This window comes from Solanum lycopersicum, chromosome 4 (assembly GCF_036512215.1).
Source record: "Solanum lycopersicum chromosome 4, SLM_r2.1".
NCBI classification, from domain to species: Eukaryota; Viridiplantae; Streptophyta; class Magnoliopsida; order Solanales; family Solanaceae; genus Solanum; species Solanum lycopersicum.
In genome coordinates, this window is record NC_090803.1 from 47,486,401 (window position 1) to 47,558,489 (window position 72,089).

The following is a 72,089-nucleotide window of genomic DNA, read 5'->3' on the forward strand; positions in this document are numbered from 1 at the left end:
GCTCTGTGTGCTGAACCATTCTCCGCTCTAAGCACTCTTCTGCCTCAGCAATAGACCACTGCATCCAAGGCTGGATGTGATGTAGAAGTGTATTCATCTGTGCCTCAAATTTCTTGACCCTAGCAAGCGAGACTAGACCGGGGAAAGGGGATGAGTGAGAGGAGCTCGGGGCAGTGCTACTACACGGGATAGACTCGACCGGGGTAGTGTTAGTGGAAGCCGCCAGCATAGCCGTGCGGGCCTGTGCTACTGTATCAGCCAGATTGTCACCAAGTGCAGGCAACTCTGGACGGGGCCCTTTGCGTGGAGCCAACTCATTGGCCTTATCCTTGATGAGGCTGATATCAACAGTGCCCAACGAGGTCTTAAGCTGATCAACGTGCCATATAGCACACCCGCAGACCTGCAAATAGAAAATATGATGCACTGGAAAGGGTAAGTAGTTGTGACCTTAAAAGCCCTCTCGTGCATGACCGCCTATAGAAGCCCAGCAAAATCCACCTCAAACCCGGCTATCATCGCCGCCATCAGTACTGCACAACCCCATGTGACTATATTATCAGCGGTTGCGGGGAAAAGGCAGTGGCGGACAATCTACCACAAAAACTTCGCCGTGAAGGTCAGGTTAGCCTTCTTGATAGCTCCCTTCGGCCCGGTCACCTAGTCAGCACCCTCTCCATCAATGGACAAATGCAGGGCCATCCACCTCTTGGTGGTCTCTCTCAGCGGCGGCTCACAGAGGAATTGGCCATCTTTGACAATTTGCCACCAGTAGTCGAACTCGGAGGTGAGAGGGGACTAGTTGGCATCAACATTCTCACTGTATAGATACTGGCGAATAGCGGGCAGGGAGATATCTACTTGAATGCCATGTAGTCGGCATGCTCCAGTGGGGCCTCTTTGGCGGGAGGAGCCCGCTTATCAATCTGTAATTTGAGAGTATCCACGTAAGAGGCATAGAACTCTTTGACCAACTCTTCACTATAACGTCCCACGAACGCGCTCTCCACTCCAGTCGATGTCTAGTGAAGAGATTGTGGATCTGTGGCATAGTCGAGAGACTTTTCGTAAGGACCCGTCACTCCAATATAAGTGTTCGTGTCATGATTCCTTTATCATTCAGGAACTTTGCATCCGAATAGACTTGATACTGCCCGTCGACACACCACCGGTTGTGCTGAACGGTAACCGGGGTGAGAGCACGAGTTCCGGTTCAGATTTAGAACTGTCAGCCTCCTCAGACGAGGCAGACTATGCAGCGGTGGCCGATGCAGGGACCTCAAATGATCCGGAGTCTTCCTCCGATCATGAAACTCCTAAGCAGCCAGACGCTCCTTTTTCATTAGTAGCTGATCCAGAAGGTGTGCCGGTCAGTGTGCGCGCCTCATCAGATTGGGAGGCAGTGACTACACCGGATGCCACCTTTTTGGGTGTGGCTTTGGGAGCACGTGCAGCTCGGGATAGGGTGGAAGTGCTTGGGGACACGTACTCAGGTTCACGCTCATCATCAGAGCCAATGACCAGGCGGGCAGACGGGGCGAAAGACTTCAAACGCCCACGTGTGTAGACTCGATCTTTTTTTTGTTCCATAATAGATAGTACATATAAAGAATTAATATTAGTACTAGAAGGAGCAAACAAAACAAGCAAAACCACACAAAATAAATAATAGAGTTAAGATGTAATGACATTTCTATAGTAACAGTGAAACACGACAGACCAGGTGACCGCTCGTCGTGAGTATGACGGACCGTGATGGGGTCTGTCATGTCTTACTTAAACTATGTTTATGTGGAGAACCCTAAAGGAAAGTCTCTGACAAGTATGACAGTATATGCAAGATGGTCTGTCACATGTATGATGGTCTGTCATAGGTGTCCGTCAGAGGACACTTGAAAAAAAAATATGGAGACCCTTAGGAGAAGGGTCTTTGACCGTCATAATGGTTATGAAGGATGGACCGTCGAGGGTATGACGGTCCATCGTAGCTGTCCGTAATAGGACATTTGGAAAAAGTATGGATACCCTTGAGAGAGGGGTCTCTGACCGTCATACAGATATACAGGACGGACCGTCGAGGGTATGACGGTCCGTCATAGATGTCTATAGGAGGACACTTAGAAAAGGTGAGAGACCCTTAGGAATAGGGTCTCTGACAACCATAACAGTTGCTCAGGACGGTCCGTCGCATGTGTCCGTTGAAGGACACTTAGAAAGAGTGTAAGACCCTTAGGAATAGGGTCTTTGACAACTAGAACGGTTGTGCAGGACGTACCGTCGATGGAATGACGGTCCGTCGCATGTGTCCGTTGGAGGACACTTCAAAAAAAGTGAGAGACCCTTAGGAATAGGGTCACTGACAACCAAAACGGTTGTGCAGGATAGACTGTCGTTCCCATGACGGTCCGTCATATGTGAATGTTGGTGGACACTTGGGGAGAATTGGACAGTGGGGTGTTAGGGATGTTGGGACGGACCCAATGGCATTCCGTCATGGGTACGACGGTCCGTCAACGGGGTCTTGTTCTGTCGTTCAGTGACAGAACTGGGGATGCCCCATTCATCCCCTATGACCCAAATGGAATTGTTAGTGTTTTAACCTACATTTGTCTAACCCAAATACCTAGTAAACTAGCAATATTAAAGCACCTATTTCTAGAGTTTTAACACGGCAATTTTGAGGATTCTCAACCTAGGTCAGACGGAATTTGTATTAAAGAATGAACCCATCAATAAGAACTAGGCTAGTACTAATTGATAAAAAAAATGCAAAGTAAATTGGTAGAAATTAGAGACACATACCTGATAATATGAGAAAAACAAGCGAGGAAGGTACTTGGTGATCAAGTAGAGACCCACAGCGGCAACTCCGACTAGTAGATAGTGAATTTTAGGAATTTGGGGAAATGATTGGTTGTAAGAGAGGAAGTTATGAACTTGGAAGTTGAAAAGGGAGGAAAATGGGAGAAAGAGGGAAGGAACGGGGTGAAATGAAGGGGTGGGGGTTTTAAATGTTGAATTTTAAAAAAACTTAGGCAGGTCGGGTCGGGTAAGCTTCATTAATGACGCGATGAGTCCCCGACGACGGTCCGTAGCACTTGTGACAGTCCGTCATTGGTTCCGTCGTGTGTGCCTTAGTTTTGGAAATAATAGAAAGACGTACTTGGTACGACGGATTCATGCGACGGTCCGTCACAGGCACAACGGTCCGTTGATGTATCCGTCAGTAACTGCTGTAGAGTGATTTTCTGTAGAATTTCCTGGTGATGTGCCTCAAAATTTAAAACCCATTAGTAGAAAATGCTATCATTACTAAAAAGAAAAAAAATAATAAGTTTTGGGTTGCCTCCCAACAAACGGCTGATTTAATGTCGCGGCACAACTGAGGACACTTGATTACTCAACCTTCATCAAGATGGTATGCCTCTATCACTTCATTCACCGATGCAGTATGCCCAAAATAGAGTTTTATTCGTTCTCCATTCACCTTAAACTGCACTGCCTCCTTGGTTTATAACTCAACTGCTCGATAAGGAAATACTTGGGTAATCAGGTAAGGGACAGTCCATTAGACTTGAGCTTGCACGGAAGCAAACGCAACCTAGAACTGTCTAAAAACCCCAAATCCCCAACCATAAACTCTCATTTTTCACTTTTTAGTTCATTATCCTTCTTTATCTTTTCTTTGTGGGATATGCCAAATACCGATTGGAGCTCACCACTCTGCCCCATGAACCTACAAATGTTGAAGGTCGCTTCTTCATTGTTCAATCGAAATTTCATGTGCCCCTTTTCCATACAACTAAGGCTCTACCCGTAGCAAGAAACGGCCTCCCAAGAATAATAGGCACTTCGAAATCGACTTCACAATCAAGAATAACAAAATCTTCCAGAAATATGAACGACTCCACTTTTACTAGCACATCGTGGAGTATCCCTATAGGAATTTTCATTGTTCGATCAGCCATCAGTAGCCGCATCGCAGTGGGCATTGGGTCACCCAAACCCAACTTCTTGTATATCGAGAGGGGCATGAGATTTATGCTTGCCCCAAGATCACATAATGCTTTCGCAAAATGTAATGACCCAACTATACAAGGAATAGTGAACGCACCCGGATCTTCTTTCTTTTGTACGAGAGATCTTGTAGCAATAGCACTACAATTATGCATTCTATCATCATCCTCGAAAGTGACCGATCTTTTCTTTGTAACCAGATCTTTCATAAACTTGGCATAATCGGGCATTTGTTCTAGAGCTTCTACCAAAGGGAAATTGATAGAAAGCTGCTTCAGCATTGTTATAAAACGCCGATATTTACCATCCTCGGTCTTTTTCACTAATCTCTAAGAAAAGGGGGGGTCTAGGCATGGGAATTACCTTTATAAGGACTTCTGCATCTTTTCCAGTGCTATCTTCTGCTTCACCACTACCCTCTACCACCTTATCATTATCCTTTCTCACCTTTTCCTCATTAGACGGCATAGGTGGGTCAATGGTTTGCTTACCACCCCGAGTAGTGATTGCCATATAGTGTGCATCATTTTTTGAATTTTGGACAGTGTTGTTAGGAAGAGTGCCAGATTGACGTGTGTTCACAATCGCAGATAATTGGGCCATTTGCAACTCGATCTGCTCAATCGATATTGAATGTGTATCGACTTTTTGCCCAATACCCGCTAAATCACTCCTTAACTCTTTAATGTGCTCATCACTAGCATCGAACCTCCTCATCATTTTGTGCAACATATCCTACATAGTCATCTCTATTGCATCCACGTCAATAAAAAACTATCTTTCAAATTCGCCTAATTGTAATTTTAAAATATTTGATGTCAAAGACTTTCCTAGTTGTCATAGAAATATTGAATTCTTTTTAAGACAATTAACGTTGACATATGTTCTTGAAAAACCTTGTCCTGAGGCTACTAGTTCTGAGGTAGAAACGGACGAGGCTACTTTAATTAAAGAATAAAATTTGCAAATGGGAAGATGATGATTACTTATGCAAGAATTATATTCTTGGAGGAATGTCCAATAAATATTATGATCAATATTATATTAAGTGAAAATTTGTCAATGAGATTTGGGGTACTCTTAAAGCTATCCATTTAGTAGAAGAGGCAAGTTCAAAGAAATTTTTTATTTCAAATTATATGGAGTTGAAAATGATTGATGACAAGTTAATCACTGAAAAATTAAAAGAATTTCAACTTATAGCTAATAAAATTGCTTTATATGGAATTGCTCTTGATGAAAACTTTCATGTTGGTGCTATTGTCTCAAAACATTCTCTATCGTTGAAGGAGTACAAAAGCAAACTCTTGAACAGGAAGGAAGATTTGACTCTTGAACAATTATTATAGCACTTGCAAATTAAACAAGAGACAGATACCGTGACAATAACCTTTAGAAGGAGTCCATCATGAAAGCTCATGCTGTTGAAGAAAAGATCAAGAAGGAACCTACTAATAATAAATTTTTGAAGGCAAAGAAGTGTAAAAATTGCAAGCGTACTAAATCTAATTCTAAGTTGATTGAATGTTATCATTTTCATAAAATTGGTCACTATGCACGTGATTGTAAAATTCTTAAAGCTGAAAAGAAGAAAGGAAAGGCAAATAATAATACAAAAAATGACCTGGTGGCTGATACGCTCAAACTTACTTCTCAAATAAGAAGTAAAGCGATCGTATCATGTAAATAACTCAACTAATGAGGTTGGGATCGTTCCCACGAGGAAAATAGTTTATAATTAACTTTAATCTATTATTACTATTGTTCAGTCAATTACTTCCTTGGAAAGCAAAAATGATAAAAAAAAGGGGGGGGGGGGGTTCTATTTCTAAATGAATTAAAATAACTAGCGAATTTAAAGGAGACAACTAACAGCTTCAAATGTTGGAGTTTAATCAATTAATAAAAGTAACTAGGGTTGACGTGTTCCCCACAGGTTCATAACTTGATAATTCTAACTATAACAACTCTTTCCTAGTAACTTGCATGCAAAGTGATAAGTTATGTATTTCTAAATCCTTGGTCCGGCTTCTAGAAAATATCACTCCGCACCTTGGTCCGGCTACGTTTGTTGTTATACTAACCCTTACCTATACCTCATATTAAGCATTGTATTCGATATTTGACAAAGTTATTACCTCATACCAATCAATACTACCCTATTAGATAGTATACACTAAATCTATGTTGATAATTCTTTTCCTATTATCTACCTCCTTGGTCCGGCAAATAGCATTAAGGCGAGTTCTAACGTTGGCCATCTGGTAAAAAGACTTCTAAGAGAAAGAATTATCAATACATGTAAGACACTATTCTAGAATTGTTATTTTAGTTAGGTTTTACCTCATTATTCGCCTATGGTTCCCACAACCCTAGTTATGGAGTTTAGTTACCCATAGTCATAATCACAATATTCAAATATGTAACATAAGAATTCATGCACTTACTTAAATAAGAAAGAATAAAATTTAAAAGTTCACTTGATTAATCAACAAAAGTCACCAACAATCAATTACTAGAGTCTAAAAATATTCAAGAGTCTAACAAAGAATCTAAAAATAATCCAGAGTCTAACAAAGAGTATAAAAGTAATCCAGGGTCTAACCCCAAAAATGAGGCTTTTCAAACTATTTATAAAAAATAAAAACTTCATTAAATAAGGACTCTATTTGTTGGAAATCTGTCAAAACACGGCTGGATCGACGGACATCGGGACGAATCGTCGTGGTCACGACGGACCATCATGGACTCCGTCGTCCCATACTTGTGCAATTTCTTCTGCTGCTCTCTTCATTACCTTCGACGGTAGGTATGACGGATCGTTACAGGCACAACGGCCCGTCGAGGGTCTCCATTCCAAAACACTTGAACTCTTGGAATTTGGGTACTGGGACTACTTCTCCGATCTTCATGACGAACCAGCAGGACGCACAGTAATGGCTACGACGGTCCGTCACGCACTCCGTAACTCAACCCTTGGTCAGACTTCCCCATCTTCCTTCAGCAGCTGCACTACGATGCCACCTACGGACCGTCACGGGCACGACGAACCGTCACAAGTTCCGTAGGTGGTACTTTTCTGTATTTCTTGCTCAAAAACCTCTGCGTTCATTTTTTAGATAGATTTCCTGCAAATAATGAGAAACTTACATAAAAATTAACACAAAAAGGCTTTTGGACATACTAAACTTAAGGAAAAAGTATTAAAAATACCGTGGAACCACGGTATATTAGTGGCAATGGTTACAGAAGCATTTGTAGCGGGAGATCAAGTAGAATGGTGGATAGACACTGGCAACTCATCATATATCAGGTAATCAATATTCTTTCAGAACCTATGAATTAGTGGGGGCGATTAAGTTTTGCATATGGGAAACTCATCCTATGCTAAAAGTGTGGGAAAAAAACTGTTGAACTAAAAGTCACTTCCGAAAAGATTGTCACATTGATAGATGTATTGCATGTTCCTGATATTCGAAAGAACTTGGTGTTAGGTACACTTATTTTGAAGCATGGTTTTAAAATGATTTTTGAGGATGATATATTTATTTTGTCTAAAAAAGGCATGCTTGTTGGAAAAGGTTATGCTATAAATGGCATGTTCAAACTCAATATTGAAAACGAAAATATTTCTGTTTACATTGTGGAGTCTTTAGATTTATGGCATGAGCGTCTTCGCCATGTAAAATTTAGATTCATTCAACTCATGGGGAAAAATGGATTAAGTAAAGACTTTGGAAAGAATCATGTTGCTAAGTGTATTACGTGTAGTAAATGTAAAATAATAAAGAAACCTTTTAAGTATGTTGAAAAGATATCCACACTTTTGTAGTTAATTCACACTGATATTTGTGAGATGGATTGTTTATCACATCATGAAAAGAGATATTTTATCACTTTCATTGACGACTACTCAAGGTATACATATGTCTTTCCATTAAAAACAAAAGATGAGGCATTTGAGACTTTTAAAACATATAAAGCAAAAGTTGAAAATAAATTGAGTTTGAAGATTAAAACAAATTAGATCTGATAGAGGTGGAGAACATCTAAAATCAAATTTTATTGATTTTTGTGAAAACGAAGGCATTGAAAAATAATTGACTATGTCTTATACACCACAACAAAATGGTGTAGCGGAAAGAAAAAATAGAACTCTCATTAAAATGGTTAACTCTATGCTTTATGGATCTGGTATCACTGGAAATTTGTGAAAATTTGTGGACTGAAGCCTTATTTTTTGCATGTCATATTTTGAATCGAATTCCTTCCGTGAAACATGATTCATCTCCATATAAACTTTGGAAGAATCGAAAGCCAAATATAAATTATTTTAAAGTATGGGTTATTTGGCTCATGTTAGATTACTAGATCAACAATTAACTAATATTGGATATAGAGGAGTAGATTGTGTATTTATTGATTATTCACAAACACCTAAGACTTATAGGATTTTGAATCTTGAGACTCCTAGCCCTCATACAAATTATTGAATCGTTGCATGCTAACTTTTTTGAGCATATATTTCCTAAGGAAAAAAGAATCTTTGGAACAAAATACAAGTTCTTCTATATCTATTCTTAAAAGAAAAATAGTTGTACCTTTTGAAGAAAGTCAACCATGACGTAGTGCAAGATCAGCTAAATCAAGAGACTTTGGACCAAATTTTCAAGTTTATTTAGTTGAAAGGGATGCTGAAAGTTATGCAAAAGCAATGGTTTCACATGATGTTCCTTTTTGGACTGAAGCTATTGATGTGGAAGATTGAGATTTTTTTCTCTTAATAAATTTATAAGACCGATCTCGGTTGGAGTTAGTAAGAAAACTCTTGATCAATTTTTTCTATATTCCTACTGAAGAGAAGGATGACATTTTATTCTCTTAATAAATCTTTTTCGATTGGAGTGTGTAGGAATAATCTTGATAGATTTACCGATACTTTGTTGTAAAGGAGGATGAGATTAATTTTCTCTTCATGAGGTTCATAGACTATTTGGTCGGAGTATGCGAAGTTACTCTTGATGAATTCACCGCACTAAGTGCGAATTGGAGGCCGCTTCAATAACATTTTTAACAGGGAAATCTTAAAGCACTTGGCTAAAAGGATTCAGGATACATGGTCGTTAGGTGTCAAAGGATTTTGATTTTCACCAGAACATAGTGATATGCGTGGAGTATTTTTCTAACTTCATCAATGAACCACTTAATTCAAGATTTGCTCACTATGTAGTCAATGATTTAGAAAACCTTCACTAGCTAATGATTCAAGTCCAAAAGACACCATTATTGATGATGTTGCTAGATTAATGTCTCAATATAATTTCTTAAACTTTTTTTTAGATTTTTAAAAGATATAATTTCTTGAAACAAGTGGGGAATTACAAGAGTTAGTGTTTCAATTAATTTTGAAATAAGTATTAAAATAACAAAATAATGGATGTCAGTTGTAACATTCTTTTTTGTTTAATTCTACGTTATAGGATTTTGAAAGAGGCTTTTTAATTCTACGTTATGGATTTCTTGAAAGATGACTTTTATTTTTCATTCATGAACATATAATAAATTATATTATTTAAAAGTCTTTGCTTGCAAAACTTTTATCCTATAAATTGAGTTTTATTTTAGTTGAAAAAGAGAAGCATGTCCAAAAAAAAAAAAACTTTCCCTTGAAAATGCTTGTGAGACATTAATCAGAAGGTGAAATCACCAATTCAAGAATAGAAGAGCAACATTCTTGAATGCTACTTGTTTTGTGGCTTAGTTGAATCTCGAAGATAGAGTTGTTATTTATGCTTCCGATTGCTCGTGGGAGAGACTCCAACTATCTTCAAGAAATGTATTAACGTGCCTTTAAACCAAGCAAGTTTTGTTTTTTGAATTCCTTGTATTTTTATCATTCTTGTTCATTTGTTCTGACACTTACAAAATTAGAATATTGCTAGGATGAAACAAAAAGAAAAGATACTTATTGCAGTATCACCAATGAACATATGAAATCAGAAAGATGATAGGCTAGATTGTAGAATGATTAACATCTGATAAAGAGAATATACACAATATATTAGAGTAAATGAGACTCTTTGTTTCCCTCGTCTGTTATGCCTTTTCATTTGCATCATTTTTAGTATGTCTTCATTATTATAGGATAGATTTACTGAAGGTTGAAACTATATAATTGTACAATATAATTAAGATATTATTAATTAAAAGTTTTATATGTAATATTAAAAAATAACTCCAAGAAATTGAACAGATTACAAAAAAATTAATTTCTCATTAAAATAATTTATTTACATATTAGAGTATCAAAATAAGAATTAAGGAGGCATAAATCAACACATGTAAATAAATTAACAATTCATTAATTTATAAATAGGGCTAAGCGATAAACTTCAAAATTTCTAAACTATTTTTTTAAAAAAAAAAGGAAAATGTGCCTGAAGATAATTAAACTTTATTATATACTTTATATACTAATATTTTACTAATAAGCAATCAAATGATTTTTACAATTTCAATTTAAGGATAGGGATAAGATAGTAATCCAAATTTTCCCTTTTAATTTTAGACTATGTATTAAATTATTAAATGTGATTAACTTTTAAGACTTCAATTTTAAAATTAAGAGTAGTTACGTTTAGACTATAAAATAATTAGCAATTTATTTATTAATATTTAATTACTTTGATTGTGATTTAATATAGGGACAAAATGATAATTCAACTTTAGCTCTATGACAGGTATGAATTCTTATAAATTATTTTTACTAATGACAATGTAACTAGAAAAAAAAGTAACTCACAATTAGCTATGACTCTTCATAGAAAGATAGTGAAAAGATAAATCTAATAATTATAGAACTTTCTGTACAAGCTTTTTACTTTTTTAACTTGCTCATGTTGCAAGTCAAAATAAAATTGATGTTATTCTATATATATCTTAATTCATCCGACTAAGTGATGTGGCTTTGTATTTTAAAAACTTTATAAACGGCATAACATATTCCATAACTTGTAAGCTATTAAAGTAGTTTTCACCTTGCGATGTGCAGGTTGTTTACCTAATAATTGATGATATTGAAAGACAAATATGATATTTTTCTGTAATTCAAAAATGTGACAAATGATAATAATATGAGAGTTATTAGTTTGACAAAGTCTATGAATGACTAAATTGTAACTCTCTTTAATTATCATGTCTCTAACCAGAACATATTTCCAAACAAAATCAATGACTGATTATCATAATTAAGCATTAAATTACCTGTCACCAGTTAACTTCAATCCAAAATAAAAATTCAGTTCATGTATTGCTTAACACTATTTAGATATCTTCATACATACATATCATTTCCCAGGTGCTAGAAGAAATGACAGACGAATCCTTCTGAAACAAAATTAAACAAAGCAATCAAGGTCTATCGTTATACCTTTTTGTCTGGCATTATTTTAGGACAAAAGTGAGCTCGAAATGAATAAGAATGAACACAAGCTCGTCTAAACTGTTTAATCTGTACAATTATATGATTTGGGTTCCAACTTCAAATCTAGCTTTGAGAAAAACAAGGACCAAATAAAAGATTGCTTGCTGCCAAACAGCAGGGTGTTTGGCTCCCGAAATCCATTACAAATTTACAGTAGCTTGGTCCAGGATCCTAAGAATGGGAAAACAGCAATTAGCAGTCTCAATACAAATGGAGTTCCTCCCCTTCCGATTCTCTTGCTCAATTTACCATCAGTCCATTGTTTTGGTTCAGCCAGACTCTGATTGAGGGACTTTTCCTGATGTCCTTCCATCCCATGATTGTCTAGTTCATCCCAACCACCAAAGTTTAGAGTGCTTCCTGACTTTTTTCTATCTGGTGCACCATTTGAGGACTGACAATCTCGAACCTTGCCATTTCGAGTATTTACTCCTTTTCCCATTGTTGTTCCAGGGTTGCTCGCTGCTCTAGCACAGCGTCTTTTCTTTTTCTTGTAACTGGATCGTGGACCTTCATCGGACCATCCCCAGATGGCATCCATCACTAATGAAAGAGCAGACTGTGCCAAAGGAAGTGCTAATGCCATGATAATAGTATTTGTGCCTGTTCCAAGTACTACTGACATAATAATAGCTGGAAGCATCCAACCAAAGGCTCTCAGCACCTGCATCAGACCATAAGACAATTATACTTATAATAGTCGGCAAAAATGGAGGTTTTATAAGCAAGCATTAATAAATTGAATTTCCACTGGTCACAAAAATACAAGCCAACAGATTAAAACACTCAATATATTTCACATATTTAGATGATCTTTGAAACCTAATGAACATAAAAGGGTGAAATTTTGTCGTTACCAGGTGATCCCCAGCAATATTTCTACTTTAATTCAGTCTAATAGCTCGTATGTAGATAGAAAATGCTAAATTATGTGATCCCAGTGTCATCATCATCTCTTCCAATAGATATGACATAAAAGAGCTTTCAGTTTCGTAAACTGATGCTTTTCTAGAAAGAGCAGAAAATATGTAAGGTACAGGTGGCAGAGCTGCAAATGAGCTCAATAAAAACAAGCTTTATCAAAAGAAAAAGTGAAAATACATAAGTAGCACCTCAAACTTACTTTGATAACTCGGCTACATGCCTTAAATTTACGGGTGTTTCTTTACCATATTCTAGTTTAAAGTGAAACAAACCCAGATTAATGTACAACAGAGATACACGTGTGAAACGTGCCCGACATGTTTATAATATCATTTTAAAAAACTTTACGGGTGTTTCTTTACCATATTCTAGTTTAAAGTGAAACAAACCCAGATTGATGTACAAGAGTAATACACGTGTGAAACGTGCCTGACATGTGTATAAGATCATTTTTAAAATTATTTTTATTATTGTTCATTTTACTATTATTATTATTGTTTTTCCGTTCTTCCTTCCTTATTCTTTCCCTACTCTTTTTTTCTACATCCATGGCTATGAGTTGCATTTTCATGGCGTAGTTTTTCAGTAATGAAATCCATAACACTGACACACTGCTCACAATTCAAAGGGCTTCTCAACAAGATAGACCATTGTATAGAGGAAATCAAGGTCATTCGAATTCAATTTTCCGGTGAAGGTTGTTCGGTTTCAATCTCTACTTTTGGATCTTGGATTCCGATTTATAAGGGGTAAGATTTGAGGAAGGTGATTTAATCAGTGTTTTACAAAGGAAACATAGACATTGTCCACTTTATGGGGAAACAATGGTGATAGCGAACTTTTCTGCCAACCAAACTCACATCGGTATTGTCTAAGAAACAAATTTGAACTCCCATTTATAATATATAATATTAAACCCATTAATCAATTTTATGTACAAAGAAAACGAGAATGACGTAGATGAGGGAAAAGATGTCGAGGGAGAGGTCCGCATCAGAAAATCCTGGGAAGCAAGAAAGAGGAAAGGGAGAAAATAATAATAAAGAAAAATAAAAGGAAAATGTTAACCTAAAAGAAAAATACTAAGAATATATGATTAAGTATAACTAATTGCTAAGTTGCTCGGACTCGGGTGTGGGTGTCCGATAAGGGTGTGGATCTACAAGTTGGATCCTTCATGATCATATTTTTAAGATTCAGGGATAAGGATCCATGTATGGATTAAAATATCTAAAAATAGAGTTATAAAACCTAAATTATGAGATATTTTGTGGAGAACTTGAGGAGAATCTTGGAAGGAGATTAAAGGAAAAGAAGCGACATAGAAATTTCTATAAACAAGGTATTTCATTTTCTTCAATTTCACCTTAGCTTTTGTATTGATAATTGGAATCAATAAAACTATCCCCATCGATTTTGGTCCAAGTACCCAAAATTTGACCAAATCAGACACGGATTCCACACCCACATCCATGTCGTGTCGACACGAGCGCGGCACCAAAAGTGAAGAGCTCGAGCAACTTAGACTAATTGTATATCATCCAATAAGAAGATGACAAATGTACCTTTTGAGCATTTTGTGTTATTTTTCCTTTCATGCTCTTCCCGAAAGTTGATGACATTTTGTGTGTCATTCCATCTGTTAAGGGAGTATTAATTTCACTTTAGAGAGGGGGGGGGGGGGGGTTAAGTTCAAGTCCGTAGCCTAGTCTCCTATCAAGTTCGAAATGCAATTTATGCATTTTCCAAAAGAAAAAAAAAACAGTTCAAGGACAATTAGGAAGCACGAGGAACAACAACACCTCTTACCTGGAATAGAAACTGGCTTAGTCTAGCAGACTCAAGACCCAATAGCATGACTCAACTTAGGAGTGTGTTTGGTATGAAGGAAAATATTTTCCAATTTTCTCATGTTTGGTTGGGGCAAAAGTTTTGGAAAATATTTTCCAAATTAACTCATTTTCCTCAAAATTAAGAAAAATGACTTCCCTTCAAAAATTAAGGAAAACATTTTCCAAAGCACTCATCCAATTTCAAATTACATTTTTTTTGGGAAAAACATCAATTTTTTAAAAAATATTTTCAATTTCAAAATTTTATTTTTTCACCCGATCTCTAACCCACCCTCCCTCCCCCCCGCCCCCCTCCCACAACACCACCCTCTCCCCTAAAAATTAATTTTTCTTTTTAAAAATATTTTCAACTCCAAATTTTTATTTTTAAACTCCTACCTCCCCCCCCCCGGCAAGCCCCCCTCTACCCACCCCTACCAGCCCCCTCACCCCTACCCCCAAAAAATTAATTTTAATTTTTAAAAATACTATCAACTTCAATTTTTTATTTTTTCACTCCTAACCCCTCCCTCTGCTCCCCCCCCCCCCCCCATCACCACTATCCAAAAAAATTGTTTTAAAAAAATATTTTCAATTTCATAATTTATTTTGTATTCTAGTAAAAATAAAAGATGTTCCTCAAAAATATTTTTCATTTATAAATCAAACACAAAATCATTTTCGGAAAATATTTTCTACTCACCAACCAAACATGAGAAAATAAGTCTAAAATCTACTTGTTTTGCAGAAAAACATTTTCTAGGAAAACATTTTCCTTCATACCAAACACACCCTAGATATAAAATTGCAGAAAGGAGAAAAAAACCTGATGTAAAAACCATGAAACAAATTGGACCCATATAAAGTCCTATTTTGAGTTATATAGTTGTTCCACAGCAGTTCAACGGTCTTGAATTACTCCACCAGTTGTCTTAAGGTCTTGGGCTGAATTCTTTCACCACATAAAAGTGCATGTGTGAACCACAAAATCTGGATACACGTATAGTAGGGTCTCAACTCATATGGTTGTTACACAGGAGTTGTTTAGAGCTTCTAAATCAATGTATAAAGGTCTCAAACTATCGCCTTAGATTTTGAGTCTGAATGCTCAGATTCTCACACACATATAACTGGAGAAACTTTTATACCAAGCAGGAACTGATCCTTAATTTTTTGTATTTAAGTTCATCATCTGCATGCCAGTGGCAAGGAAGTGAAAGAACCACAAATTAAGTGTTTAGGCTTTTTACTGAAGAGACTAATGTTTTTAACAAATTCGCCTAACACTTCTCAAGAAACAAAGAAGTAATCTTGTTCATAACTACCAAACAGAAACTCTGATGCATTCTCTTAATTTAGGAAGTCTTGACCTTATATGACGTCAACATGAATTTAACTTATATCTAACTGCTTATAAGTTGCACTATGAAGAATCTTATTTACCTGATGACATTATCTTTTACCTGATTAAATCCCCCCATGTACTTTTCTTGTATCACCATTTACCACCTTACCAAATTGAAGGATCTCTTTTCTTTGTTATCATTCCACAAATTCCTTCTGATCTTGTTCAAGTTATTCTTCACACTGGAAGGCATAGGAAAGAGCAACATAAGGTAAGTTGGTAAGGAATCAAGAACACTGTAAATAAGTATAACCCTGCTAACCCAGATATAGGTATTGTCTATTCCAAGTTTCAAGTTTCTTTCAAGTCTTTCTTCAATCTTTGCCTTATATTGTTGCTCCTAACGGAATGCCCAAAAAAATGGTTGGAAGCTCACCAATTAGACACCCCAAATTCTCATTAGCATGTGCAAGTCATCCACATCAAGTTGATCTTTAAACTGAGACTGATTCAAACAATAGCAAGATGGCTCTTAAATATCTAAGTTTCTCCTTAGCTCCACAAGAAACAAGAATATCATTGGCATATAGTACGTACAAACCTTCACTCTATCAAGTCTTGTTGTCCCAGTTTTGAACCCTTTAATCCAATGCAAAGTCATCGCTCTGTGTAGCATTAGACTGATGTCTCCCATAGAAGGACTATATAAGAAGGGGATAGAGGGTCCACCTGTCTTAATTCCTAGAGTCTTCTGGAGTTCCATTAATAATCACAGCTTACGTAACAGTGGAAATGCACCATTTAATACACCAAATCCACTTTTCGCCAAATGTCATATATTTTAACAGATTAAGTAGGTAAAACCAATTCACATATCAAATTCCTTTTCTACGTCCAACTTACATAAATTACAGAATACCACTTCACCATGTCTCCTACTAAGCACTCAATTGCAATGAGCACTGGGTGCATTATTTATATGAAGGCCTTTTGTGTATCTACTACCAAGTACCAAGCATTTCATAACCTTCTTGTCTTTCTATCAACAAATAGGAAATGATGTTATAGTGGCTTTCCAATAAGCTAATTGGCCTGAAATCCCTCAATGCACTTGCCTTCTTAGGGATTAAAGACATGCAAGAGGCATAAAAGCTTCTTTCAAATTTCCCAGAATGATAGAAGAAACCTACAGCAGCCATAACATCATCCTTCACCATGGACCCAATAATGTTTAGGTTCAGGAACCTTCTCACTTAACAACTTCTAATGACATACTCCACTTCCTCTTCTGGAAATGGTCTATGAAGCCATTCACTATCTTTTGCTGATAATCTGGAACAATTGGCTTGGAAGGAGGGCCTCCAATTTTCATCGTCCCTGTACAAGTCCTTGTAACTAAGTATCTCCTCATTGATTACTCCACGTTTATCCACCTCTACTCCGTTAACTTTCGGCTTTTCAATCATGATACTCCGTTGATATTCAACTTTTCAATCATATTAAACCTTCTGTTGTGTAAAAACTCTATTTCTTTGAATTGTCCCCCACTCTTATCCACAAAAATCTGGATCTTTGTCTACATAAAATTTGTGCTAACCTTATCACGTCATGTAATTCCATCATGGTACCAGCCCTCTCTGTTAACTGCTCTTTATTAAGCACCCCGACTTCTTCAAAGCCGAGCTTACAGAAGATCTGCATTTCATTCTAATAGATAAAGTCAAAGCTTTCTCTTCACAGCCCTCAAAGCCCAACCCATTTGTTTACACACCTTGGTTATACATCTTTGAACCCATTTTTAGAAACACAATCAAATTTAATAGAAGGAAAAGAAAATTGTATGCACTGTTGCGTTGCATGTTGGACGTCATCTCCGTTCATGGTAATGCCAGAAGTTTGTCAGAAGAAGACAGAGAACCTTCCTCTGCAAAAGTAGCTTCTAATCTTCTGTCACTTATCAAAGCCCCCAAATCGAACCTTTGCATATGTTTCCTACCTAAAAGAAGAAACTTGGTCAACTTCAAATGATAACTGCTCGGCAATCACCAAAGGTTCTGGAGAAATTATATCACGATTTCGAGCTTTATGTTGGGCTGCTGACAATTCCATGAGAAAAGAGTCTGATTTGAGCCCATTAATATCTACTGAATGGGTCATTGGAGAGGCATTACCAACCCCACAGAAAATTCTCGTTTTTCAGTAATTTTATCCTTCGCTACTCTGCAATCACCAACGACTCTGGAGAAATTATATCACGATTTCGAGCTTTATGTGTATAATTTCACGAGAAGGTTTCAATGGACAAAAAAAACATGGTTAAATCACCTTTTACTCCGAGACAATGGACTCAAACCATTACTCGGCTTTTGCTTTTTCATTTCCATTTGTATTTGCATGTGGACCACATGAATGATTTTGCACTGATTGAAATTTAGAATCAAAGCTGCGGTAGACGATGTGCTGCTATGGGAAACCCTCAATGACTTCAGTAGTGCGTGGAATTACTGATGCACCTCCCTTTTCATTATCAATTCTTCCACAGCACCTCCGGCCATTACCATCGTTTCGAGAAAAAGATTTCCATCATAGTTGTACAGCCTTCTCTATACCCACCTGAATTTTAATTCCGCACTCTCCGTCTTGAATAAAATGTATAACTGCGTTTGGGCCGATGAGGATCGAACTTGAATTGTCGCCCATTTCAAATGTTCTCTCGTACGTGTCACATCATCTAGACTCAAAAAACCCCTACAGTGCTTTCCAATAGCTCAGATAGTGTCTCCCCGCAACATATGTGCCAGGAAGTTCTATCGAATCCATGTAGTTGGCAATATTATTCTTCAAGCATTAGACATGCCCAAACAAAAAGATTGTTTTAAAACCCCTCCATATCAAATCACTCACAAGAGCCCAAGTTGCTTCATAATTTGATGGAGATTCAATAAGAAAGCTTTTACCGACCATGTCCATCATTCCAGGTTCTGCCACCAAGTTCATTCCAGTTCTTCGTAGCACATATATTAATCATATGCTCTACCCCAATTTTTATGTGACACTCTTTCCTTTTTAATCGGTTCAAACTTCAAAAACGAATAACACATTTCCATATTTCATAACTACTTAAATTTAAAATGTCCATTTTACCTTTAATGAGATCATTTATAGCCACACGAATGTCTATGGCTTATTTTAGACCACAAGTTTCAAAAGTCTTACTTTATTTTATGTTCCTATCTAATTAAGATATTAGGCACTTGCTCATACAACTCTGTTGTTATACTTATGACCTAATATCCACAACACCTCCTTATCACAGCCGGCATTTAGTTTTCGAGTTAGATTATTTCTGGATTATGGTAGCCCCTGCATATGACTTGTTATCAACTCTTTTTTGTTGACAAAGAAACCCACAGCTACTACCCTTCGGGTGCACACATGATATACCCTGGTCCATTAGTGTAATAACCTGCAAATCATACAAGAGAGGTAAATCACACTAGGCAAGCAATGATTGACGAACTCGACCAAGAAACATACAGGGTGTTTCAAAATTGAGACCCCCCATTTGGGAGATCATCTATTCAACCAACACAGTGACCCTTGCCGGTTCGTTGTCGACTTTCCAAATGTTTTATTATTTCGTTTCTCTGCAAATCTTTGGATGTTCCTTGCAATATTAGCCCAACCTTTATTCTCCTTGAACTTAGGAAAAATAACATGTCTCTTCCTTCTTCCTTGTACCGCAACTATTCTGATGTATCTTCCCTGACCGATCTCATATATGGAGTATTCATATGACCACTGCTGCTTCACCCATTTGTCGTTGATTTCCCCTATACCTTCTAAAGCTAAGCACATGATATGACCAATCCACAGAAGTACATTATGACTAATATGTATACTTCACCCATTTGTCGTTGATTTCCCCTATACCTTCTGAAGCTAAGCACATGATATGACCAATCCACAGAAGTACATTATGACTAATGTGTATACTTGTCATGAATCCTCTGCTACTTCCAATCCACCCGTATCAATTAGGACCATCTTCCTCGATATCAAATGAGTTCCAACTGCTAACAAATAGCAAGCTTCTGCTGCGATTAAAAGCACCCTAAGCAAATTCGGTGAAATTTCATGTTGAATGTGGTGCCTCAAAACCTGGAGATTAGTTCCACTTTCTGTTGTATCAACTATCAATATACAACTTAAAAGTAGGATTACAGTATTTGGCTGAATCTGATTAGTCAGTTGCCATATTTTAGGCTTTAGTTTGAACTAGTATCTTAAATAGCTTATAGAAAATGAATTCTGAAACAGGCTTCTCAACTCCACCAGTCATCAATGGTGAAAATTATCAAGCTTGGGCAATTAGAATGGCGGTTCATCTTGAAGCGGTGGATCTCTGGGAAACAGTACAAGAGGATAATGAAGTAACTCCTCTCAATAGTGCATTAGATTATTCATCACAAGGAGAATAAGACAAGGAAAGCCGAAGCTAAAGCTTGTCTTTTCTCTTCAATATCCCATTCAATTCTTCCCAGAATTATGCAAATGAAGTCTGCTGCAGAAATTTAAGAGTATCTCAAACAAGAATACCAAGGAAATGAAAGAGTGCAGAATATGCAAGTGATGAATCTGAGTCAAGAATTTGAAATGAAGAGAATGAAAGACTCAGAAACTATAGAAGACTATGCAGACCAACTACTCGACTTGGCCAACAAGGTGAGACTGTTTGGTAAGAATTTCGTTGATGAAAGAATTGTTCAAAAGATTCTTGTTACTATGAAGTCACAATCTTTAGAGAATTCTAAAGATCTGTCAAGCGTTACCTTGGCAAATTTGTTAAAGCTTTGCATGCATTGGAGCAAAAGAGATTAATGAAGAAAGAAGGTTTTGTTGAAGGTGCTTTTCAAGCTAATTCACATAACAACGAGCCAAACAAAGGAAGGAAAAAGATCAAGAAGCAGAGTTCAAGCAATAACTACAACAATCAGGGCAGAAGTTAGTCTACCTGCCCTTATTGCAGAAAGAAAAATCCCTCTCAAAAAAGTTGATGGAGACCAAATGTCAAGTGCAACAATGTGGTAAATTAGGCCATGTGGAGAGGGTATGCAAGTCACAACCACAACAACAAGAAGCTAAGGTTGTTGTAAATCAATATCCAGAAGAGCAATTGTTTGTAGCAACCTGTTTTGCTAGCAAAAGCGCTTCTAAAAGTTGGTTAATTGAGAGTTGGATACACAAATCATATGACCAGCAACCAAGAACTCTTTAAACATCTAGATAGATCTTTTATTTCCAAAGTGAAAATTGGAAATGAAGAATATCTCGATGCAAGAGGCAAAGGAATTGTTGCAATCGAAAGCCTTACAGATTTGAAACATATAGTTGATGTTCTCTTTGTTCCTGATCTTGACCAAAGCCTCTCAAGGGTTGGACAGCTACTTTTTAATGGTTTGAAAGTGTTGTTTGAAGAAAAATCATGTGTCATCAAGGATGCTCATAATAAAGAGATGTTCAAGATCAAGATGAAAGGAAAAAGTTTTGCCTTAAGCATGTTGAACAAGGAGCAAGCAGTAGTTATCTAGTTGGAAAATAACTCAGAACAACGGCACAAAAGACTCGGACATTTTGATCATGATGTTATACTCTTCATGAAAGAAAATCAACTAGCAGAAGGTCTTCCAAGCCTTGAGAAGAACCTACCGGCATGTGAAGCTTATTAGTATGGGAAGCAAACAAGGTTGCCTTTTCAAAATTCATCATGGAGGGCAAAGAAGAAGTTGCAGCTTATTATTCACACGGAAGTAAGCGGACCTCAGAAAACACCATCTTTACAAGGTAGTAAGTACTATATTGCCTTTATTGTTGATTGTACCAGATATTGTTAGATTTAATTTTTTTGAAAATGGTAACTTTGTCTATTCCTCAAAAGTCAGTACACTGATCAGTATTTACAACATGTACTTCAAATTCTACTATCTTTAACTAAATTGAGTCTATTACATCAATTAAGGAGATAGTATCATTTGAGTATAGTTGATTACACCAAAAACATAGTAGCATAAGACAATTTAGTTTGACTTTTTGCATACTATTCTCAACACTATCGAAAGCTCTAGTGTTGCTTTCCTTCCATATTGCCCACCATATGCTAGCTGGGACAGTTCTCCACCATCTCTATTCTTGGATTGCTTTCCTGCTTCCTCCCAACTCTGAATTGCTTTTGTGATCTTGGCAGGCATGGTCATGACATACACTTAAGGCTCAGGAATAACCTCCATAGTTTGACTTGTCATCTTGCAGTGTAGAAAGAGATGGTTAACTGTCTCAGCAGTTTCACCACAAAAGAAACATCTAGAACATAATGGTATCCCCCTTTTCTTTAAGTTGTCTCGAGTCAGTACAGTCTCCTTGGCTAACAACCAAACAAAACATGTCATTTGAGTGGAATTTTTTACTTCCAGATTCCTCTCCATGGCTAGTGACTTTGAGGTTGATTGGTGTGGTTCAACCAATTGTATGCACAACCCACCTTAAAGCTGCCCTTTCAATTGCCTTTCCACCACAAAATGTCCTGACCTCCTATTAAATTGCCCAATGGTGTTGAAAAAATTTGCTAACCTTGAATCTCCCAATCATTTAATTGTCTTCTAAAGATGAAGTTCCACCCTTGAGGAGTCCAGTGATCTACTATAGTCTTCTGTTGGTGAGACACCAGAGAGTATATATCAGGATACAAGGCCTCTAGCCTACCTGCCTCATGCCAAACATCTTTCCAGAATTCTATAATCTCTCCATTCCTCACTTTGATCCGTGTGTTAGCCTTAAATTCGGACCACAAAGATCTAATGGATCTCCATACACTAACCCATATGTTGTAGTCACTTCTTTGGTCATCTAGTTATCTTTCTCCTTATATTTAGCTTTAATGACTTCCTTCCAGTAGGTTTACTCTCCATTGTTTAACTTCCATAACCATTTCATCATAAGAGCTTTGCTTTGATACAACAAATTCCTTATTCCGAGACCTCCATGCTTCTTTCCCACTATCACAACATCCCATTTAACCAAGTTGTAGCCTTTCCTTTCACTGTTTCCTTGCCAAAGAAATTTTCTTCTGATTTAATCTAACCCAGTGATTACACTTTTGGGAATTGGGAATTCTGACATCATATAGGTTGGTAGTGAATCAACAACAGAATTAATCAAGGTCAATCTGCCACCCTGGAGAGAAATTATGATTTCCATCATGCTAACTTCATTTCACATTTCTCAACCACATTGTTCCAGATTTCATATGACTAAGATTTGGCCCCCAAAGGCATCCCAAGATATGATGTAGGCAGAGCTCCAATGTCCCCTCCCAGAACCGTATTTAATGTTTCCATGTTGCGTACTTCATTAATTGGATAGATGTGGCTTTTCCTCCAATTTATGTGAAGACCAGAGAACCCTTCAAACAACACTAGGGTCACCCTCAACATCTTTAGTTGACCTTCATCAGCATCACATAATATCAATGTGTCATCCGCGTATTGTAGATGGGTAATTTCCACATTATCAACTTCCTATCTGTTGACTTCTAAACCTCTAAGTCATCCCTTCATTTTAGTTGATTTGATCATATTGTTCAGCCCTTCCATAGCAAGTAGGAAAAGGAAAGAAGACAAAGGGTCTCCCTGCCTTAGTCCCCTCTCTGCACTAAAGAAACAGACAGGGGATCCATTCATAAGTACTGAGAATCTCACAGTAGTGATACAATGTCTGATCCATTGGATCCACTTCCTCCCGAATCCCAATCTCACCATTGTGGTCAAAAGATATTCCCAATTAACGTGGTCATAGCTTTCTCCATGTCTAGCTTACAAAGTATCTTGGTTTCTTTTGCTTTTGTCTGGAATCCACTGCCTCATTAGTTATCAACACTGCATCCATGATTTGCCTTCCTTGGATAAAAGCCATTTGTCGGGAATCCACAAGTTTAACCATTATCCCTTTCATTCTCTCTGTCAGAACTTTAGCAAAAAGCTTATAGATGTTGCCTATTCATTTGATGGATCTGAAATCTCTCAATTCCCTAGCACCCTTGTTCTTTGGGATGAGAGTAATAAATGTTGCATTTAAACATCTTTCAAACACTTCCTGCTCATAGAAGTTATGGAAAGCTTTCATGACGTCCTCCTTTACCACCTCCCAACATTTTAAGAAAAAACCCATCGTGAATCCATCAGGCCCAGGTGCTTTATCAATTGCACACATTTTAGGACTTCACTCGCCTCAAAGTTCCTCTGCAGATTCTCCTTTTCCTCCTCTGTTAACTAGAGGCAATTTGCATCAGTATAGGCAGGTCTCCAGTTAGTAGTTTCAGTATATAGCTTCTTGTAGAAGTCTACTATCTAACCTTCAATTTTGCAGGATCTTGGGTTAGTTCTCCTTGGACCATTAGTTCATCAATATTGTTGTACCTCTTGTGTGCAATGGCCATTTTGTGGAACAACTTAGTGTTCTTAACCCCCTCTTTTAACCATAGTGATCTTGATTTTTGTCTCCATGCAATTTCATCATATTTGAGCAATTCCTCGAACTCTAGTAATCTAGAGTTCTTCCTTGCTACCTCATCCTCCGTAAGTGCTCTACCCTTACTAGCTTCGTCAAAAACAGCCAACTCTTTGAGTAAGTTCCTCCTTTTAGCTCCCCTTAAGCTTTCCTTTTAATACCTTAAGTTTTGAAGCAAGTATGAGATCCGGTCTCCCAGAGAAGCTGAAAGTGTCCCACCGTTCTTTGATTCTGTTTGTGAACCAATCTGTTTCTAACCACCAGTTTTCAAACTTTAAATAATTATGTTTTGGTTCCACACTCCTTGTAAGCAATGCAATAGGAGTGTGGTCTGATCCGAGCCTTTGTAAAGCTATCTATTTGATGTTGTTGAAGCTTTCATCCCATTCTTTTGATATCAAAATCCTATCAATTCTGGAGGCAATGTCTTGACTGTCTCCTTTGAACCAAGTATATTGGCCATCCTCTCTCTAGTTGAGTGTCAAGCAACTTCAGATCTTCCATGAAATCTGAAAACTCTCTCATGTCCTTTGTTCTCAAACAGTTTCTCTTCTCTGAGATGAAACTACGTCCTCACCACATTGAAATCTCCACACACAGCCATGGCCCTTCTATTAAACCCCTTATCGCCCCTATTTCCTCCCAAACAAGCCTTCTTTCTACATAACAGTTGGGGGCATACACCCCTGTAATGTGACAACTGAAGTTTTGAAGTTGAGCTTCAAATTTGCAAGTTAGTGTAGATGCCAGTCTCCAAAATATCCCCCTTCCACACTCTATTGTCCCACAATATTAAAATTCCCCCTCTAGTCCCACTAGCTTCCAAACATGCATATTTGACTCATCTCCCTCCCCAAATTTGCATAATCTCCTCTATCAAATCCCCCTCTAACTTAGTATCTTGCAAACTAATGATGTCTGCATTCCACACACACACACCATAACACTTTTGACTAATCTTCTCTTATCCTTATTATTCAAGCCCTTAGATTCCATGTAACCAATTGAAACTTCATCTATCACTAATGAGCAAGTTTCTCCCCATACCCCCGGTTCCACTATTTTTAAATTTCACATCAAAGCTTACTAGACTTTCGAACTCTTGGGAACCTCTGCACCTTGTTTTCTTGCATACATCCTCTACTTTCACTCTTCTGGCTTGTCTTGAGCTGTCTACTTGAAGTAGTAGCTCCAAGGCCTCCTCTTCATGGCCCTGGAAGTCAACACCCATATCTTTACCCAACTTGATCAAGTTTTGTTGTACCCAGTTTGAAGTCTCCCTCTCCTTATTTCATTTTTCTTCTTGCTGTTGAATTTGCAGCGGTTGTGGTTCCTCAATCTCCTAGTCCTTCATGAGAGTGATCGAACCATTATCCTCCTCCTTTTCTGAAATCTCCCCTCTTAGTTTATTATGATCAATCTCTATTAATTGGCGTTGAGATTCGATAATTGATTCCCTGACCATGTTTGCCATCTCCTCCTCTACATGGGTAATTTGAATCAAGTTCTGTGTGGTTGTTCTTTCTGTTTCTTGATTGTATTGCAGCTTCGGGAGCTTTGGGAAATTACCACTATTATGTGGTATTGGGCTTTTACAACTTATGCCATTAAAAATAACTTGACTTAAAAAGTCAGGCCCATTCTTGTAAATTTTCCTCTTTCTATTGGGTTGTTGATGGCCCAAAGATTCTCCCTCAATTAAATGAGATGTGTGCTCCATGTGTGGTGCCCTCTCTCTTCTTTTTACAGTTGGATCCACTTGTTCCTCTAATGCAAAATCTTTAAACTGTTGGGATTGTACTTTTCCACATGCTTTACTACTGACTTTACCACAACCTTTACCAACTTCAGACTTTTGTGCAAAAGCATGTACCGGGTAATATATGTGCTCTATCTTCTCCATGTGCACTATCTTCTCCGGTGACTCTATTTTCAGTTTGCAAAGATTACGGTTGTAATTCTACTCTTACTTGGCACTCAACCCATATCGAAAAGTGGAATATTACTCCATTTCTGGAGATTGAAACTTCTTTGGGAATGTTTCTTCCATCATTGGCAACCAGAATTCTTGCCCAATTCATATGATTTCTTAGTTTTGTTTCCTCCTCTGTGGCCACCCAACCTCCACATAAGTTTTCAATTTCTTGAAATACTCTCTCCGACCATAAATGAAGGGGGATTCCAACAATTCTTATCCATGTTTCCATCGTCCGAGTATTATTGGGGAGACAACCTACCATCGGATTCCACCATTCACAATTGAATCTGTGATTCTTCCAGTTCCATACCTCCATACATTTCATAGATGTTAACTCCAAATGCCTTTTTCCAGAGTGTTGATGACCATCTTCTTATCTCAGGCAAAGTTGGCTTTTCCTTCATCTGTCCTTCCAGATGACCTACTAGGCATCTTTCTAGAAGCCCATTCTTTTGGTCTTCAACATGTGTCTGGACTACAATAATGCTAGCATTGTTCGTAATATCTGCTCTTTTTTAGTCTCTAATTGCCATTTACTATCCTTAACTGCCTTTGCATAAGGGTAGTTGGCTTAAGTTAATTTAGGAGGTCCTGGCACTTCCATACTTTTAAAGCATTAAATGAGGATGACCAGTATGGACCTACCTCCATTATTGATGGAAATAATACTTATAAATCTTCCATGTTCATTATGTTTCCTAGTACAGAAATGCTCCGCCTCTTTTTCTGCAGTTTTCCGTCTTCTGATTGTTTTCTTCTGATCACTGGAAGCTTCTTTGAGAGTGAAGCAGATCCATTCCATGGTTTTCTGCTCATGGAAGATCTCCTCATCAAGTTTCTACTCCTCTCGACCCATTCGAATCACATAGAGCAGCCAGTGCTCCATTTAGTGATGTCAAAAGATTTAAAACCCGCATTGAAATAATTCCTATTATCACCCATTGCAAAGTCTGAAAGAAGGAACCGAATCTCGGGAAACTATCACGTAAGGTGATAATTCAGAAAGGTAATGAAAGGGAAGGAATGAAAATGAAGTTACGGCGAGAGAGTGCCGAAAAGAGAGACCCTCCCCCCCAGGAAGTAGGAGAGAAAATTACCTCGGGACAAGTACCTGAGAGCATTTCAGTTAGTTTTGAAAATGTTAACTTATTGTTGGATTTCATTTTTAAATTTATAAATCTGAGGTCTTCGATGTATTCAGGAAATACAAGGCTTTTGTGGAAAATCAGAGTGGTTGCATAATTCAAGTGATCAGAACAGATAATGGAACCGAGTATACTTCAGAAAAATTCAACAAGTTTTGTAATGAAGCGGGAATTGAGCATCAGCTAACAGCACCTTATACTCCCCGACAAAACGGAGTAGTGGAAAGAAAACATAGGATGGCAATAGAGATGACAAGGTGTTTGCTCCATGTGAAAGGACTGCAAAGAAATTTGGGCCAAAGCTGCAAATACTACAGTATTTCTGCTAAACAGATTGCCAACTAAGGCCTTGCAAAAGAAGACACCATTTGAGGCTTGGTTTGGTTACAACCTTTGCTAACAAATCTAAAAATATTTGGTTGTTTTTGTTTTTCATATGTACCCTCAAGTGAAAAGATATAAATTGGATAAGGTCGAACCTGGAATTGGTGTAGGATACGACAGTCACTCAAAAGTTTATAGGATCTTTTGACAAAGAAGCTTAGAGGGTCTATCAACCTCAAAATGACACAATCACTATTAGCAGGGATGTCAAGATCATGGAAAATGACACCTGGAGATGATGAAAAACAAAAAATCTTGAATCTCTAGTGAAGATGTTGATGATGTACCTATTAGAGGTATAAGAACACTTTTTGATTTATATCAAAGGTGTAATATTGCGATTTTAGAACCAGGAGGATTTATGGAGGCAGCTAAAGATGAAAAATGGAGATATGTAATGCAGGAGGTGCTCAAAATGATTAGAAAAGAACAACACATGCGAGCTGGTTGACAGACCATCGCACAACAAGGCTATTGGAGTCAAGTGGGTTTATATAACCAAGCTCAATCCTGATGGTTCCATAAACAAGAACAAGGTTAGGCTTGTTGCAAAAGGGTACGCACAAATGTTTGGAGTAGATTTTTCACTTTTGTTCCTGTCGCTCGTTTGGATATGACAAGAATGTTGTTAGCTTTAGCAGCTCAATGGGGATGGAAGATACACCAGCTTGATGTGAAATCAACTTTCCTAAATAGCTACCTTGAAAAAGAAATCTTTGTTAAACAAACTGAAGGTTTTTCTATCAGAAGGCAAAGAAGACAAAGTGTACCTTCTAAAAAAGGCATTGTATGGCTTAAAACAAGCTCTTAGAGCTTGATATAGTAGAATTGATGCTCATCTTCTGACCTTAGGCTTTACAAAAAGTCTCAGCGAGTGTCTTTTTTAACCATAGTTTCTTTATATGTAGATGACTTGCTAGTTACAGATAACAATTCGAACTTGATTAATTTGTTCAATACTGAAACGATGGAAGTTTTTGAGATGAAAACCCTTGGTGAAATGTTCTACTTTCTTGGCATGGAAATTCAGCAAAAAGGACATGAGGTCATCATATGCCAGCACAAATATGCTAAAGAAATTCTCATAAAGGTTCAAAATGGAAGAATGCAATTCTACAATAACTTTATGAATCAAAAGGAGAAGTTTTGCAAAGATGATGGAGCTGAAAAGGTTAATGTACTTGACTGCAACAAGACCAGATATTCTTTATGCTTTGAGTTTACTTTCAAGGTATACGCATTCTGCTAGCGAAATTCATTTTCAAGCATCTAAACGTGTGATTATAAATGTTAAGGCATTTCGAATTTTGGCATAATGTTCAAGAAAGCATCCAAGTTTCAGTTTCTTGGATTTTCTGATAGTGATTGGGTTGCTCAAATGATATGAGAAGCACCTCTGGTTATTTTTTTAGTTTTGGTACAGAAATGTTCTCTTGGTGCTCAAAGAAGCAAGACATTGTGGCTCAATCAACAGCTGAAGCAGAGTACATTGCAGCTGCATCAGCTATGAATCAAACCCTTTGGATTCGGAAGCTACTGGCAGATTTGTACATGGAGCAAAAGAAGAGCAGTGAAATCTTTGATGATAACAAGCTGCGATTTCAATTGCAAAAATTGCAAATAATCCTGTTTCACATGAAAGACAATATTTCAAGATCAAACTTTATTTCTTGAGGGAGGTGCAAAAGAATGGAGACAGACTTGGTGCACTGCAAAACTAATTTTCAGACTGCTGATATTTTATCTAAGGCCCTACCTAGAGCAAGATTTGAATTTCTCACAAAAAGACTTGGGATTGTTGCTCTTGAGTCCAGGAGTGTTGAAAGTGGTGCCTCAAAACATGGAGATTAGTTCCACTTTTTGTTGCATCAATATACAGCTTAAAAGTAGGATTAAGTTTAGATATATTAGGCTGCAGTATTTGGCAGAATTTGATTAGTCAGTTGCAATATTTTAGGCTTTAGTTGTTGGACATAATCTTTAGTTTATCTTACTCCTTTTCTTTAGCTTTTTAAGTTATGAATTCATGTATTTATATGGAAATCATTATTTCAATAAAAAAAACAGCATCTTGACCTTGTTATCTTTTCTTTTCTTTCTTGGTCAATATCTGTTACAGTCCTACATTTACCTCTCAGTTGTACAGGATCGGAATTCTCAGGGATATAGGAGAAAATGATCAGGGACTTTGTTATTCCACTGGATAAAAGGTAGTAGTCATCTAGCAGATGTAAGTGTTGTTTTATTTGGTTTGGAATAATAGATATACTAAGGCAATATTCAACTTGATAAGAGATGGACTGATTTCTTCTTTCAGAATAATTCAGAGAGCACCTCAAGAGGACGGTCTACGGGTTTAGGAATTAACAAAGTGAAGTGACAACCTTAGAAACCAAGGTTCATATCCCAACAGAAGCAACACCAAGTGGTTTAACTAGGTTTTTTATGTCCATAGACACCTATCCCTATCAAAATTGCAATCCTTGAATATACAAGCACTAAAACTTAGTTTATGTGAATTCAATGAAATAATTTCTTAACAGAGAAAGTTAATACACTTAGGAGTAGTGTAGTTCATAACCAGTTACTCAAAAGATTATAAATAGAGATCGCTATACGGTAAATAACATTGTAGGTACTGCTACTGGTGAACAATAGTACAAAGATTTTTATGCAGAGTTAGCCCTTTTCACTTCTTATTACTCCTTTCGTTCACTTTTTCTAACATTTCTAGTACCAACTAATTCATTCGGGCGAGACATCTTATTCTGAGCGAGTTTTGTCCATACATTTTCTAATCAAGGCATACTGCTATAAGATTTTTCGACACACTAGTGACCACATGACTGGAAGTTCCTGTTTATTCTCTACTTACACTCCTTGTGCAGGGAACAGTAAAATCAAGATAGATGACGATTCTTTCTCTGCAATTGCTGGAGAAGGAACTATTAAACTATCACCGTCTCTTACACTTCATGATACTCTTCATGTTCCAAAGCTCTCTTGTAATATAGTTTCTGTCAGTAAATTAACCCGTTCTCTTAATTGTCTTGCTATTTTTGATTCCGATTTGTGTGAATTTCAGGAAAAGGACTCGGGGAAGATGATTGACAGTGCTAGAGAATCAGGAAGTCTTTATTTTCTTGACAATGGGAACAACTCACTACAACTGAAACCTATTTGTTTGAACTCTACTTTTGTTTTGAATAATGTCATGCTTTGGCACTATAAGCTTGGACATCCAAGTTTTTATTTATTTAAGACACTTGTTACTTCAGTTATTTAGAAATAAAAATTCATCCTTGTGCCAATGTGAATTTTGTGAAATGGCTAAGCATCACAAATCTTCTTTTCCTTCTAAAAAAAAATATCAGGCTTCAAAACCTTTTAAATGGTTCATAGTGATGTTTGGGACCATCTAGAATTTCAACAATGTTTGGGAAACGATGGTTTGTAACTTTTATTGACGATCATACTATATTGTGATGGGTTTTTTATTGAATGACAAATTTGAGGTTAAAAATGTATTTGAGATTTTCTATGTCATGGTGGAAACACAGTTCAATGAGAAACTCAAGATTTTTCGGAGTGACAATGGTCGTGAATTTTTAATGAACAATTAGGAAGTTTTTTCAGAAAAACTAAGATAGTATGCCAAAGCTCTTGTCCGTATACACCTTAACAAAATGGTATCAGCGAAAAAAAGAATAGACACCTTCTAGAGGTAACGAAAGCTTTAATGTTTACTAGTAAAGTTCCTCAACACCTTTGGGGAGAGGCTCTCTTGACTATCACTTACCTTATTAATAGGATGCCATCTCGTCCTCTTGAACTTAAGACACCTTCTAAAGTTTTCAGAGAAAGTTTTCCTAGTACTAGGTTAACTACAAATCTGCCTCTGAGAATTTTTGGTTGTACAACATTTGTTTAATGTTCATAATCGTAGTAAACTTGAACCGCAGGCTAAGAAGTGTATTTTTGTAGGATATGCCCCAAGTCAAAAGGGATACAAGTGTTATGATCCACATGCTAGGAAGATAATTGTCACAATGGACCTAACTTTCTTTGAGTCGCAACTCTATTTTACTACTCATCTTCAAGGGTAGTATCATGTAGGTGAAGATTCATTTTTTTTTTATATTGAGGAAACTAGATATCAAGCAAATGATGAGCCTAATATTACAATAAATATTGATGTGATAGATGTAGGCGAAGATATAGATAAGTGTGATCCAAGAGATGATAAGGACCAAAGTAACTTGAATAATAAAAACTCAGAAATTGAACTTGAACCTATAGCGCCTTCAAATGACAAAAATCAAAAAATGAAAATAGAGAACAAAAAACAGAAATGCAGGTGTATTCGAGAAAGAATCCAACTCAAGAAAAAAGGGCTGAAGATTCTCAGCGCTGCCAAAAATCAGTCCCACAACACCTTACTGTAATTTAAGGTACTCTTCCTACTGATTCTACTCCTAATTCTTCAGATCTAGATCTACCTATTGCAAAACGCAAAGGTGTTAGAAATACTTCTAAATATCCTATTTCTCTGTTTGTGTCCTATGAAATGTTGTCTCCTAGTTATTCAGCCTTTACTTCACAACTTTCTAGTGTGGAGATCCCACAAATGTGCAGGATGCTCTACAAGTTCCCGAGTGGAAGGAGACTATTTTGGAAGAATTGCGAGCTCTTGAAAAAAATGTCCGCCTAGTAGTTAAGGGACTCATACAGGCATATGGCATTGACTATCTCGAGACGTTTGCTCCAGTAGCTAAGCTAAACTCAATTAGAGTTTTGTTGACAATTGCACTAAATCTCGACTGGTCCCCTTCAACAGTTGGATGAGAAGAATGTTTTGTTGAATGGGCACCTAGAGGAAGAAGTCTATATGGATCCCCAACCAGGTGTTGAAGGGAAGTACAAGTCAAAGATATACAGGCTTAGAAGATCTCTTTATGGTCTAAAACAATCTCCAAGGGCTTGGTTCGAAAGGTTTACTCAATTTCTAAAAAAGCAAGGGTCTGTGCAAGGAAAAGCAGATCACACTATGTTTACTCGACATTCACTAGAAGGAAAAACAACAGTACTCATAGTGTATGTTGACGATATCATCCTCACAGGAGATGATGTGGTTGAAATAAAAAATCTGAAGGAACGTCTTGCCTCAGAATTTGAGATAAAGAATTTAGGCACGCTAAAGTACTTTCTTGGCATGGAGGTTGCACGATCAAAGAAAGGAATTATAGTGTCACAAAGGAAGTATGTTCTTGATCTGTTAAAAGAAACAAGAATGGGTGGTTGTAGACCAGCTGAAACTCCAATTGATCTAAATCTAAAGTTTGTAAAGGAAGGCAAATTGATCGATAAAGGCCAACATCAAAGATTGGTAGGCAAGTTGATTTACTTGTCACACACTAGACCTGATATTTCCTTTGTTGTGAGCCTTCATGCATTCTCTGCGAGAAGAACACCAAGAAGCTCTTTATCGAATCCTAAGGTATCTAAAGAGTTCACCTGGGAAAGGGTTGTTCTTCAAAAAAGAGCAAAGAAGTGTTGAAGCTTATACGTATGGAGACTGGGCTGGTTCATCTATTGATAGGAGGTATCTGGATATTACATTTGTTTGGGTAATTTAGTGACATGGAGAAGTAAAAAGCAAAATGTGGTGGCTCGAAGTAGTGCTGAAGCTGAGTATCGATCCATGGCACACGAAATTTGTGAAATATTGTGGCTCAAGAGATTTTTCGAAAGAACTACGAAGACATGTGAGTTTTCCAATGAAGTTATATTGTGACAATAAGGCTGCCATAAGCATTGCTCATAATCCAGTTCAACGTGATAGAACAAAGCACGTGGAAGTGGACAGACACTTCATTAAAGAGAAGATTGAAGATGAAAGTGTGTGCATTCCTTTTGTCCTGACAACTGAACAAGTTGCAAATATTTTCACAAAAGGTCATTTCAGAACTACTTTTGAGCTCTTCGTGAGCAAGTTAGGCATGTTTGACATTCACATGCCAACTTGAGGGGGAGTGTTGAATGAGTTGGCAGATTTAGTCATAATCTGCTCCACCATTGAGCTGGCAAATTTGATTATAATTTGATCCACAAATAAAGCTAGCAGATTTGTGTGAATATAGGATTAGAATATATTGTTCTAGGAAAATATTTTACATGAAATCCCTTGATTCAAGGATTTCCTAAGAATTAGGGATTGATTAGTTTAATTGGTCTTTACTTGTTCTCCTATAAATAATGTACAAATACTATGAATAAAATATATTTTTTGCAATATCTAAACTTTCACACAGGTATACTACAACCAAGGTGTAATACTCCTTCAAAAGTATTACAACTTACAACTTGTAATTCAGTCATGTGTTACAAAAAGTTAAAAACATAAATATCTTTTGTTTGAGCTAGTAATTTTCTCACACCAAAAATAATAAAGGCCTAAACAATTCATTTTAAGATTCTGAATGTTGTTTTAAGTCTCCTCAAAGCACCTTTTGTTCCTCTCAATCCAAATTGACCACCAAATACATGCTGGGACGATCTTCCATTTTTCTTCCTTTTTGCTCACATACCATCCATATCTCAGCATCTTAGAACGTCTGCAATGCTTCCAGGTTTCACCCAACTAATCCCTTTCCAACTGATGAACATCCTCCAAAGCTAATCTGTCCATTTGCAGTGCAAAAAAAAGATGGTTGATTTTCACAACTTGTTCACTACATAAAAAACAGCTAGCAGTTAGTTGAGGACCCCTATTGTTCAAGTTATCATGAGTTAGCACTGCTTCTTTGACCAGAAGTCAGATGAAACAGTTAATTTTGTAGGGAATTTTTTGTTTCCATATCATTTTCCAAGACCAATCTCTTTCCTTCACCACTTCTACATTTAGCTCCCTATATTCCTTACTGTTTCTGTTCCATTCTAGTTTGTCCACTTCGTTAGTTAGATTGTTGAAACTTGCAATTAAGTTATAGAATTCTATTATCTTCCCATTCTCTCAATCATACAGATATCTCCTTGTCCAGTCCACATCATAGCAACTGTTGCTTCTAGTTGCTGGCTTAGAGTGTATAGCTCCGGATGTTGTTGTTTCATTGTTAAAAGCTCTGCCTACTTGTCATGCCAAAAAGAGATTTCTTGCGCATTTCCTATCCTCACCTTAGTTTTGATATGCATCTTTGGCCAAAGATTCCTATCCACACTGAACATCCATAGGGTGTTACGACATTCTTAGTCATCCAATTATCTTCCATACCATACTTTGCAAGAATGGCTTCTTTCCACAACATTCCTTCTTTAGTAGCAAATTTCCACGACCATTTCATCATCGGGCTTTGATTTTGCTTTTCATAATCGTGATACTTAGACCTCCTGCTTTCTTGTTCATTTACAGCTCCTCCCACTTAACTTGGTGATACTTCGTATCTTCATTCCCCTGCCATACAAAATTCCTTCTCAGGACATCTACTTTCTTGCTGACACTAGCAGGCATTTGGAAAATGGACATCAAGTAGGAAGGCAATGTGTCTAATACACTGTTTACTAGGTTAGTCTGCCTCCCTTGGAAAGGTATCGACTCTACCAATTTGTAAGCCTCTCTTGGTACATTTTTCCACCACCCCGTTCTGAATTGTTGCGGACTTACTTTTAGCTCCCAAAGGCATATTCCAAGGTGTGTGGTTGGAAGTTCCTCTACTCTTCCTCCTAATTTACTTGCTAGAGCATCTATCTCACTAACTGTGTTGATAGGACATATAAAACTCTTCCCCATTTTATATGTAACCCAGATACTGCTTCAAAAATTATAAAGATGACCCTCCGTATCAAAACGTGTTCCTCATTTGTTTTACAAAATACTAAGGTGTCATTTGCATACTATAAGTGTGTTACTTCGAAACTGTTTGTCTCGCTCAACTGGAAGCCTCTAATCCACCATTTCCCTCTTGCTTTATTCAGTAGATTGCTCATGCCTTCCATTGCCATTATGAACAAAAATGGAGACAAGGGATCAGCATATTGGAAACCTCTCTCGGATGAAAAGAATCCATTTGGTTCCTTGTTAATTAGCACTGAGAATTTAAATGTGCTAATGCAATGCTCCATCCACTTGATCCACCTAAATGCAAACCCCATCTTCTTCATTAGCTTTAGGAGAAAATTCCAATTCAAGTGGTCATATGCCTTCTGAATGTCCAGTTTGCACATAATTCCTGGTTTCTTGTTGTTTTATCTAGAATCCACACACTCATTTGCTATTGAGACTGCATCCATTATTTGTCTCCCTTTGATAAAAGCCATTTGTTGTCTGCAACCATGGATCACTTTCTTTAATCTTTCTGTTAATAACTTTGCTATGATCTTGTACACTCCCTCAATCAAGCTTATGGGTCTGTAATCATTTAGCTCCTCTGTCCCCACTTTTTTTGGAATCAGGGCCATAAATTTAGCATTTAGGCTTTTTTCAAAAAAAGATTTCTCATGGAAATTCAGCATTGGGCTACTAGATTCGCTTTGATTGTTTCCCAGCATTGTTTGAAGAACTCCATAGAATAACCATCAAGTCCGGGGGGCTTATCTCCAGCACATGCTTTGATACTTTCATAAACTTCTTAGGAACCAAACAGAGCCATCAATGCTAGATTATCCTCAGCACTCATCCTAGGACAGTTCCCCATTTCAAGTTTGTGGTCTCCATTCCTTAGTTTCTGTGTATAATCTTTCATAGTATGATACTATCTCTTTTTTCACCTTTCTTGGGTCCTCCACCATTACCCCCCCCCCCCCACACACACACACAACTATCAACCTATCTATAGTGTTAAAATCTCCTGTGGATATTTGTAGTTATGTGGAAAAACTTGTATTTCTATCCCCCTCTTTTAGCCAAGTTGCCCTAGACCGTTGTCTCCATGTAATCTCTTCTTTTTTAGCTATATCTTCATATTCCCCTATGAGTGCTATCTTGGATATAATCTCTTCCTCCTTCAAGACTCCGCATTTCTGAATCCTTTCTATTGCTTCTAGTTGTGATAGAACATGTTGTTTTTGAACCCCCAAGTTCCCCTGCCTTGTCTTACTCCACTCCTTCAATTTTACCTTTAGAGCTTTCAGTTTTGTCATTAGGATATAGTCAGGGCTGCCCTCATACTTAAAAGAATCCCACCACTCCTTTACTCTTTTCTTGAAGCCTTCTATTTGCAACCACCAGTTCTCGAACTTGAAATAAGACTTTGATGCTTTCTACTCTCCACATTGCAACATAATGGGAGTGTGATATGAAGTGATTCTCTGTAGAACGTACTGCTTGCTTAATGTATCTGAAGCTATCATCCATCTCATTTGAGATGAGTATTTTGTCCAATCTTTCTACAGTGTTATGGCTCTCTCCTTTCTTCCATGTACACTCCCCCCCCCCTTTCAAATCCAAATCTACAAGTTCCATGTCCTTAATGAACTCTGATAAGTCAGACATGGCTTTGTTGATTCTTCTGCAATTCTTCTTTTCTGATGGATGCCTAGTTGTGTTGAAGTCCACACATAAAATCCAAGGCCCTGAAAAAAGGCCCCTAGCAGCCCCTATTTCCCCCAAGTTTCCTCCCTTTCTTGTCTATGATTTGGAACATATATGGTTGTTAGGTACCATTTGAAGTCTTGTGTTTTCCCTACAAGACTACACGAAACCAAATATATTCCCACGCTACTCAGTTTCCCTTCCCAGTCCCTTTTATCCCACATTATCACAATGCCTCCTCTAGTCCCGCTAGCTTCCAAATGAACATAATCCACCCACTTATTCCCCCACATATCTCTAACAGCTTCTGTGATGTCCCCGCTCAGTTTGGTCTCTTACAGACAAACAATATTTGTTTTCCACTCCTTCATTATTTTCCTTATGAGAGCCCTTTTCTTGCCACAGTTTAATCCCCTCACGTTCGATGTCACAACCTTAATCATCATTGATCTTTAAATGCCAAATATCCCCCTTTACTTCTAGAGCCATGGCTCTAAAACGACTATCTAGTTCATGCCCTTTTAATTTATACATCCCCTTCTTTTTCACAGTACCATGCGTCCCCTTGTTTAGTGACTTGTTGTCCACCTTCAATTATAACTCCTTCGCCTTATCTTCATGACCTTTAAAGTCAGCTCTGTACTCAGTTGGATTATGTACTGTTGAATCCACTCCTCAGTAGTAACATCGTGTGCACTTCCACCACCAAACATTCTTTGTTGGAATTTGCATATTTAGAGGAATTGCACCCTCTTTCACTGTCTCTGTTGTATCAGTCTAATCTTTTATCTGCTTGTCTACCAAGTCTCCTTCTCCTTTTTGCATTGTCTGGTTTTCCATTACTGGTTCTTCCAACTGGTCCAGAGAAATAGTCGTAACAACCTTCTTTTTGTGTTGTATCGCTCTTTCTTTACTAAAAATATTCTTCTATGAATTGGAGATGTTGGCATGTATCTCTATGTCTATTATGTCCTTTTTATTCGCTTTCAGAATTTTTACTTGTTGATTCAATAATGTTGGCCCTTTTGTTCAACTCTTCTAATAGAACCCGCCACTGCCCATAGTGGGCCCTTCTCTTTCCCCAGCTGCCCACTTGAAATTGAATTTGAAATTAATCCCCTTTTTGAAGTTCCCACGTGTCCCCCCCATATATGCTGGACTTTTATAAACCCTAATTATCCAACCTCCTATTATCCTCTGGTCCGAAGCTTTATCTCTCTCTCTCTCCCTTATCACTTTCTCTGATCTAATGGTGACCGTGACTCCACCTAAATCGAGATTGTGTATACATAAACATCACTAGTCAAATCTATCTCTCTCGAACTTTCTTCTCGTCACCATGGATCTTGATTCGAGCCCAATGAAGATAGTTCTTAAGAGTTATTTCCTCCTCTATTTCGATTGAACCGCCGCACCGGTCGCCGATCTGCATGAACGTCTTATTCGACCACATATTTCGTGGTAACCCTAAGATCCTTATCCACACCCAGTGCCTCCTTACCTCTTCCGTCCAGCATCCCGTGGTTGGCTTCCACCAATTAAGCTCCCAGCTTCATCTTTTTCCAGATCCACTCTCCTGATTGGACATGTTCCGCAATTTTCTTTGAGGGGAGTTCAAAGAGGAATTGTCCATCATTCATTGAGAAAACATTAACTCCAAGGGCATTCTTCCAAGTGTTGCAGGCCCACCTCCTCACATCATTTAGAGTTTGTTGCCTGAAACTTGCCGAATAAACACCTGCTTAGAAGGTCATTTTCTCTGGCTGCTGAGCCTCCGACGATCCTCATATTATCATGGTTTGTGTGTAGCAGTGCCTTCTTTGATGCATCAATTCTCCACCTGTGTTGGAGCAAGCTCTTTGAATGATGAGGTCAACTTGGAAACTGTTGATGTTTGAATCTGCTGTGTACTCTCTGGCTTGTATACGAACTTTGCCACTTTATGTGCTATGTTCCCCCATCCCCCTTTGTATGTGTTGTCCAGTGTAAAATGATTGATTTACTTTTGAATAGCAATAAAGCTATGTATCCACCATTCTCATAGTACTTAAGTGTGCGGAAGAATTCCGAGAAGTGATCCTTCATTCTCCATCTCTTTATTGTATTTCCTTGTACTCCTGAAGCTTCAATAAATACCGCCACCAACCACTTTTCATGGCTGATCGTAACACTCCGCATTAATTTGCTTCTACGTTCCACCCATTCGTACCACGAATCTGCCCCAGAGCTGCATTTAGTGATATCGAATGACTTGAATCCTACATTGTAATACATTGTGTTGCCCTCCATTACTCAGGATCCGGCACTATTACCGGAAAACGAGCCCGGAAGGCAGCCAAAACTATAATACAAACTTTTAACTCCTACGTCTCATAAAATGTGCCTAAGGGCATTTTTTTTTACTTTTTCCATAAAAATCAATTCACTCTAATTACAAAATTTTAACGGCAAGCCCTTAGTCTTGGTCACTGGCAATTCCCAAGAAGTATAAAAATAAGAGATCTTCTTCCTATCTTATTTCTTATCTAGTGTAGTTAACTGCCAGGACACACCCTAAATCAAACCAGATCACTCATCTTCCTTCATCAAAATTTCTATAATTTAAACTTATGCACCTCCCTTCCCATTCAGAAAAAATACCAGTCATATTCAACCATTCTGCATCACAGTTCAGCCTCCTGAACCTTGTTTTCCCAAGCAGTCATAGCATAAACCTAACAGAGACCAATTATTGACTTAAAAACTGTAATTGTATCACAAATCTGTAGCTTTACCTAAAAGTATAATGATAATAAGAGAAGAGAAGGGCGGAGAAATTTTTTCCAGTCTGTAAATAAAGTATTATGGTTGTTGCATCTATTTATTTGTAGGTGGCCTCATCCTATTTGAATAAAGGAGAGACCAGAAATTCTCATGATTGATCACTTGCATTCAAAGTTCCTTTTCCTATAAAAGCTTGGATGAATACTGTTTCACATGCAATAATAAATCATTGGTTACATGTTAGCATTATGGGAATGTCACTGGCAGCAAAAAGCAATTCCTTATCGTCAACTCTATCCCAAATGGAAATTTTACCACTACAGAAACCACAACACAGTTGCAAGTCGCAACATAGATCTCACGGTGAAACCTTCAAATTGTACCCTAATCCCCTTCAATGCATAATTTTATGCTCTATTGACTTCACAACCTTTAAGCCAGTGTTATCACAGGAGGAAACCATAAATAAGGTTCAAGATGTGTTGGGGTTAAGGACAAAGTGTAACTACGCTTTGTTCAATGTAGACACAACCATATAGAACCCAGTAACATAGAAATTTGAAAAGAATGTCAGCAGGTGGAGTGGAGCTATATCAACCTAGTGAAACACAGTATATTATTATACTTCACAGAGCACTGCAAGATACCAATTTTGCACCATATTTTTCTTAATCAAGAATTATGCAATAATAAATGGAAAAAAAAAGAAAAATATTTTTTTTTTGAGAAAGTTAATTGGTAAATAATATAAAATTATGCAACAAGTTTTTCTAACTATTTTGAGTTAAGTACAAACTTGGATCAGAAGGGAGTTTGCTCTCAATATAAAGGCGTCAAAATTGATTCACCACTTCCTCTACTTAGAAGCTTTATGCATACTCATGATTATGTCTTTTTAACTTCAACACAAAATGGCATAAACTTAGTTATGTTAAAGAACAGCATGTTCTAATCCATATCAAATAACAATGGCAGATTCTTTAAAGATGACCAACAATCTAATTTAATAAATTTCTCTGTAATCTTTTATTAGGATTTTATAGCCAGAAATATCAATTCATATCTACACTAACTAATAATCTCACAAGAATCACCTTAAAAAATTTTAACATGTTGATACTTGTATATATCTAATAAGAAAAAAAAACAATGATGCATTTGATAAATTAAAGAGTTAAAAAGTATTTGGTGAAAACCCTAAAAGTGATTAACGATAATAAAGGAGTTATGTAGCATCAAACGAAGTGTGTAGCATTTCAGTTCCTTGGTCCCAACAGTTGATACTTAAATTTCCCAAACTCAAGTAACTCCCATATCAATAACAGTAACATCCAAGCAGTCGCCTTTCAAGTTCATATAAACAGAGACTCTACAAAATTCAAACTATCACACAAATTCCTCAGCCACATATTAAGTTTTTTTCAACCCTGAAAGGTTGAGTAGTTGTTTGTAGAGGTGAAATTGCTTTTTCCTTATCAAATTTCTACAAATGTAAACGCTTAACCACCAAAAGGATTCCCTTTAAATATAATAAATAAAAAAATTACCTTCATCACCCAGGAAAAACCAATGGAACCCTCCATACTCATAAAACCATCAATTCCAGCTTCTTCATCTTCAATATCATACTCATCTCCCCAAGTAGATGGATCACAGGACCACCAAATCCGCTGCTTCGTGGATCCTCCAAAACCAAACTCTTCTCCCTTATCATTAGCCCTAATTTCATCATCCCAGCTAAAGCCCTGGTAGTCCTTCGGGCGATTCCTGTTGCTGTGCCAGCGGCCGCCGGCACCTTCCCAACGGCCGGAGCTGGTAGGAACACAGCGTGTGGAATTTGAAGTAGTACTGTTCAGTGGGAATCTGTAGCGTAATGGAGAGGATAAGGGATTGAAAAGAATAGGGGGAGTGAGGAATTGAAGAACTTCACTCCCCATTGAAGGGTCGTCATGGTATTGTTTAAAGATGTGAGTATAAAATAAAAAATAATCAAACTAAGATGTAATTTTTGTATGTCTAGATAATATTAATTTTTTAACTTCAAACTTTGATGAAATATTAACTTGGTGATATTTTCATTTTACTATGGTGTCAAATACTCAGATTTGAAAAATCTAAGATATATTTGTGACTATTATAAAATTAGGGTCATAAGAATATAATTATAAAGAGAAAGAAGATAAGAGAAGTAAATAGAAGAAGAGAAATTTTCTTCTTATTAGTGTATCATACATTAATGATATCTATATTTATAAGTAGAGAAATCACCTCAAAAGTCACTTTAATTAATGTCAAATTAATAGATACATCATTATCTCATAAAGGTTCATGTCACCTTGGAAACATACATATCCAAGATAAAGATGAATCTTGGGAATACATATTCATCCATGATAAGGATAAGTTCATGAATAAATGGATTATCCATTTAGTTCAATGGATATGTAACACTCCTCCTTAAATGTCCATAGATTATGGGCCTCATTAAAAGCTTACTAGGAAAAACTCTGTGGGAAAAAACTCTAGTGAAAGAAAAAGAGTAGACATATGTTTTGATACGCACTATCTGTTGTCTCATTAAAAACCTTGCAAGCAAAATTTAGTGGGACAAAACCTCGGTCAAGAAAAAAAGAGTGCAACGCGTATTATACTTCACTTGATTAAAACAACAATTAATTTTTTGTGATGATGTATCCAATCTTGTACACAAACTTTTCAAATATTGATATTGACAATGTCTTTGTGATCAAACCATATTCACGAAGATGTTGTATCGTTGAACTCATCCTGATGTATCATTTTCTGAATTTGATGAATATGACGAGGTTTTGAGCTTAGCCGAATGTATTATTGAATATCATTCTATTCGTCATGACCTCGTTGTTGCAAGTAAATTGCACATTAAACTTGTTCACAACAATAATTATCTTGTGGAGACTTTCATTTGCAGTTGAGTATCTCTGTACATTCTGGTTGTTAAATTATTTGGCTTGATTCATACATGTGTTGCTACATGTTAAATAAAATTTTCTCATACCAAATCTTATTTGGGAGTTTTGTTCTCATAACCATGATCTCGCTATGATTGAAGGCATACAATTTCTGCTAAAATCAACCAGCATTATCAATATAATTTCATAATTTGAAAATTTGCTCTTAATTTAACAATTCGAGCAAACAACCTTACAAACACTAATTTGTAAGTTGACACTGAAGTACATGTGATCATCGCATAGATGCATCTATCAATAGTTGCAAATGATCCACATGACAGGTGAATGGACTCATATTCACCTTTTTATATGTTTCAAAAACTTCACGGGATTACAATCTCAACCTTAGCTGGTATAATGATCATTTTATCAAGAGAACATTAAACAAAAGAGAATTCTTGAAGAATCTGTTTTCTCTTCATCATATAATCTACCTGAATTCTCAGTTATATTTGTGTTACATTTAAACCAGAATGGTCAACCGATTATGCCAACTGATCTTTATTTCAGTACACTTATAATTTACTTTTGCATGTGTCCCATTAGTATGCTCACATTTGTGTGCAACAAAAAAGAGGGAAAATGGATAATCTTTTACATAAATATTTATAACCTGCTTCAATTTTACTAATCTGAAGATAATAAATTTTTTCATAATTTATAGTCTCAATATTTTTTTCAATTCATATGAAACTTAAAAGTTTCTTTTGAGACTTACTACTACCCCAATATTATTCCTCTCGTAATAATACAACTAATTGGAGCTTGCAATTAATTTTGTGTACTATCACATATTCCATAACACCATCCATATGGTGAACATCTACTCAATGAGAAATTATATTATTTTATTGTCATGGTCAATATTATTACGAGCAAGACATATTTCATGTTTTACTTTTGTTGTACCATAGATACACAACCAATAACAAATTTGTATTACTACAAATAATTTTATTTTGTTCATGGCCACAATCTTTAAAGGCTAGAATTATTTCTTTCTTTTTCCCTTTCGGTAGTTCACATAAACATGTCATAATGACGTATAACCATACACGACCATTAACTATTCCTGCCAAATAAAAATTATTTATTCTTCTCAAACCTCCCGTAGAGATGAGTTGTGGCATATATCAATTTTTTCTCAAATTTCTCGTAGGGGTGAGTTGTGACATATATCCAGCCCGTAATGATTTTATCACATCTTGACCCATTCTCTTATAAAATGGTTGAACATTCACGATACTCATCACAAGTTACATTCTCTTCAAGGAATGAACTAATCATTTATATGTACTTCATAAATTTTCATTATAAGTACATTGTCATGGTTTTAAAATTTATCATATTTCCATGACACACATCAACATCACTTTGGAAGTTCAAGTGTACCATCACTTTATCTTCTTGTCTATTGATGGAGGATTTATAAACTTTTTAAATTATTGGGTTGACAACATTCACAAGTCCAATGACCTTTCGTACCATTTTGATAATAAAATTGTCTTCACATTTTGAAGGACTATTTAGAGAACCCATAGTGTTCTTCCTTTTATAATTACCACAATGATGACTATTATAATTCCGTCTCTTCACGCCCTTTTTTCATATCATCAATCATTTGTTATCTTTCAGATTAATTATTTAATGCTACCACATTCATACGATAGAATGGAGCAAGTCAACATGCGGATTTCAATGTTATCACATGTTTCTACCACATTCTTTTCAAGGAATAGAGCAAATTCGATGGGACGAATTTCAAGGCTTTTCATTAATTAATATAAAGAGAACAAGAGAGAGATATAAAGATGAAGAACAAGACTTTTCATCAAAATATATTATTTTTGCCTTAGTCATCATTTAATCATCATTATGGTGCATTGAGACTCAAACTCATTGTCTTACCCATAAAAGGCGTGTTATGCCATAATTTTATGGAACTTGAACCCAATCCTTATCATCATGGCGCATCAAATTCAAATTGATATCTTACCCTCTTGGTGCGATAGAACTTGAATCTACCGTCTTACCCTCAAATATTTTTCATTATGGTGTATCAAAACTTTAACCTGATGTCTCCCTTTTTGGTGCGTTGGGATTGAAACCATCATCTTACCCTCAATCAATAGTGTAATAGACGGAAGTACAACATAACTCACCCTTTGAGTCTTTCAAAACAATCAAAATAATATTCAAACTCATATTATTAATACGTTATACCTTCTTCCATTTAAGAAATTTTGTATAGCATGTCATATTCAACCAATAGTAGTATATGTCTTTGGTTCCTGATTTTATCTTAGTGACTGAACACTATTGCATTCTAAACCATAAATTAGTTTAGAAAATATATACTTAATTTTATGCATATAGTACCTTGATTCTCATAATGAGACGACCAAAACATGAGCTAAAAAAACTATAACTTAATCACAGTTGGCTAGAGTCTCGTGCTGAAAACGTATTATAAAATCAAGTTCATAAGAATATAATCATAAAGAGAAGGAGGCAAGACAAGTAGAGAGAAGAAGAGGAATTTTCTTCTTATTCAAGTGTATCATATATTAAGAATGATACCTCTCTATATAAGTAGATAAATCACCTCAAAAGCCACTTTGATAAATGTCAAATTAATAGATACATCATTATTTCATAAAGGATCATGTCACCTTGGGAACATACATATCCAAGATAAAGATAAATTTTGGGAATACATATTCATTTATGATAAGGATAAGTTCATGGATAAACGGAACATCCAATGTCACTAGGTATTTATTTAATAATTGTAAAGTACAATAACTGAATTTAAGAAAGATGATATCTATTTGACATCATTGGTTGAGTAAAATAGATGATGATATTATTTTCTTGAAAGTTGAACCTTTCAAAAATTTAAATGGGAAATAATAATATCCCCATAATTTGAAGTACTTCATATTTGTAATTTCCGAAAATGGGACAATGACAATGATATCACATATGGTATTGGTGTGATATGGATAAAGTAAAGGTTTGTCTTTGGAATATTATGTGATAAAAAGGTATCACAGCACCTTAAAGGTTAGTTCCATATAATAGTGGTTAGATCGATATTGTATGGGGCAGACGATGGTTAGATAAACTCTCATGTTCAGAAGATGCATATTATTGCACGAATAAGGGTATAAGGATGGATGTGTGAACATTCTAGGATTACTAAGATTAGGAATAAAGTTGTTCGTGATAAGATAGGATTAGCTCCACGGGTGAACACAGGAAAAGCCAGATTCTAATGATTTAGACATGTGAACCGAAGATAGTGCATGTCATTATGCACTGCTTCTCCTATTAGTAAACATGAACACCTATTGCAAATACAAAATTCACAGGTTTATTGATTTAGTCAGCTAAACTCCGTCAAACTCCTCAATCAATATCAACAAGATGTCGTGACTGCTTAGGCTTGGTTTACTTTGGTTTGAATGTAAACTAAAATAAGCGGCGTTTATTCAAACAAAGGGAGCCGAAGGTTTGCATTTGGTGTTGCTGTTTTTGTGTAGCATGTGCATGCTTTTTGTGTTGCATGATTTGTGATGTTCATTAAGTTAAGTGTGATTGAGAAGGAAATTCTTCAATATCAATTATGAAGCTTAAGATAAGCTTGAATGATATGCATCATCCAAATATGTGTGAATCAGATATTCACAAAGTATAAAAGTGTAAGCGTGATAAAATAACTTTCGAAAATCACCCTCTTTGCTTAAATGATGTGTAAGAGGACGAATGTTCCTAAGGGGGGGGATAATGTAACATTTTGAAAAATCATATGTCTAGTGAAGAGCAATAAGTCCGTTAGAATACGTATTGTGGATACATAGGCATTCAAATGCCCTATATTGGGAAATATTGGGCGTATAGAAAAATGGCTAAGGGGTGTTAGCCAATTTCTATATATACCCAAATAAGAAAAATATAGTCCAAGTTTGTTTAGACATGTACATGCAAAGAAAACCCTAAGCTAAAAAAATTGTGATAAGTATCTCCAACATACATATTAGGTACTAGGCATCCAAGTGACAAACCTAGTACTATAGTACATAACTATTTAAAATGATCATGCAGAGTAAGCAGTGCCCAAGGACATAGTCAAGATCCTTGGGACAATAAATACACATTCACAAAGGAACCATAAATAATAGTTAGTTATGAAATTACAACAAACCCTTGTGCAAACACATGTGCAAAACATGTGAAGAAGCACCAAAGGAGGGGACCATGCTAACCAAATTCGGTTAGGGTAGTTAAGGGAACAAAAACTGCACAAGGGACCCCTCCATGTTGGGAATAACTTCCTAACTAATTATAGACTCTAGCATACTGCCCTGAATAGCTAATTAACCTAGGACAAAACGAAATGAACTAATTAGTGTACCCGACAACCTACAACCAAAACTGGGTTGACACTTACCTAGTACTAGTTAAAGAGACAACCTAGTACTTAACTTAAAATGGTCCAAAAGGTTAGTTATGGTCCTAAAAATTTAGGGGTACTTTAGTAATTCAAATAGGTTATTTAATTAATTTAGAAAATTAATTAATTAATTGAAAAGGTCTAAAACCGAAACTAAAAAGGAAATTTTCCAATTCCGGTTAAGACATGAAAGGGATAACCTAGTACCTAACCTAGGATTGTCCAAAGTGTTAGTTAAGGTCCAAAAAACCTAGGGATACTTTAGTAATTACCCTAGTCTACCTAATTAATTTATTTAGAAACTTAATTATTTAATTTAAAGGGGAAAAACCGAAATCACAAAGCAATTTCCAGATTTCGATTAAAACAAGAAAAAGACAACCTAGTACCTAACCTAGGATGGTTCAAAGGATCAGTTATGGTCCTAACAACTTAAGGGTACTTTAGTAATTACTTTAGGTAACCTAATTTAGTAAATTATCAATTTAATTAATTAGTTTAAATGATCAAAATGAAATTCTTACACTAACCTAGTACAACTCAAGAAACATCCTAGTACTTAATCTAGGATGGTCCAAAAGGGTTAATTTTGGTTCTAATGACTTGAGGGTACTTTAGTACTTATCCTAGGTAAATAAATTAATTAAATTAAGGATCTAATTGATTAATATGAATTCAAAATGTTTACCAAAACCATAGTCAACACCAATTTCCAGATTTGACTTAGTCTTATCTTCTCCTATGTTTAGTCAACTTAAGAGGGGCGTTTTGTTAATTGGTTTATTTATTTATTTAATTAACTTATTAACTAGGGTTGTTTCCCATCGTTCTTGTCGAACTTCTTTCCCTAGTATCCTTGTTACAATTTCAATGTTGAATAGGTTAGAAATAATTTTGTTGGTATGTGGTGTTGGCTTTTCTTAACATGTATTGTTATTGAATAATGAGTATCGAATGAAATTATGATAGCAGTCTGCGGAAAAAGCTCGTCAGCCCCTACTCCTAAGTTGGAGCAAGAAGCTTGGAAGGTACCAGTTGCCTGCGAGGTGTTAAACAAAAATGCTAAAGAGAGTGAAGGGGAAAGCATGAACTACCTTTCATGTAATGTAGTACAGAGTTAGAGCACTGCAGTGGACACAATTCATAAATAACCTTAAGGAAAGGGCAACTATAAAATAAAGATAAATTCAAAACAAGTTACATGGTCGTGACCCACAACAACATTGTTATTGCGTAAAGTTAATCTTATCATGATAATTAAGGATCAATAATATGCTATGTTAAGTCCGTGATATGATAAGTGAATATGTCTATTTGGCTGAATGTTGACTTGCTTTTGTTGTTATGTTATGAAGATGCTAAAGCCATCAAATGGTAATATATTTCTGTCCAACATGTTCTTAAAACGTTACACTAAAATCCATAAACTAAGAATTGACTCAAAGACATCTATGAAATCATATCTTGAATAAATTGGCTATCTGGTTCCAATGAAGTTTGCTAACTTTATTTGGTCAAAATGAATCTATGCTAATGGATAGGAAGTTATTTAAGTTATTAAAAGATTGGCTAAGGGTTTATACATATAGAAATTTAAATATGAACATACGTAAAAATTGACTTATGCCAAAAAGAATGAATTTTCTAATCTAACATCCCAAATCATTAGCCAATACTAATCATATGTTAATTCTTGTGTAGTAAGAGTATCAAATATCTATTAAGCACTTCTAAAGTAATACCAAAGAATCCATAACCAAGGGCATGGAATATATTGGCACAACTCCCAACATTCTCCACAAGAATGAACTATGAACACATGAAACTCTTTGAATGAAGTGGTCATCGTCCATAAATGGTGATATGAAGCTACCAAACTAAAGTAAGTAAGTAACGTGAGTTATAACATAATTAAAGGGGTATAAATTAACTAAGTAACCAAAATGGGGTGTTAGAGGAAGTGAGACAAGTCTTACTTACACCAAAGCTAATTTGTTAAAAGATACTCACGAATGAAGGTGTTAGAACGTGTTAAATTAGTCTCATTAAGACCTAAGGATGATATGTAAGGTCAATTCACATTCATCAATGTAAATTAAGGATGATATGAAAGAACAATTCACATTTCATTAATGTACAGTAAGGATGACCAGTCATCAATAGAGTAAGTACATCTCAATCTAGAAGCAAGCCTCCATAATGCTTGAGTCAACACTAAAAGATGATGAAATAAACATCACTTAAAAAGGAATGAGTAACTAATATGTATGTAACGAAATGATGAAACCCTAAAAGGGTAAGTAAGAGTGTGAAACATACTAAATGGCCAAGTGCATTGGCATATGATGAAATGAACATTCACGTAAAAGGGATGAGTAATTATGAAAAGCAAATGTGCTAATGCTAATGATGTGGTGACAATATGATAAGATGCTAATGTGAAAGATGAGAGCAATATCAAATGAGCCTAAATAAATGTTACCAAAAATGTACTCACCTATGATATTGTAAAGCTAATAAAGAGACCAATCTCTATGTACACTCTAATGAAAGTATTGAGACTAATATATACTTAATACTAATGATGAGATGAGAAATCATCTATTGAGATATGATGTCCTCATACTAGAAGCCAACTTTCATGACGTATGAGTTGAATGAAATGGAACTTTATACTGAGCACCGATAGACTAGCTATGAGGGGTGATGCTTTCTTTTGGGAAGGGTGGAGTTTCACGTAACTCTCATGAGATGAGACTGTATGGCATGCCGGGTATGGATCTCCTTATATCTCCTATTCTTCGAACCTATACTACCAATATAGGGATCTGGTGGGGTTCAACTCCCATGTACGCTAGCATGTTTTGGGTCACTTTGGCGGTGATTCCACCTCTTTTCAGTGTGGGGTAGACACTGGATTTCATGATGCTCACATGATCTATGTAGGTTAATGTGGAGTTCATCAAAGTATGAAAGATAAAGAAATGATCGATACCGAAGGTGTTTGTGCAAGACAATCAGGAGGTGAAATCAGATTGAAGTAATGACATTAGGTCATTCTTGGTCATTGCACTTTATGATCCCAATGAGAGTCTTAAACTTCATCCTAGGTATAGACGGTGTTTACAAAAGCCCACGAATGAATGAAATGAATAACGTAAAGTACGAATGAATGAATAAAGGTGACTCTGTGTTTGCTAAAGAAGGCCCTTGGGTTGAGGTCCCATATGTTGGTGTCTCACTTGAGATGTCTTATTCTACATCAACGATTCCATTGTATCGTGTATATGAAATGTATAATATATAAAACATGAAAGTAATGAAGTTAATGGCATGATCAATAGAGAATTGCTTATGAAAGGTAATGAATATATAGTGTAAAGAATGACTCACTATAAGGTAGGGAAATCATTCCTTAGTCCTTGGATTACTTACATCTATTCATTGTGGGTATGCAACTACAATGAATCATTGCAATTGTAAGTAAAATATAGAACCAAATGAATTATTGAACTACACAAAAAGAAGAAGAAAAATACTAAAAGAATTATCTAAGTGTACAAAGAGGAGCTATCGGCCTAAGAGGATAAAAAATCTAAGATATTCACCTGATTTGTCCTAAAATTATGTTGATTATACTAATGTCTTGTAATCATATAGAAAATGAGTTGTGTGCTTTGAATGTATTAAATTACATCATATTCATACCACAATTCGCAACTAACGATTTTGGAAAGTCTAGTGACTAGGCTATCAAGAAATAACATGTTGTTTAGGAAGAGCTTTCTTTGATCATGAATATCCTTATGTGTATGTGTGAATACACCCACACTTAGTACAAGTGGTGTACTAACCCTTACTATTTACTTTTTTATAAATGCAGGTTAAGGGACAGATTGACGATTCTTTCAATGGTTTGGACATCAACATTTCTCCAGACCATTTGGTAGGTCCTCTTGATTTCGATTTTAGAAAAAATCTAGTGGATGTTGTCCCTAGAGTTTCTTTTGTACTTCCATTTTGAAGCTTTTGTAATAAGACCATGTTTGGCAAACATATTTTGATATATTCTTATTCTATTTCAAATTGATTCTTATGATAGATGGTTGTTATATTTATGTTGAGCTTAGTATATGATGAATTCATGAAATAACTATATGAAGTATATGTATACTTCATACGATTAGAAGTTTTAAATTTTCACTAAAAATAACCATATGAATGTGATGAATGCAAGATAAGGCTTGTCTGCTGATACGCTCAAACTTACTTCTCAAATAAGAAGTAAAGCGGTTGTGTCAAGTAAATAACCCAACTAGTGAGGTTGGGATCGTTCCCACGAGGAAAATAGTTTAGACTTAACTTCAATCTATTATTACTATTGTGCAGTCAATTACTTCCTTGGAAATCAAAAACAATAAAAGGGGGGTTTTATATTTCTAAATAAATGAAACTAACTAGCGAAATTGAAAAAGACACTTAACAACTTCGAATGTTGGAGTTTAATCAATTAATCAAAGTAACTAGGGTTTACTTGTTCCCCACAGGTTCATAACTTGATAATTTTAACTATAACAATTCTTTCCTAGTATCTTGCATGCAAAGTGATGAGTTATGTATTTCTAAATCCTTGGTCCGGCATCGAGAAACTTTCACTCCGCACCTTGGTCCAGCTACATATGTTGCTATCCTAACCCTTATCTTTACCTCATATTAAGCATCGTATTTGATATTTGACTAAGTTATTACCTCGTACCAATCAATACTAGCCTATTAGATAGTATACACTAAATCTATGTTGATAATTCTTTTCCTATTATCTACCTCCTTGGTTCGGCAAGTAGCATTAAGGCAAGTTCTAACATTGGCCATCCGTTAAAAAGACTTCTAAATGAAAGAATTATCAATACATGCAAGACACCATTATTTTAGTTATGTTTTACCTCATTATTAGCCTATGGTTTCCACAACCCTAGTTATGGAGTTTAGTTACCCATAGTCATAATTACAATATTCAAATATGTGATATAAGAATTCATGCACTTACTTCGATGAGAAAGAGTAAAATCCGAAAGTTCACTTGATTAATCAGCAAAAATCATCAACAATCAATGATAAAAGTCTCAAGATAATCAATAATCTCTCAAATAGTCTACAAAATAATCAAGAGTCTCCCAATATTCAAAGGTCTAACAATGATCCAGAGTCTAACTAATAATACAGAGTTTAACCTCAAAAATGAGGTTTTTCAAACTATTTATTGAAAATAAAAACCTAAGTAAACAAGGATTCTATTTGCTGGAAATCTGTCAAAACGCGGCTGGGTCGACGGACCTCGCGACGGATCGTCGTGGTCACGACGGACCTTCATTGATTCCTTAGTCCCATACTTGTGGAATTTCTTCTGCTGCTCTCTTCATTACCCTCGACGGCAAGTATGACGGCTCGTCACAGGCACACCGGTCCGTTGAGGGTCTTCGTTCCAAAACACTTAAACTCTTAGAATATGGGTACTGGGACTACTTCTCTGAACTTCATGACAAACCTGCAGGACGGACCGTCATGGACTCTGTAACCCCACACTTGGTCAGACTTCCCCATCTTCCTTCAGTAGCTACACTAGCTGCCACCTACGGACCGTCACAAGCTCCATAGGTGGTCTCTTCTTCATTTCTTCGCTCAAAAACCTCCGCATTCATCTTTGGAGAGATTTGCTGCAAATAAGGAGAAACTTATATAAAAATTAGCACAAAAAGGCTTTTGGACACACTAATCTTAAGGAAAAAGTATTAACAATACTGTGAAACCATGGTATATCATCTGCGACCTCTAAGATGTCAATGACACAGGTTGCGATACGGATTCCAGAATCCGGGTCATGACAAGAGTACTATGACCTCTAGACTAAGAAACATTCTGAGAAAGAATCCTTCTGTCTTTCTTGGTTCGAAGGTCGGAGAAGATCGCCAAGAGTTTTTTGATGGTGTGTACAAGGTGTTGAGTGCCGTAAGGGTGACTTCTGGGGAGAAGGCGGAGTTGGCTTCATACCAATTGAGGGAGGTTTCTCAAGTGTGATACACTCAATAGAAAGATAATAGGTAGGTCGAGTCAGGTCGCATAGAGTGGGAAGAGTTTAAGTAGTCTTTCTTAGGAAATTATTTTCCTCGTGCGACAAGGGAGGTGAAGGTTGAGGAGTTTATTAACCTAGAAAAGGTAATATGAGTGTTGAAGAGTATTCTTTGAAGTTTACCTTGTTATCTAAGTAGGCTCCATCCTTGGTTTCTAACCCTAGGGATGAGATGAGTAGGTTTGTGATTGGTTTTTTCGACCTTGTGAATGATTAGTGTCGTACAGACATGGTCCACTATGACATAAACTTGTCTTGGATTATGATGTATGCACAATACATTGAAGAGTCCAAACATAGTAGGATTTCAAGAAATTAAAAGAGTGGTAGAGTAGAGGAGAAAAACCAACCTAGGTTTAAGAAGAGGTCTCCAAATCAAGATGGGTCTAATGCTTCTAAGGACAAGATTGAGAGTGCTAGTGTTTCTCAAGGTTTTAAGCCTAGTTGTCCTACATGTGGGAAGAAGCACTTTGAGATATGTCTAGATGGTATCAGTGGTTTCTTTGGTTGTGGTAAGGATGGTCATAAGGTGAGGGATTGTCCTACTATTACGGCTAGGAAGAGAGGCCAAGCAAGTTCATCCATGTTTTCTGGATGGTGATGTTATGAGGAAGAATCGTTACTATGTTCTCCAAGATAAGGCAAAGTTGTGTGATAATGCCGGTAAATTATAGTTCTCTCTTTAGTTGTAATGGGTTCCTTCTAAGTGGGGGAGTATGTTTAGTAGTTGGGTTGTAGATTATTTTCACTTCTCTTCTATTCTATTTAATCTTGAGTTTTAGAATGTAATAGTAACATGTTCCATTTTGTTTAGTAGCCTTGTTGAAAATGAATTTCATTGATCGCCTTGAATTTTGCATTTTCGTGAAGTTATGTTTACGTTTGGAAAAAAATGAGTTTATATGATCTTATCTCTTATATTGTCTTGCCTTAATTATAAATTTCTTAAATGTTGCATTAGTAATCTAGTGAGCATAATTTTTTGAGTATTATTTGAAATTCTTGGATAAAATTTTGTTTTCTTGAGAAATGGTCATACTGTGTGGAGGAGGAAGTTCCTCTTATAAAATGTGAAAAAATAGAGCCTTATTGCAAGATGATTTGTAGAGGTTGGGCCTACTTAGTTGTTGTGTTTTGAGTCTCTTTATTTTGTGGAGTTGATTTTTATCCTATGTATGTGCATTTTATATGGCGTGGTATTTTTATGAGCTGCTAGTCTTGAGTCTTTACTCTTGAAAGTGTTTAAAGTGTAGCAAGTGTCATTCGAGGACAATTATTATCCAAGTGGCTGTATGTAACATCCCTAAACACAAACCAGATTAATCTAGAAACTATCATGTGAGTAATTATCATATGAGGTATTAAAATTATTATTATTGAATTATATGTTAGTTTGAGGAGTTTGGAAAAGTTTGAAAGTTAAACGTCCAAGACATCCGGAAACTAGTCTATGTTGAACTAGTGCATCGTCGTGTTTTCTAGTGGAGTTTTAGGGTATGATTTGAGGGTGAAATTGAGTATAAAGTGTTCCTACACATATACTTATATGTAAAGTGTGTAAACTTCTAAGAACGACGCTCCAAGGACAAACCAAAGGGTACTTGAGAAGGACCTAATCACGGGACAATGAAGCTGCTGAGGCAGCCAAGATATGGCATTGGCTTCGCATCACGCCTGCCACGCTTAAAGGGAAAAAAGTTATCCCTGCCCCATACGGCCATCTTGAACCATTATATCTCAAAATTTTCTAGAAACAAGAATCAGAGAGGACCTCACGACGCCCAGTGACTTTCAAGATTTGGTCGCGTCATTTTAAGTCCAATTTAAATGTGTTAAAAGGTCCTTTAAGTGCAGTGTTCTTTTGAATAATTTGAGGATGATTCATTGAAGGTTATAGTGTCTTTTAAACCCCTAAACTCACCAATAAAATATAAAATCTCAACTAAAAAAAATATCTCCATTCCTTTTCTCCAAAACTCAATTGACGAAGCTTTAAAGAGCCAAGGAAGAAGACAAATTTTCCATGTTTTGTCTATAAATTTCCTGGGATTTTCTTCACATAAGGTATGATGTTTCATCCTTGAATCCTCTTCTTTTCAAGGAGTCAATTCAAATAATTTTCAAAGATGATAAAAAAACATAGAATCTTCTATATCAACTTCTAGCCATGGGTTCTTGCATGATATTATTTTTGAAACAGTGTTTTATGAAAGAATTGATGTTAATTGAATGTTTTTAGATCAAAATTCCTATGAAACACATGCAAATAATAACTTCCTAATTTTGTCTCTATATAAGTGGTTTGAACATTACTTAATAGTGTTGAATTCTTATGTCAATTGTACTAGGCTATTGCTATGTATGAATTGTGATAGAATTGTATATAGGCTCGCTTAGTTTGATGATTTTCATATGGTAGCTTGATTGACCATTGTATATTTTTCTTATTGGTTTGGATTGGTGCATATGGCTATTGGCATAAGCCTTTGTGAATTGACTTGGTTTGAATGGCTACGAATTGGAGGTGTTCTTGATGGAATGGTGGTATGTTGACCTAACCTCTTCTATATTGTGTAGTATAAGTCTTGAATTGTGTTGATTGGTATGGTCCAGTTATGCTGGCAGTACTTATGTGTTATAATAGTGAAGAACGTGGTCTTGTTGGCATTACTTTATGAATTGTAATATTATTATGTTATAGATTATGTAGGTTATAAATGTAAGGATTTTGTGGTAAATATGTATAAACGAAGTGAAATCATTTTTTCTCCTAATTGATTATAGATTATCATAATAGACTATGATTATGTCCTTATGTGTGTATACTTGATGTTGAAGTATGATTCTTCTAGTTGATTATATGAGTCTTATGAAGGAATACATTGATGTTTCTATAGAAGAGAATAGGGTGACTTGTAGTATACTTAGTCGTTCTTATGTGCTACTTGAATGTTATAGTACATGTGATAAGATAATGATGTGTGTGTGGCTTGTTTTGGTAGACCTATGTCCCTTTACTTGATACATGAATAATGTGAATTTGAACTCTTGACTTAGTAGGCTTTAGCATCTTAGTAATGTATGTGTATGATTGAAATATGATCTTGAAGATAGTTAAGAGAGTCATTTACTTGGAACCTTCAAACTAGAAATAAAGTTATGATTTACTTGAAGTTGAAAGTCATAATGGTATCCTTCTTATGTGAATGATCGACATAGGGGTAGGTTGGTTGGAACAGAATGAAACCATCTCTAAGAAAGTCATTGAGCTATCCTAATTGACCATTGAGTGGCATCCCTAGTGGCCCATCCTTGGTGAGGTGTATTATGATTTGTACTGACTAAAATATGGCACCTCTTCATATGCCCTTGTGATTGAACTACTATATGAGAACTAAGTCTAGCACCGAATAAGTATGCTTGGGGAGTGACTCTATTTAAGTTGAGACTAGAGTACAAAGAAACTCTTTATATCCCTTAATCATATGACTACATGGTACGTGTCCTAGTTCTACCCTTGGCAAGTAGAATACCCTATATTGGAGTGGGAAGACTCCGAATTCCCTACCTATCTAGTATGGTCTATGTCAGTTAATGTCTAATCTCATAATGTGGGATATATTCTAGTACTAGATAAGTTCTATTACGTTAGGTAGTGGAATGGGACGTTATCTAGACATAGCACGATTAGGCTTTGAAGGTTTTAAGGTGTAGGTTCCCTAGCCAAGACCATTATATGAAGTGCTCTAAGATCCTGTTTGGATGGGCTTAAAAACTGGTCAAACTGATTTAAAAGTCAGTTTTTTACTTATTAGAGTGTTTGACAATTATCAAAGTGACTTATTTTAAGTCACGAATGAGTTTTTTAGGCGAAAAAACTAAAGGCTAGGTAAGGGGTGCTTTTAGTTTTTTAAAAAATAAAAGTCGTTTTATGTTGACCAAGTATATTACCTTTTTTGCCCTTAGTTCTATTATTATTATTATTATTTATTATTATTATTATGATTATTATTATTTTTCTTGTTATTCTTTTTTTATGTTATTATTATTATTATTATTATTATTCTTAGTATTATTTTTATTATTATTATATTTTTTATTGTTATTGTTTTGTTTTAATTTTTTTAAAGTATAAAAACCTTAAATTAATCAACTTTTTATCATGTTAACAATTTTAATGGTATTTCTGACATTTTTATAAAAAAAAGTATTTACCAGCACTTATTTGCCAAACACATCAACAATTTTTTTTCAACTGAAGCACTTTTATCGAAACACATAACTACTTATTTTAAAAATAAGTTTCAGCACTTTCAAAAGTACTTTTTAAAAGTTGCTTTTTTAAGCCCATCCAAACGGAGCCTAAAAGCTTAAATTAATCTTAATTGACTTCATGAATGATTATGACATAAGTTAATGTAAGTTGATAAAAGTATCCTATCTAGGGTAGCTTTGAGGGTTGCTTTAATAGGCTTGAAGAGGGTGTATGGGTAGCTTCTTCATGATTTAATAAAGTGAATCTTAGAGTAACCTTAGGTGGTGAGTTAAATGCTAAATTGGGAATAATCTTATCTTAGATATTGTTAAGGATTATTTAGGTGTTCTTGAAGATGGTGTATGGGTAGCCTCTTCTTGTCTTACTTAAGTAAGTCTTAGGATAACTTTTGGTAGGAGTTTTGTATGCTTATTTGGGTTGAAGTGATGTAAATGCTATTATGTGGATCACTTGGAATGTGTCTTATAGATGAAGTTGGCGTTCAATGTAGTTCTTACACTTATGTTATGATGTTTTCCTCGAAAGATCCTAAAAGAGCATGTTTTACATAAATGTTGTTTTAGCATAATTTTATTGCATGTCACCATACTTAGTGCATTCTAATCTACTAACTCAATAAATATTGTCTTATCTCTAACTGTGTAGGTGGCATTTGGGAGGAGTTCTTTGAAGTGAAGATTGGATATTAGCATCCTTTCAAGCAAGTTTTGGTATGTCTTCAACTAGTTCAACGACAAAACTATGTTTAACTTTTTATCAAAAAGACAATGTAATAGACTTAGATACTTCATATCTTGTTGATGTATGGTATGTCACCCAAGATATTCATGTGTCTAAGATGTCGACAGCGAGGCTTAGCATTTTCAATGTTTCTATAAAAGAGGTTTTGAGATTATGTTGTGAAATTTTTTAATTCCACACTAATTTTTATTATACATATGCGATGAATGGTGTCTAAGGTATTGTGTAAGACCTCCGAGAGATCAAATACTCCATGTGGCGACTTGAGGATACCATTTCTTCTAGGGTCTAATCTCGAGTTGTTAAAAATATTATATTAGCGCTTATATGAAGATATATAGTGAAGATGTTTATGTGAAGTTATGTGATCTTGTATAAGTTGTTATGGCTAAAATGAACATTTAAGGTGATGTTATGATGTGATATATGTGTAATCAATGAATATATGAAATGTAGTACTTTTATAATGCTTATGTCGTATTTTACAAGTGATTATGTTATATTCTTCATAAGCCATGGTAAATGATAATGTTGCATATATATGTATGAGGTTATATCATGTTGTCCTTCAAATGACTATATGTGGGTAGGGTAGAATATGATGGTTTCTATATGTGTTGATGTTGTATATTGTGTGGTAGACTTAGTGTCCCTACTTGGTACTTGAATGATATTAAATATGTGATATGAGGAATGTTAAGTCTTCATTACGTAGACCTAAGTCCCTCTATTTGATGCATAAAAGATATGTGAATATGTGATTCCTTGAATGGTAGGCTATATCACCCTTGTCTTTTTTGTGTATGAGTGATTGATGTATGAACTTGAAATAATTAAAGAAGCTTATGATATTGTTAAAGTTGAAAAGCCCTAATGGTATCATTCTCATTTGAATGATTGATTTAGGGATAGATGGGCTGGAATGACATAAAACCATCTATAAGAAAGTTATTAAGCTAAACTTTTGACCATTGTGTGGCATCCCTAATGGACCCAACCATAGTAGAAGTATTATGATTTGGTAAAGTTGAGATATGTTGCCTTTTCATATGCTTTTTGTGTGATTAAACTTACTCTTTGAGAACATGGATAGCACCGAGTGAATATATGTAACATCCCTAAAACGAACTTGGTGAAGCTACCGTCTAACATGTGTTTCATGAGGTTATAAGGTCTTAAAATTGCTAATTATAGTGTTAATAGGTAGTGTGTTGAGTTTGGAAGTGAAACGTCTAAGACGTTTGATAGTTACCCTTCAGACCTGCTTGTGTGTTCTAGTGTGCCTTTACATGTTTTATGTGTTCGTTTTCAGTTGAAATTTATGAGAGAGGTTCCTAATATCTAAATGGATGTATTTATGGTTGAAACATCCTAGCGCGACTCCCCATGGACCACCCTAAGGGTCCTTGAGGAGGGGGAGTCGCTCCACACTTATGTGTGAGAGCTTAAGCCCTCATTTGTAGGGTCCCAAAACAAAATGGAGATTGCCAGTATGGCGTGTTGTCTGGTCGTAGACCTATAGATGGGATCATTTATTGGGCCTACAATTTTTTGTAGCTTCTCGACCAAGGCAAGGGCATTTTAGGAAATTCACCTAGAATTCTAAAAATATATTGGGTGGTTACTTAAGGTCTTTTTGGGTATTTTAAGTTAGTTGATGAGTCTTAAACATGGGTTCACTATTTCAAAATCAAAACGCAAACCCCAAATAGAATTCTCTAGAACTCAATTGGAGCTTAAAGTAGGGTAGAGATAGAATCTTAATATCTCCATCAAATCGTAAAAAATTCCTGGATAATCATCAATCAAGGTATGGTGTTTCATCCCTGAACTTTATTTCTTAAATTCTAAGATAATCATCAATCAAGGTATGGTGTTTCATCCTTGAACTTTATTTCTTAAAGGAGACAAACTTCAAAAGCTTTTATAAGACATCTCAAAACATAAAATCCTCTAAATTGAATTCTAGCCATGGGTTCCTACATAAAACATTCTGAATCAATGAATTATGATATAATGACGTTAATTGAATGATTTTAGATCAAAATTCCTTGAATCTATGTAATTCATGAAATACTAATTTTGTCTCTTATATGGGCGATTTGATTTTGGCTTGATTGTATTAGATTATTATTTATATTACTTTAGGCTATTGAATTATGAAAATATCATGTTAGAAATATATATACACTACTTTAATTTGACAATTTTCGTATTTTATCTTGATGAATAATTGTATGGTTTGATTATTGGAGGTGTTGATGATGGAATGGTTGTATTTTGACCTAATCTCTTCTAAATTGTTAATATAGTTACTAAATGGTGTTGATTAGTATGGCCCACTTATTGTGGTGGTGCTTATGTGTTATAATTGTGAAGATTGTGTCCTTGTTGGCATTACTTTATGAATTGTGATACTATTATGTTATTACTTATATAGGTTATCAATGTGAATGCTTATGTGGTATATATGCATGAATGAAGTGAAATCATGTTTTCTCCTAATTTATTATAGGTGATCATGATAGACTATGGTGATGTCCTTATGTGTGCATACTTGATGTTGAACTATGATTCTTCCTAATTGACTATGTGAGTCTTCTAATGAACTATGTTGATGTTAAAATAGGGATGGATAGGGTGACTTGTAGTACACATAATTGCTCCTATGGGCTACTTGAGTATTGTTGTACATGTGGTAAGATGATGATAAAGTGTTTCTTATTTTGGCAGACCTATGTCCCTATACTTGATGCATGAGGAATGTGCATATAAACTCTTGACTTAGTAGGCGTACGCACCTTTTTACTGTATGTGTATGTTTTTATTGAAATATGACCTTTAAAATGGTTAAGAGAGTCATTTTCTTGGAACCTTCAAACTAGAAATAAGGTTTTGATATCCTTGAAGTTAAAAGTCGTAATGGCACCACCCTTCTTGTGTGAATGATGGATTTAGGGGTAAATTGGCTTGAAAGGCATGAAACCATCTCTAAGAAAGTCATTGAGGTATCCTATTTGACCATTAAGTTGTAGCCCTAGTAGACCCATCCTTGGTAAGGTTTATTATGATTTGGTAGTAACTAAAATATGGTACCTGTTCATATGACCTTTTGATTGAACTTACTCTATGGGAACTAAGGCTAGCACTAAGTGATTATGCTTGGGGAGTTACTCTACTTAAGTTGATACTAGAGTACAAAGTCTTCAGAAGGTCACGATATTGTAAAAGGGCTTGAGAAAAGCCTATGATTGTGCATTAAGTGTATTGATTTGAAAGATTGCAACGTTATTCATATGAATCATGCATTTGAGCCAAAAACGACATGCTCTTAGATTCTTTTCTACAAACCTTGTTTTAGGTTATATCCTTTAAGAGGAAAGTATGTTTTAAAGTGCTTGAATAGACATATTTCCTGTTAATAGTGCGATTTGCAATAGTATAAGCCACTAATTGTAGAAGTGCCCATATTTAACATTATGCATTTGGAAGTGTAATAACTTAAGAGATGGGGGATAGGTATTGAGTAGAGTATGTTAGTTGACTATGTACCTAGTAAGTCATTAATGAGAAGTTTTTCCTTTATGTGTGGGCTAAGGAGTAGTAATATTTTGTTGATTTTATGATATAACTTAGAGGAGTAGTTGTTGGTTAGGACAAATTAGAGTATACATCAACAATAAGAAAGTTTATATTGATTTCATTATGTTAGTGAAGATCAAATATAGGTCTTGAATAGAAGAGCAGAGTATTTATGACGTAATAGATCCAAGTTAGGATTATGATTTATTATGGGAGAGCCCTTGATTATCATAAAGTTATAGAACCAATTAGGAATTGATATATACGAGTTGGTCAATATTATGTAAGCTGTAAAATATGTTTATAGGTTGTAATTAGATAGACTATAAGGCAAGATTCCACTATTCGATCATAAGGTTTTAGGAGTCTAGTGTTTTATTGTTTCAATTTATCTACTAGTATTTATATAAAAGGGAAACCTATGCACGCCTGCGTGGCACCACCATAACCCTGCATTCTTTTTTATATTTATTTATTTTCAAAAGTAGTTTTCCCTTGTCATGAAAAGTTTTGAATTTTATAAAGAGTTGCGGCTTTTATGAAAAATTTATGGATATGTGACTTTTATGAAAGGTTGTGACATTTCTAAAGGGTTGTAACTTTTCCAAAGAGTTGTGACCTTTCCAATAGGGCACAATAAATTCACAGTACCCTATGTTGTCTATAAATAGAGGAATTTCGTGCATCTATAAAATATAAGTTTTATCCTGCTATAGGGTAGTCAAATTCAAATGCATTAATTAAGTTTTTGTGAAGTTTGTTTCATTCTTGAAAGTTTTCATGGAGCTGAATTTTTACTATAAGTCATAGTTATTAATGTAACTTTGTCAATTTCTTTTGCTTATTTTTATGACTTTTTTTTAACTCTGTTAAAGCTGCAAGAAGTATGACTGAAAACGTATCTTCTTTTTGTCTCTTAATAAAAGTTTCTACATAGAAACAAAAAAATTGGTTTCAATTGATTTATGATACGCTACTGAAATGTTTAATGGTTGAATCATTACATTTGGTTCTTTAGTAAGCAAATCTTTTATTTCTATCATTATTATTTGTATGTTTTTTTTTCCGAATTCAAATACGTTAATTATGCTTCTTATAAAGTGTGTTTCATTTCTTAGTGTTTTCTTCCTCCTATTTCATGAAGCTTAATTTTTACTATAAACCATAGTTATTCATTTATTTATTGCAACTTATTTTTGTAATTTTTGTGACTTTTTTTGAATTATGTTTAAAATTCCAATGAGGAAGATAGAAAATTTGTCTACTCTTTTGTTCCTTTCTACAGGTTCTGTTCATATACATTTTGGAAAAATTGTGGGTTGTGCTATATTTGATAGCACATAACAACAAATGTTAGATAACTAATACGGAACTAATGATGAAGTTTGTTAAAAGAACCAAAATGATTGCTCTCTTGCTTGCCACAGTTAGTATGTTAGTTTGATTGTTTTTTCTTGGGTATAAATATTTTGTAAGTCATTGCACTATTTCTAGAATATTTATAAAGATACAATTAGTCCATCTTTAACGCAAGTTAACTAAATGTTTATATTTCTTCTTCCTTTCTTTTTGGGCATATAAGATATCAAGTTTTCGTGAAACAGACAAACGTCCAGAATACACTATAACAATATTTTTTTTATCGGCAATAAATATGCACGATTACAAAGAGTGGCACAGATTTTTACCAACATTAATTAATTGTCATTGCATTCAATGTTGCTATAGACTTTAGGGACATTAATATAAAGTACCAATTGCCTCTGAAAGATACATATTTAGCGATGATTAATCTATTAATTATCGTTAAAGATAATTTTTTCTGTAGTGATAACTCATTATTTTGATAAAGTATTTAATTTTTTTTGATAAAGAAGTAATAACTCTTTCTTTGGCTTCTCTCAATAAAATTTTTGAACTGTAAACTTGGAAACAACCCAAAATTATATCTTTTTGAAAAGTATATTAAGTAAAACACCTTTTTCTTCTTAATTGTTATGAAAGTAAGGTCGTCTTTATATTATTTTTTTTTGGATATTTATGAGTTCAAGAGATAACAAAATTATGGTGTGAGACTTTAATATGTTATATGTCAAAAAATTTGTTTAGTATATCCCGTTGTGAACATTAAGATGCCACTCTACTGTTTGGTTGATATTTGCATTAATTTTTTTAATAACTCCATGCTATAACTATAACAATAACGATGATTTTATCCAAATATGTTGGGGCCGATGATATGAAACTTTGAAAATAATGACTATTTTGAGACCGTGACAAAAAAAATATTTATGCCAATTTTAGGGTCATTTTTAGCATATACTTGATATGACATATAATAATAAAAAAGAGATTGATGAAGGTTCATAAGAAAGGAGTTCAAGGTCATCCATTTAAATTTAGTTAATTATGATCTTGTATGAACGTGATTATCCACATTACTGAGGTGTGTTGTAGTTCGATATTCTTTGTCTCTTTTTTTAATGTTTGATGGTTTTTTTTATAACTTCTTGGAGTATAAAACATTTCGTTACATCTGACCAACTATTTCCAAGGAGATTTTCTTAAACTTCTTTTTTATACTTAAAATCTATCTATGGCTCATAACTTTTGTATAACAAAAATAAAAATTTAAAATATATAACACTTTAAGATTTTGGAGGAAAGCTTTGCCTTAGGATAAAATGTTCTTGACAATGTAGTGTATGTATCGAAAAGACTAATATTACCGAATGATCATATGTAAGCTTCATAAAATAGTTCAAATCCCGTACTTACCTAGTCTGTAGTCAATTCCACTTGAGTATGAACTTGATTATGAAAGCCATTGAAATCCTGTAGCTATAAAGTGAGCTCTGCAATGCATACAAGTTTTTTCTAATGCGACAAAGAGTTAGATGAAGCCATGAACAAGTGAAACATTAAACTTTGCACCTTCAAGTGACATTCACATACTAAGTGTACCAAATTGCCTGTGGATGGTTAATTTTCATACCTTTCCATCTTGTGGGATTTTGGCCTAGTGCTTGATATTTGTTCAGTTTGTACTTGGCTTTTAAAGTCATATGCAAAATCACTTATCAATCTGGACAATCAGTCCAAAAGAATTAGTGAGTTTTACTATGTAAAAGTCCATTGGGGACAAAGATTGTTAGAGTAAACAAACAGAGGAGCTCCCAATATCCTTCTTTTACTACAAAGACATGTTTTCAGATTTAGCTTGCAATCCTCATTATGTTTATCCGTGATCATTTGTAATCCATTCATAGACTACACATTCCACTCCATTTAAAAAAAGGTTGTCTTGTAATGGATGAAGCAAATTTTGAAATGTGCACAAAATGTCTTGTCTGATTCGGTAATTATATCACACACAATTTGGAACACTTCTTCTAGAACATATTTTTAATGAATGCAGTGGTTTGTGTGTCTCTATCCACGTTAAGGATGGATCCTTCTCTTGTTGTTACTCCTAATACTGCGACACTTTCTTGTACGTGGGTGTAAATTGGTTTGGAAAGATACAGTCTGCCCTGGTGGATTGTTTTTCCTTGGCTCTGACTTTTAATCTTGACTCTCCAGCCCTCTGTTGAAGCAAATATTGCTCATAGTTAGCAAGGAAGAGATTTCTTGCATAGGAAATGTTACTAAAGACCGCGTATAGTGGAGAAAGCTATCAAACATGAAGCTGAATTTTAAATGAGCCCCAATTATGAAGATAGAGAGATGGAGTACCTGTTGGTTGACAGAAGAGGAACCATCCAATATTGGCACCAAAATAGAAATAACCCTACCTCGAGGAAGGAGAAGTAATATAAAGTTGCATATGATTTACCTCTCTAAACTACTCATATCAGGCAACCACATCAATCTTTAATATCATAATTGGACTTGTCAAAACTCTAATCTCTATTACCAATATCAATATCAAGCTTCACATGTTAAACTTCTATTAGTTCAACCAAGTTTTTGGTAGTGTTGGAGGAGGTACTGGTGCCTCCGCGTAGAGCTTTGCGAATCATTAACCCTCATAAATCAAGTTACAATGTCTGTCTCGTCCATGTACAAATGTGTACCATTCATCTGAAGCACAACATCACTTCATCGTATTTATAAGGTACTGGTCCATATATTCTGAGGTGTAAACAAAAGCATTTAGTATGACCTATTCCCAATTTTTCATTGTTTTATCAACTTATATGTCAACCCCTATGTGCATGTACTCCATTGTTTTAGTTCTTTACGTGTTTTTATGGAAATTATAGCCTACCACAACTCTAAAATAACATAATAGAGCTGTCAAACAAACATATTCTGTGTGTCCTCATTGCCTAAAGATTTATGCCTAAACGTTTTTCATATCATCTTCATTAAGTTTACCCATGTACATCCGTTAGGTTTGTGCTTAGTATCTGTCTTTGAGATTTTAATTGTACGACATCTGAGGGTACACCATTGAGAAATGATAATTTACAATTTATGACTTGTAAGGGTATTTTGTAATAAAAAAACTAATTTGAAATTTCTACAACTCTTGGGAATACATTCTCGAAGATTTTTCTGTGCACAACATTTTAAATAATTTTCGGGGCTTCTTCATCCTTGTCTCCGTGGAGGATGGAGAATCCTTTTATTGTTGTTACTCAATATATGCAACATATAATTGTCCATGGGTGAATAACTGTTATTGAAGATACAGTCCCACCCAATGAAGAATTTGTCCTTGGCTCTTCTTTGATGTCATAACGTAACATGGTGCTTCATGGACATCTTCATTTCCAGTTCACAGCCTCATAGGTAGTAAAGTATTAGAAGTCAAGTTAAAACTTATAAAGCATCAATCTTGGATAGTGCATAGGGATCTTGGACGACATAATAGACACCTTCTAAGGAAGTAGAGGGCATTTTTTGGAATTAATTGGATTGGTACTTAATATGGCTAATAGAGGAACTACAATATACATAATGCAATAGAAGGAAAGACATGAATGTATTCCAAGTACACATAGAGTTACAAGCATCCACACATACACACATAGGATGTTTTTGAAATTGAAAGTGTCCACTGTGAAACTCTACGTCTTTTTTGCATATTAAACTAAAAAATAAAGGGGTATAGAATAAAACTTTAACCATACTTTAATCTTTTATGTGTCCAGGCTGAGCTCAATGGTTATTTTAATTTTAGATTCCTAGTAAAGCTGTATAAAGTAGCAGAATTGGATAGTGCATACGGATTTGAGGCGACATCATATACAACTTCTAAGCAAGTAGAGGAGAACTATTCAAATTAATTGTACATGTGTAAAAGTTTGTTTAACAGAGGAATTTCATTAAACGAAGGTGAACATAATGTAACAATATGGAGTACATGGGGTTTTACATAGACAACATGTTCAGAAAGATGAGAAAGTATGAGACTAGTGTGTAAAAGCTTCATAATGAATATTATTGAATTGGAAAGAGCGCCACATATATAAGAAAGAAATGAATGTCATGTAAAATCAGTGGTGCGACAATTTCTTTATTAATTTAAAAAACATATATAGGACGATTAATAGGAAGATGGTAGAGGTATGAGTAAAGGGTAGTGAGGCACTTTCATGGTTCACTAGTAAAACAAAGTGTATGCAAGTTACATGGCTGATCCTAAGTGAGTATTCGTGACAAATGGGAGGATTGAAAATGGGTAAACATAAAATGCGTAATAATTCAACCCGCCCATATTTGATATGGGTAAGAATTGAGTGGGTAATAAATCGGTTGGGTAAAATACTAGTTTACCCATATTTTCATGTATAAATAGTACTTAACTTAAGAATTAAATATGGAGAAGATATTTTAGTCTTTTTTAAATGAAAAATATTGAATAGACTTCATTTAGTTTTATTGTATAATAAAAAAAATCCTATAACTTTTCAGTACAAATAAATTTATGTAATAACAAGATGAAAATATTTTTAATTTCAAAGTAAATGAATATTTTCATTTTAGGACTAAAACATACTTAATGCACTTTAAATAATGTCAACACTACTACACGATTTTCTTATTTACACTACTATTGATTATCCAACATAAAAATAAATAAAATATAATTACAATTAACAAAAGAAATGTACATTTGAATTGTATATTTTTTGAGGGTCAAAAACTTCAATTTTTCGATTATAAAGAAGAATAGTTTGTTCTATAGAATAACATAAAAAGGAAGAGAAGTTACACTATTTTTAGTGACATCATGATTTTTTAGTGAATAAAAGTTAGAAGCGTAACTTATTTGACTAATTCACTTTTTACCCATATTTTTATAAGTGAAATATGGGTATCAACTCATATTTTACCCATGTGAAAAATCACTCACCCAACACATTAAAATATGAGCGGGTTGGGTGGGTCACAAAAATATGGGCTCATTTTGCCGACACTATTAGTGAGTGTGGATAGCCAGTGAGGGATCCTAGTTAAATTCTATTTTTTTCATGAATCTTCTTCCTCAAATAGAAGCCTACATTGGTGAATTCTTTCTTTTTTCACGACTCTCCATCCCTATCCTCTTCTTCATCTCAATCTACATGTGTATCAACTGTAATTAGGTCAGCAATTCAAAAGTCGAGGTTTTGTTAAAGGATAATTATAAACGACATCAAAAATAGTAATACAAAAGGTGAGTTACCTATGTTCTATATCATTCGGTTGAACATGCGCTTAAGGAAAGGAAAAGTGGAAAACTGTGATATTATGAAGAAATAGTGATAGTTAATTGGAATTTGCAGTGAGGTTTTTGTATGGCTTCAAAAAAAGGGCACCACCATTCTCGATAGAAATAATATAGATTGATAAAGTGAAATACGTGGAGATTGATTTTCTAGTAGCATGTTGAACGACTTTAAACTCAGGGCAAGAAAATTCTGTAGGTCATGAGGTCGTGGGAATGCAACATGTTTCACATCTTCAGCAACAGGGCACAAGAACTAAGAATGTGATGTACGAATTTTCAGGGGCATTTTACATAAAAAGGAATTCATAAGACGGTTGTTGACGCTGTTTCTGTTTTGAGTTTTGATGCAGATGGGTAGTGTTATATATTTGCAAATATAGATCGGTTCAATAGGAACATTGTGCATCATTTCTGCCTCTATGCAGAATCTGGTCTAGGTTTGAGACACTTTAATCGAGGTTGGTGAGCGAGATTGATGTATCTTGGTTTCACGGTACTTTCAATGCTTTTTACTTAAGTTTAGGGTCTGTCTATGGCCTCTTTGAGGTAGTTTTGATGTATTTTTCTCTGTGTTTACAGGAAAACTATCTAGAACAAAAACGCTGAAGACTGTGCTGAAATTTTCATAAGTGATGACCAACGGAGCCATCGACGGTCAGTCGACTCATCGACTGTTTGTAGGTGGAAACCGTCGTTTGAAGATTTAAGGTGCTAAGGAAAGATGGAGGAATTCTGACTAAGTGTGGGACTACAGAAGGGATGACGGTACGTTGTCTCATCGACGAACCATCCTGGCAAACCATTGGTTTTAACAGAATATAGCCCCAGTACTTGATTTTGAAAAGATTCTAAGTGTGGAGCAACGAAGGCTATTGACGAACCGTCATTTGGGTCCATCGATGTTAAAAAAATGATGAAGAAGATAGCAGCTGAAAAAGAGTTGAAGTATGGACCGACGGAGGCGTCGATGGTCCGTCGTTCCCTCAATGGTCCACCGGTGAGGTCATCGACTCGAGATGCATTTTGGACAGAACTTTTCCTTATTTAGGTTTCCTTTTATTTTTAGGACTCTTTTGTTATAAATAGGACTAAAAACCTCCTTTTTAGGGTTAGGCTCTTTGTTAATTTTCAGATTTGTCTTGGTGGTTGTTGAACTTTAGGTTTTGGAAAATATATCACTTTTGCGGAATCGATTCTTACAATATTTTGATTAATTCAAGCGATTTTCTGGATTCTCATCAAACTTGGTAAAATAAGTACATGAATTCTTTTCTAATCAATATGAATTTTGTAATTCTTCACATGGGTAACTAAATCCAAAACTAGGGTTATGGGAGCCATGGGTGACTAACAAAATAGAACTAGCTAAAATAACAATTATAGAATAGTGTCTTGCATTTATTAATAATTGTTTCATTTAGAAGTCTTTTAACGGTGTCCAACTTTAGAACTTGCCTTTTTGCTACTTGACGGACAAAGGAGGTAGATAATAAGAAAAGAATTATCAACGTAGATTTACTATACACTATCTTATAGGCTAGTATCAATTGGTGTGAAGTAATAACTAAGCCATACTTCTATTATGATGCTTAATATAAGGCAAAAGGTAAGGTTTAGTAAAGTACACACACATAGCCAGACCAAGGTGCGGAGTGGAATTGACTAGGTGTCGGACCAAGGAATTAGGGATACATAGCTTACCACTTTGCATGAAAGATACTAGGAAATATTTGTTATAGCTAGGGTTACTACATAATGAACCTACTGTAACACTTACACCCTAGTTTCTCTCATCACTTGATAAACATCAAATATTTGAACTAGTTACTTGTTTACTTAGACTTAATTAATTACTTTTGTTACACAAAATCCTCCCTTTAATTTTTTGTTTCCGTAAAGGACTTGACTAAATAGAAGTAATCGTACATTAAAGTTAAGTCTAAACCATTTTCCTCGTGGGATCGACCCCAACCTAACATTTGGGTTCTCTACTTGATACGACCGCTTATACTTCTTTAGGTAAGTATAGTTTGAGCATATCAAATTTTGGTGCCACTGCCGGGGAAAGTGGCTTTTGGATTAACTTTAACCACATTATCAAATTTTAGTCAACAATTTCCTGATTTTTTTGGTCTCTCATAGGGCTAGATTTAGTGTATGCCAAGTACACAGAGTTGAAGAGAACCAATACTTCCACTTGATCCAAAACTAAACTGCACACTCTGCAGAATGAATATTTTAAACAATCTTGCTTATATCGATGATGAGATAACCCTCAACTTCCCCCCGCCTGTTTATGATCATAATCAAGTGGTTGTTAATAACCCTGGTGAAGGTACTCCAAGGAGGAAACCTCCCACCCCACTCCCTCAAGAGTACTATAGGGAAATGCTTAACATCACTGACTCTAATGGGCCACTTGTCCTACCTCCTCTACCACATGGTCATACTTTCGTGGTAACTTGTAGCTTGATGCAGATGCTCACCGCTAGAGGTTTGTTTTCGGGGCTACCATCTAAGGATCCACATGCTTACATTGACAAACTAAGGTTAGTGTGTAAGAGTTATGTAGGCAGTCCATACTTAGATATGAATGAAATTGGATTAAAAGCGTTCCCTCTCTCACTAACGGGGGAGGCTGCAATTTGGTTTACTGAGTTTCCCTACCATTCAATCTATACTTGGGAGAAATTGAGGGATGTGTTCCTTTCAAGGTATTACCCAATTTCTAAAAAGCTAAACAAAAAAAAATAGGGTGAACAACTGTGTGGCATTACTAGGGGAGTCAGTAAGCAGTTCTTGGGATAGGTTCACCTCATTCTTGAGAAGTGTCCCAAAAAACCTCATTGTTGATGAGTCACTAAGAGAGTACTTCTATCGAGGGAAAGATGATAATAATAAAGTAGTGCTTGATATGATTGTGGGTTGTTATTATGGGGAGTGTACTTATGCAGAGATCACTGAGAAGTTAGAGTAAATCTCCCAAAATAATAAAGCTTGGAGCACTAGGATGTCGGATACTGGGAGAAACTCTTTTGCAGTGGAAGCTTCACATAACCCAGTCGTAGATGAGACCCACCGGGGTGCAAAAAAGGTAAATGCGGTGAACTATTTGGCTAAACCACCACCACCGGTAGATGAGTACTACTATGAAGAAGATTCTTATGCTGCGAATGAGCAGACGAGGGATTTCCAGCAGAACACTCAAGGCTCCAATTAGGAGAATTAGCACCA

At 35.6% G+C, this 72,089-nt stretch overlaps 1 protein-coding gene and 1 long non-coding RNA gene across 2 annotated transcripts; one reads left to right on the forward strand and one right to left on the reverse strand.

The window, feature by feature from the left end:
- Window positions 1-11,295: 11,295 nt before the first annotated feature.
- On the reverse strand, window positions 11,296-42,203 carry LOC101247423 (uncharacterized). The gene is made up of 2 exons (XM_004237464.5): window positions 41,507-42,203; window positions 11,296-12,164 (listed from the first exon to the last, which is right to left on the reverse strand). Exons 1-2 carry the CDS (start codon window positions 41,894-41,896, stop codon window positions 11,649-11,651), a joined length of 906 nt encoding a protein of 301 aa, XP_004237512.1. The 5' UTR covers window positions 41,897-42,203; the 3' UTR covers window positions 11,296-11,648.
- LOC138348290 (uncharacterized) lies at window positions 29,742-30,981 on the forward strand. The gene is made up of 2 exons (XR_011220708.1): window positions 29,742-29,880; window positions 30,756-30,981. It is a non-coding gene; the product is annotated as an uncharacterized lncRNA (long non-coding RNA).
- Window positions 42,204-72,089: the final 29,886 nt, after the last annotated feature.

Bases quoted from the DNA above. Each gene is read 5' to 3' on its own strand.
- LOC101247423 (XM_004237464.5), bottom strand. From the start codon at position 41,896: ATGGGGAGTGAAGTTCTTCAATTCCTCACTCCCCCTATTCTTTTCAAT. The intron at 12,165-41,506 runs GTAATTTTTTTA...GGTCTGATGCAG, and splicing joins GTTTTTCCTGGGTGATGAAG to GTGCTGAGAGCCTTTGGTTG.